Genomic DNA, 72,089 nt, shown 5'->3' with positions numbered 1-72,089 from the left:
AACATAATAATTCATATGCCAATACATCATTTGGAGAATATAACAGTTATAGCAAAATAAAATATTTTATATATGATATACTCAAAACAGTAAAAAAGCAATGCATGTCCAATCATGCGAGTTCATAAATATGACTATGCATCATAAAACTTTGTCATTATTTTTATGCTTTGAAATCCGTACTCTCAAATGGTAATGCAACTATGGCTGCTCTTATTCCCACGACAAGGCCTTTACCAACTACTATTACCCGCTGGCAGGGTCATATGCCTAGTTACTGTTATCCACTGGCGGGGGTCGTATGTCGAGTTACTATTACCCACTCGCAGAGGTTATACATAACAATTTGAGAATTCATAAATCATATCATATTTTTCATAAACTACACATCATAAATAGGTTGAAAAATTGAATAATGGCATCTTTATGCATAATCATGCTATAAATATCATTTTCATGCAATTTTCTATATCATCGTAAATTATGTGCACCATATAGTATTCATGAAGGCCATTAGTCAAAATTATGCAACACTTGCTAACATATGCTTGATCCTAATTTTTGAGAAATATAATTAGTAGTATACAATTTCATATTCAAATAATTTCATGTATGTGAAACCATAAGATTGCGTCACGGTCACTTACCTAGATTCGCTCCTAGAACCCTAATCTCAGCCAACGAATGCTCAATACCCATCAAAATGATTAAAATGAATTATCCACTATTCTTTAATTAATTCTAACTTAAAACTTTGAAATGGGCTTGATGAACCTCAAGTCCAGGTCGGCCAAATTTGGCTAGAAACTACTTATCATGTAGAAAGAGAAGAGATACACCCTCAAAGTGACTTCTCTCTCTTAATTATTTTATTCATCCATTTTAATATTTATATTATTTATTTATTATCTTAATTCTTTATCTACTTATTCACTATTTATTTATCTTAATTCTTTTTTTTTCTTTTCTTTTCTTTCATTACTATAAAGTACAAAGAAACGGGGTTAGGGTTTACCTTGCTTCGGAAGATAGCTGCAATATCCCTTGCTCCGACTTCTTTGGTTCAAGGACTCTATTCCAAGGAAAAAGGAGGAGAACAGTGAGATCCATATATAGGGGGGGTTTTGGGACTTCTTAGGCGGTGGTCACCGCTTTAGCAGCATCGCCTCAGCGACTGGGCAGTTGTGGCCCTTCCCACCCGACAGCTGGACCTCCCCGAAGTAGGAGGTGGCGGCGGCCTCCAGATGGGCTGCCGACATGGGTCTAGGTCGGCCCAGGCCCAGTAGTCACAATTTAGAATTTCCATCTGTAGAAACAGCATATCCTGGCTAAGGGACCATGGTCCCTAGCCGGACAATTACTAGCTTTAGAAAGCTGGAGGCCAAATTTTAAGCCTGCTCAGGACTCTATCCGGCAAGTTCGGATATGGCTCCGGTTACCAGATTTGCGTCTGGAATTATGCGAGAAGGAGAAGATTTTGAAGATTGCTTCTTTGGCTAGAACTCCTCATCTCTCTTTGGATGAATGGACCGAGACATCAGTTCCCATGGGTTTTGCAAGGGTTTGTGAGCTTCTTGATGCTACAAGCCTATTTGTCCGGGGGCTAAAGTTAAAAGTAGCTGATACCTTCATGTGGCAGCAATTTACTTATGAGGACTTGCCGAAACTGTGTTACTCTTGTGGGCATTTGGGGAAGACATACAGCTGACTTTTGTGCTTGTACTGCTCCTAACCTTCCGAATACAAAGTTGGTGTATGTACCATGGATCAGGGCAGCTCGTGTCTTGATTCCCCTTAATCAACAGTCTGAATGCAAATGAACTACTTTGAACCACTCTCAAGATCAACCATCGGGGAGCTGGGCGCAACCAAAGAAAGTATCTAAGAACTCCCCTCCTAAAACGCCACTGTGGTCTGAAGGCACTTCCCACGAGGAGTCAGGGTCTCGGTATGCTCCATTAGCTGAGGATCATTCTGACGATGCTTTGGAACCTCAAAATATGGAAATTGCAGTGGCATCAACGGATGCTGTGGATCTTTCACAGGTGGTTCCAGCTAAAGAAAAGAGAAAACGGTCCCCATCCAAATCCAAGAAAGCTGCTTCTTCGCCTGGCTCAGACTCTCCCCATCAAACAAAGGTGCTTATATTGGAAGACACAATGCAGGATCAAAGAGATCAAAAGGCTATGATAATCACATGTGCTGCTCCTCAGCATCGTGTGTCAGTGGGTAAGGTTCAGAAAGAAATATGGCGGCCGATGGAGACAACGCCACTCAAAACTGGACATCAAGGTGACTGAGGGCATTCTAGACGGGCCTCAGAATCAGAAAACCGGCAATTCTTCTTTTTCCTATGATACTTATGTGAGAACTCGTGCGGGCGTGTGTTTAGTCCCACATCGATTATTTGCTGGGTAGATCTTGGATACTTATACAAGATTAAGGAACTCAAATAATACCTTCCGACTAGCCATTTTGGGTGAAGTCCTGCGTTGTTACAAATGATATCAGAACGGACCCGGCCCATAACTTATGTGGACTAGGAGACACTGCAGTACGAATCCATTGGGGCTGACCACGGGCCAATCGTGGTGTTTGTGATTAAATTTGAATAGATTTGAACCCTTAGCCTGACGAGGACGTCAGAGCTTGAACGAGGAAAGTATATGAGGACCCGTGCAGACGTGTGTTTAGTCTCACATCGGTTATTCGCTGGGTAGATCTTGAGTACTTATACAGGATCAAAGAATCCAAATAATAACTTCTGGCTAGCCATTTTGGATGAAGTCCTGGGTTGTTACAGCTTATCACTTATGTTCAGCATTTGAAATGCATGCTCAGAGTGATAATCAGCATTTGTCTTTGAGACATCAAGGTGCTGATGATCCTAGGGTGCTGGATAGCGGCCGGGTTGGCAGATCCTACCTCACAATCAACATGAAAATACTGGTTTGGAATTGTAGGGGGGAAGCTAAGACCCCATTTGTTAATCATGCAAAAAACCTAATTCGTCAATATAGTCCATCAATAGATTGTTTTTTGGAGACCAGACTCTCTCAAACAGCCATGCCTAGAGTTCAAAGGCTGATGGGACCTAAACGTTTACATGAGTCCGGCTGCTGGGCTATCAGGGGGTATTATTATTGGGTGGTCTAAAGAAATGGGTTCTGTCACTTTACTTCACTCTGATAGACAGGTTGCGTTTGGTGTGATTACTCAGCCTTCAGGGCCAACTTGGGACATCGGAGTTGTGTATGCTAGTACATGTATGATTGAGCGTCGAGATCTATGGGCACAAGTTAGGTCAGCTATGTCTTTAGGTTTACCTCCTCTCCTTGCCTGTGACTTTAATTATATTATTTCTCCTGAGGATAAAGGAAGGAGGTAAGCCTTTCCACTTTGATCGTGAAGTACGGGAGCTTCACTCTTTTCTTAGACAGACTGGCCTTATCGACTTGGGCTATCAGGACCGTCCTATACTTAGTGGAACAACCGGTTTGGCTGTGCTCGAGTTTGGGGGAGGTTGGATAGGGCTTTTGCTTCTAATACTTGGATTAATCTTTATCTTGAATCCTGTGTAACCCATCTAGCTAGATATGCTTCTGATCATTGCTCTATTCTTATCTCTGTACAAAAAGAGTTCCACTGGGGGCACGCACCCTTCCTGTTTGAGAAGTTTTGGCTCACTTGTGAAGGTGTTCAGGAGGTTATTCATCAAGCATGGCATTGTGGGGGCAATCTTTCACCGGAGTTGGTAAAGCTACTTGACAATACCAAACAAGCACTCAAGATGTGGAAACAATGTATAAGAAATTTATTTTGCAAAGGGTAGCAATTAATTGAGACCATTTATCAATTACAAAATTTTGGAAGCTCACCATGGGGGACTTTGTGACTTCCAGTATTTGCAAGTTGCTTCTAAGGGCCTATCATAAGAATCTTCGTATGCAGGAACTTTTTTGGCAACAAAAGTCGAGAGTTACTTGGTTGAAGGATGGAGATGCAAACACTAAATTTTTTTATAGATCAACCGTCCTTCAATGGCGTTGCAATAGAATTACACGGCTCCGATCGAACCCGGGCGATATAGTTCACAAGCCAATGCAGATTCAACAATTGCTGTTGGATTATCTTGAACAAATGGTGGTCTGTTCAACCAGGGCAACAGGAAGTTACTCTGCCTGTGGTGTTACCAACGGTTACTACTGTCGAGAATGTCGATTTAATTAAGGATATTACTGAAGAGGAGATGGTAGAGGCTATTTGAAGCATGCACCCTAACAAGGCACCTGGGTTAGATGGGTTTTCAACTTTCTTCTTTATTGAATTCTGGCACATCATCAAACAAGGGGCTATCCAATCTATACAATATGTTTTTAGTACTGCTTGAATGCGTGTTGCCTGGAAGAGAGCATATATTACTTTGATCTCTAAACTTAGCAATCATGAACAAGTTCATGACTATAGACCAATCAGTTTATGCAACACAATCTATAAAATTGTGGCAAAAATTCTTGTCAATAGATTAAAACCCATCTTTCCTACTCTTATATCACTGGAACAAGGGGCTTTCATTCAAGGCAGGAATATCTTTGACTAGATTCTTCTGAGTCAAGAGCTGATGCATTCTCTAACAAGGGCTTCTTCTTCACGAAGTGTGATGATGATAAAACTAGATATGAAAAAAGCTTATGATCGTGTTTCTTGGTCTTTTTATTTAACATTCTTGCTAAATTTATTTCTATGGCGCAACAATGTGTCCTTCATTCTCAGTTTGCTTTATTAATCAATGGCTCACCGACTTTTTGGTTTTATCCAACACGGGATCTTAGATGAGGATGTCCATTATCACTATACTTGTTTACCTTATCCTTGAGGGGGGTGACTTGCAATTTTACGTCTTCTTTGCTGATGATTGTTTGTTAATTGCCAGGGCAACTATCAAGGATAGTATCTGTCTAGTTTCAACAATTGATGCTTATTGCTCTATTTCTGGACAAGCTATTAGTGTGGGTAAATCTCAAATTACTTCCAGCCCTGCTACTCCGAGGACGCTTGAGCATTGTATTCGGGGTATTTTCCGCATGGCAGAAAAAAAGAGGCGTTTGGCACTATCTGGGGGGTTCCAATTCCTCGTATGCAGTTGGCCTCATCAAATTTCAGGTTTATACTTTTAACTAAGATTGCGACTTGGAAGTGAAAGGCCATGTCCCTTGCGGGTAGGGCAATCCTCCTTCAATATGTGTGTCAGCTATTTCTTTATATTTCTTCTCTTCGGCTCCGGTGCATTTTATTTTTTTTATTTTTTGCTAAAGCAAGTGCTTGATACAATACATATATGAATGTACTCAATTAACTCAGAAAACCAAATATCGCGGAGCTCCCGAGGCAGCTCCCCATCCTTAACCCACAAGGTGTTACCAGCATAGTTGGCCACAAAGGCGGTCACCCAATATGCAGCCCTATTAGCTTCTCTATATACATGCATAGTCTGAACGACTCCTCCATCCCTCATCATCTTCATGATGTCTCGAAGCAAGGGGGTGGACGCAGTCGGCAATCCTCGAACCCCCTAGATCCAACTGATGATCGTAGTCGAGTCACCCTCCAGGATAACTAAACTAGCTAGAAGCACAGGACAGGCATGTCGAAGACCTACCCAGGCAGCCCTCAGCTTCACACCAGGGATCGTGATGTCGAATAACTGACTGCCGTTTGCTGCCACTACCCTAGAGTTTGGGTCCCTGATGACGAAACCCGCACCTCTCCTCGTGCCTCCATCCAAAACAGACCCATCAAAGTTGACATTGAGAAAGCATGAAGGTGGGGGCTCCCAGGTGAAAAACATCGTATGGGGTACTGCCTAGGTAGAATAGGAACTCTAGATATTTCGAGCTATTAAAAGCCCTTCTGTTGGATATATTCTGCTGCTGTACGGGCCATACCTTGCGGGGTCCCTGAGCAGCACAGGGAGGGTCACTGTCAGCATGTCCTGCCGCCTGCCAACGGCGATGGCTTGGTTAGTAGGTGGGTTATACCCGAGGGTCCTTGAACCCATGGCAAGGCCAGGTCGGAGTCCGAGGTGGGCGAGGCCTGGTCGGAGTCGACTCGTAGCGCTGCCTTTGGTGGGGTTTAAGAAAATAGAGTTGCGCCTTCACTAACACCGGTCGGTTTTGGTGTAATGGTAGCGCTTGATCCTGACAACTGGTATCAGAGCCAGAGGTCTCGAGTTTGAAACCCAGGCATCGCGTTTGGGGGGGGGGATATTGGACATATTCTGCCGCTGTGCGGGCCATACCTTGCGGGGTCCCTAAACAGCACAGGGAGGGTCACTGTCAGCATGTCCTGCCACCTGCCAACGGCGATGGCTTGGTTAGTAGGTGGGTTATACCCGAGGGTCCCTGAACCCATGGCAAGGCCAGGTCGGAGTCCGGGGTAGGCGAGGCCTGGTCTGAGTCGACTCGTGGCGCTGCCTTTGGTGGGGTTTAAGAAAATAGAGTTGCACCTTCACTAACACCGGTCGGTTTTGGTGTAATGGTAGCGCTTGATCCTGACAACACCTTCTGAGAAGGTAACATGACTAATCTTCGCCGCCTGTGCCCGGGCACTCTCTGCTACGAGCCTCGGCGACATACTATGCGCACCAAACGTTCGAGCATTTCTTACCAGGCAGATCTGGTATGCTGTGCAAATTGCTCTAATGGCCTCCTGGCATGTCAGTGGGTTGTCCGACCATCGACGGATGGTCCGTAAAAACTGGTCCCTATGGCTTCATGCCTCCCGCAGAATCTCTGTCAACTGTCAAGTCACCCTTGTCCATGTGCACCGAAACAGCGCATGGTCCACCGTCTCATCGACACCACACACCCCGCACTCTAAGAGAATTCTCAGATCTCGTCCACTAAATATTGCTCTCGTCGGAAGCCGATCCTAGACCACTTTTCATAAGAACAGTGCAACCCTCGGATGAAGGCCCAAGCACCAGATCCAAGTGCACTCCGGCCATGGCTCATGCTCCCGCCGGAGTGCACGAGAGAGATCCCCCACCAAACGCCGACCCTCCACGAGGTGCTCCAATCCTGAATATCTGGTCCTGCACACCCTGGTACTATAAGAGACTGGACCCTCTCAGGAAGATGTTCTCCGAAATATTGATGCAACCTGGCATCATCCCATGTCACCTCCCTAGGGTTGAGAAGGTCGCATACTCGTAGTCCCTCCAACGCCTCGACGTTCACCGTAGCTGGCTAAAGCCTCAAAGGGAGGGCATCTACCCATGGGTCATCGGCCACATCGCTACTCCGTCCATCACCTATCAGCCATCCAGTATTTATCGAAATAGTTAGCAGGTACCTCGTGATCTCTCGCCACATAAAGGAACATCTACGCCCACTCCGGGCCACCCCTTCAAGGACCCACCCGACCATATCTAGAAGTCATAATCTGACTCCAAAATCCCTGCGGCTCCAGCATAAAACAAACTGCATAACGGGCAATGAGCGCCTTACGCCTCTCTAGAAGAGGCAACACCCCAAGGCTGCCCTCACTCAAGAGAAGGCAAACACTCTTCTATGCCACCAAATGCACCCCACGGCCTCCTCCATACGACCTCGACAAGAAGCTCCGAATAAGCCGCTTGATACTCATCAGCACTATTTTCAGAACCACCATGTTAGCCATAAGATAGACGGGCATGGAGCCTAGAACTGACCTAATCAATGTCAATCTGTCCATCATAGAGAGAGACGACGCCCTCCATCCCTCCAGTCTACTTTGGACTTGCTGCACCAAACCAGAGCACTCGGCCACTCGCAACCTCCTGCCTGTGATAGGAACACTCAGGTATCTCCAAGTCCCATCCTGCTCTGGCATCTCCAGAATCTTTCAGATCTTCCATCTGACCCTCGGTTATATGCTAAGGCTGATAGAGATGGTTGACTTCTGGAGATTTACTCTCTGCCATGATGCTGCACAGTAATCTGCCAGCATGCCCCTAAGGACCCGGACATCCAATGCCCACGCCTTGGCCAAAAAAAGGCAGTCATCAGCAAAGAGGAAATGAGAGATGGGTCGGGCCCTTGGGGCTGGAATGTAAGCCTCCAGCTTTTGGGTCGCACACGCAACCTGCAGTGATAAGGCATCACAGCAAATAATGAACAAATACGGGGATAAAGGGCATCCCTATCTAAGCCCCAAGGTGGACTTGAAAGAGGGGGACGACATACCGTTGACCAAGTTGGAGAATCTCAGCCCCGAACACACCCCAACACCCAATCAATCCAGATCCCATGAAAGCCAAAATTCTCCAAAGCTCGCCTTAAGAAGCCTCACCTGATTCTGTCGTAAGCTCGTTCCATGTCCAGCTTGACCGCCATCAAGCTTCGCCGCTTCGAAGCCCGTTGAAGGTCCCACATCATTTTTTGGGCCAACATGATATTGTCAGAGATATTTCTACCTTCCATTAAGGCACCTTCCTCTTGTCAAATAATACCTGGCAGCAAGGGCTTCATCCTTCCTACCAATATCATTGCCACGACTTTATATAGGATTATGCACAAGCTAATGGGCCTAAAATGGCTCGGCTCCGCTGCATCCTGGCGTTTCGGAATCAACGTGACGAAGGTGGTCTTCTAGTCATCAGGCATCACTGCCCGATCGAAGAAGTACTGAACTGCCTCCACCACAGTAGCCCAGATGATACCCTAATATCTCAAGAAGAAGAAGAAAGGGGGGAACCCGTCAAGTCCGAGAGCCTTGTCCTCTACCAGAGCCTAGATTGCCTCCTGCACTTCCCTCCTTATCACTGGCTGAACCAAAAGCGCATTCTCAGTAGCTCCAATTTCCATATCTACCCTCGGGAGCTGACCAACATCCTTAGAACCTCTGTCCTCTATCCATCTAGATTGAAAAAAATCGAGCAGGCCCTAATTGACTACCGATTCCCCCTCCACCCACTGGCCTGTCCCGTCTCGTAAGGAATAGATCGTGTTCCTCTGCTCTCTGATGACCGTCGTCCGATGGAAGAAACTAGTATTCCGATCTCCCTCTTTGACCCACTGGATCCTGAATTTTTATCTCCAGAAGATCTCATGTTGTCACAATAACGAGTGATAAGTGGCAAGTAGCCCCCGTAGGCTCATCATATCCTTCTTCAGGAGCTCACCCCCTAAGCTTCTCTCCTTTGAAGGTCAACAATCGCGGCCTCCATCTCTTCCAACTTCCTGAAAATGCTGCCCACGACCTCACAGTTTCATTGGTGGAGCTGCCTTTTGGTTAGCTCCAATTTACACAAAACCCTTTGCATAGCATTGTCATGCACCGGCAAGCTCCCGCCCCCCCCCAGACAATATCCTAGGATTGAGGGTAAGAGAACCCGACCTTCTTAAAGAAGAAGGAGCAATGATGGCTAGAACCTGAGGCAGTCGAAATCAGCAATGTGCAGTGGTCGAAGCAATGCAGGATAAATAACTGACCTGATTGGTAGGAAACCGAATAATCCAAGCTGTGGTCGCAATGGCCCTATCTATTTGCATATGGAATCAGGCTCTTTTAAGATTACAAGATCACCCTTCCTTTCTTTTTCATTCTCTTTTCTGCTGATTCTATTCCTTTTGTTCCTTTTTCTTTTCTTCTCTTGGTTCCTTTCTTTTCCTTTTTTTTTCTCCTTTCCTTTTAAACATTTATAAAGCTTAAAATAATACTCAATAAATATAGTATTCAATATTATATTGTATAATAATATTATACAAAATAAGAATATTTTAATATGTAATAATATATAATATTGTATTGTAGTATACTCCACTATGTAATATTCTTTCTTGTCATTTTATCATGCTAAAAGCATTTTCTCATTTTGGCTACTAAACATATGTTAAACCTTCACAACACTTTAGAAATGTAGTTATCAAACAACAAATAACATTTGATAAAAACTCTACTTCCAAATATTCTACTTTTTGGAAGCTCTAAAAGCTCTACCGGCAATAGTAATTCCAAACAGGGCCTTAGTATTAACCCAAAGATTTCCGTTGATGGGTGCACAGGGGTGGCCCAATGCATTTGGAGGCCAAAGGCGAATTCACTAAGAGAGACCTTTTTTTTAGAAAAAATAAAAAAAATTTAATAAGTGTAAAATACTTTAAAAATTAATTTAAAAATAATTCGTCTAGCTTTTTGAGATGCAAAATTACTAATCAAACTTTTGTACTCAAAATTTATTAAAATACTATTTTCAATCGATAATATAGCTAATCTATTTAATATTTCTTATGACATAATTCACCGCAAATAAAAGTCTCTTCCCATTGTTAATGGATGCGGCATCTATATGTCTATGCTGTGCTGGTGTTTGAAGCAATGGCCACCTTTGTGGGTCAGATCTCTGCGCTCTCCCTCATTGCAATTTTTGGGGTAGCAACTACTGTAATGGTACATTTCAGTATTTTTAGTCTTTCTTTTGACATCTTGTTGTAGTATCAGTGCTGCTGATTTTAGAAACATGATTCACATTTTAAGTCTTTCCTGTGTTCATGTTTTGTTAGGTAACTACATGGGGATCATCTTGAAACTTCTTCCACAATAAAAAGACCCTATAATCCTATTCCTCGTAAATTCAAACAGCCGCAGCAGCAGCAAGGATCTCGAGAACAAGAAGAAGAAAAGAGGCCCTTGGTTTGAAGTTGTATAGAGATTTGCTTTGTGATCTTGTTCTCTGATTCATTTTAGGAGTGTAATTTCCAGGGGTGGTTGTTTTATTGTTTATTGTTTTATTTTTTTCCTCCTTTCTTTTATATGGAGAATTTTCGTAAGTTGCATGATTTTCATGGATAACAATAGGATGATCGGCCGTAAAAATGTTCTTTTTCCATTCAGAGGCCTGGTTGTCAAATTCAATCTCTTGAGTCCAATTTTGCTCCTCTAGAAAGATCAGTTATTTCAAGCATTATCCACCCTGTTATGAGGGGAAACAACAAAAAAGCTGGATACGTGTAAAAAATAATTAAATAAACCCCAAGACCTCTATAATTTTCCTTCCCGCTACAGAGCAAAACAGAGGAAGAGAATCATTGAAGTATTGAACCAATATACTGAATCAGAATAAATTAACAAAAATAAATAACCCATTACCCAAGTAACCCAACAAAGAGAATAGAACACCTCTAGCAAAAAAAAGAGAATAAAACACCCTGAAGAATAAAGGCGGAAGCTCACCTCCGGCGAGGACGGAGCTCGGAGGGCTGGGCCAAGAACGAGAAGAGACGCCGTCAGGCGGCAGCGCCTCATTGATTCGGTGATTCCCTTGTCACTCTCTTCGGCGAACGACTGCCGAGGACGGCGAACGGGCGATGGATCGTGGACAGAACTCAAAAGAACTATCAAAAGGAGTAAGTAACTGTCTAACTGAGTAAGGAGAAACTAGGGATTAGGAAAGGAAGAACCGAAGAAGAGTTTAGAACTTAAACTCTTCGCCGAAGAAGAGTGTTCGGCGAGCCGAGCTGCCGAGGACGGCGGATGGAGAAGACAGCCTATCAGCTATGGATCGTAGGGGCGTAGTCCTCCATAGCACCGTTATCCGTTGCCGTTGGCCACCAGACCACGCCTAGATGCTAGATGCCTGCCTGGATCGTAGATTCGTAGGTAGGGGCAGGCAGCAGCTAATCTATGAATCCTATGATGGGCAGCTGGAGGCTAGAGCAGCTCATAGGCTAAGGCTTCCGACCAGCTTCGGCGAATGGGGGGAGTGGAGGCCTTTCTTTGGGCCGAGGCCTTAGGCGGTCGCCTAAGGTTTTGGCCGGCCCTGCGGGTGCATAAACCAACTATGCATCATGCAGAAGTAGATCCGCATGAGACCATGTATGCAAACATCCGCATCCATGTTGTCAGCGGCTTAAAACTTGTGAGGGAGTAGACGTGTAGTTCGGTCGTCTTCGGCCCAACCCAGTTGAACTGTTTAGGGGCCTGTCATGGGTTAGTGGGCCTATTGGGCCTAAAAGTGATTTAATCTGCTCAGGGGATTCATATATATTCTTCTCTCCAGCTATGTTCTGAAAAATCTTGTTCAATATCCAACCTTGATTAGCGAAAGTGAAATTTTCCAATAAACCCGTGTCTGACTTAAATCTATAAATAAACCCTCACACTTAAAATATGTTAATAATATAGGCTTGCCGGGTATTATAGATTAGGCATGGTTTCGAACCCCAAAATAGTCGCTTCATGTGTTCAAGTATAATCGCAGATAAATCCATGAACTTCTACCACCATGAACTAATTGCCAATGTTTGAGAACCCTTCTAGATTTCCCACATGCAAAATTGACATACCTGCTACTAATTAAACCCCAATTCAATTGAATCTCGTCTAAGTTAGAGACTGTCCTTGTTGTGCATTTCCTCCCGTCTATAATAAAGTAATTACATTTAACATTCATGCAGCTCCTACGACACAGGCTTCGCCAAAATCTTCTTGCTAGCCATACACGACATTGACTTGTAATTTTCTTGCTCAGCCTTAATTTAGTGAGCTTGTGTCATGGCGGTTGTTTTATATATATGTCACGGTTATTGTATTGGTATTATTTAAAAGCGAAAAGGATTAATATTTTATGTTATCATTGATCTCATAATTTTATATCATTGTTATTCTTAATATTTATATCCTTGGTTTGGTTTGGTTATGAATTAGATTATTTAATAAATTTATGAATAAATTGAACTGCTACAAGCCATCACGTCTTGCAACACAACGACTAGCCAAATTATATTCCATTAAAACATAAGCCCTTACAACGTTTCCGAGCAGTTTCTGATATCACCATTCACCAACATTATAAAGGACTTGGGAAGAGTCAGTCATCTATCTTAGCTTAGGAAATGCTGAGAAAGAAGACCAGAGGAGTCATGAAAAGCTCGAGTCAAGCGACGATGTCATTGAAAAGTATAGAGGACGTGGATTTTTGAGTAACAGACAAGGAAAGCTGACGTCCGGCTAATGCAACCGAGATGACGTGGCTGATGACGATCTCTACCTCGACGTCATCCAGTCCAAATCTCGTATGCGTCACGAAGGACATCAAAGCGAATCGAGTCGCGCGTTCGGTGTCCAACGCCCGCGGTTGACCGCTGGGACGAGCGCGGCCGCGTCAACTCGCGTTTCGTAGCGATAGATCCCGAAGCATAGCGGTTGCGAGGAGCCTCTGCTTAAGAACATATTCTAACCACTAACTACAACGCCTCTCAACCGGCAATTCCCAGGCCTTCTTCCCTAATTTCAAACCTTCCAATTATGCTATGAATGCTAGAATTGTGGACATTGACTTCTTGAGAATTGATAACTCATGTTATATATAATTCTTTGTTACTTATGATAGAAAATAAAGTATTGGAATGAAGGTGTATCCATTTATTAAAAGGTTTTCTGTGCTTGATTTTAGAGGGCATCAAAGAAGTTGAGGCCTTGCTTTAGATATATTTTGGTTTTCTTAGAGGAAAAATAGCAAAAAAAAAAGAAGGAACAACAACTCAGTAATTCATTTAAATTGGTAGAAGTTCATAAAACAATGATAGATTCCTAACTGAAGATGGGAGAGCATAATGCTTTATTAGTGGTGTTATAAAGGGAGAAAGATTGGATACATTAATATTCAAGGTCCCCCACTAGGTATTGTTAATAAAACATTGATAATAGTAGTTATTTATGTTAATACCATTAATAATGATCATAAAATCATTTCATACGTATTTGATCCTCTTAAATTAAATAATTGAATTTTAACTATAGTAACAACAAATACATCATAGATGCTGGATATTTAATGTTACCAGTTTTTAATATATTCATTGTTCTATCATTTTGCTATTTAAAGCTTTTCGCACGGCATGTGAGTATTAGGCTTTGTTTGATTATTAAGAAAGTGAAAGAAAAGAAAGAGAATGCTAGTGGAAGAACAAAGAAAAAAATAAAAATTAAGTATACGGAGTAATAAATTGCAGAAAACAATGTTAAAATGTGATAAATAGATGATGAAGTTATCTTGAACAGTTTGCCTTCTTAACCTTTTCTTCAGAAATCACTCTTTGGAAGAAGACTTACTTTTGACTAGTTGGAGAAATCTTTAGTCCTTAAATTTCTCTTTAACTTTCTTTTATTGCATTGTCTTTCTTACAGCCAAAACGATAGAGGAAATCTTTTGTGCAAACTTTCTCTTATCAAGTACGGCGTTGTAGGCTATAGTCACCTATTCTAGTTCAGGTTACCGTGCTATAGGCTGGCTAATAGCATCGGAAAGTCTTAACACAGAGAACCGTACACCAACTCCGCTTCTGCATTTTTCTGCATTTTTTTTGTTATCAAAGGAAAACGTTATAGTCGTAGGAGATATTGCAGTATATATATTTTTTTAAAGAGTGCGTTCTTTTTAAAATAAGTTCTTGATGCATAACATTTAATAATAACTAGAATAAGTATCTTCGAGCTATGGCAACTTGATGATGAGGACATTTATGAAATGATAATCTAGTCACACGTTCCTGATAGTTTCTTAGGTTAGTTAGCTATTGAATAAGCAAGCAAGAGATAACAATGAGGCAGCAAAAAATATTCTTGTCTCTTCGGAATAGCAAAAGATCTGTCTAGTGCTAGGAAGTGAGCCCTGCTTCCTTGACATGGAACAGCATCGGGATGAAGGTACGACAAATAACACTTGCCTCCAGATGAAGGAATTATTATTTCTTTAAGATAGATGTGGCTTAACGTCTAACAACCGCTAATGACAAGAGAGGCACTCATAAAGCCTTTTAAAATGTCGACCTTGGAGACTAATTTCGTTTGGTCACATCATAGGCAAGGCTTAAGCCATGTTGGAACATTATAAAAACAAAAAAAGAAACATACTATTTGTAAATTTTCTGGTGGCTGATTGCTTTCACATATAGTGATGTTTTTTTTTTTTTTTTTTTTTTTTTTTTTGTGAATAAAGACACATATAGTGAAGTCAAAACTGCGGAATAAATCAATGAAAGATTAGTTTAGATTCCATGGTGCTTTTTTAGTAGGTTGGAGGCTTTGTTCTTTGAAATTAAACAACTATACAGGTTGGAGATTTCATCATTCTACCTCAGTTAATATCATGACTTTGCGAATTTTCCCTTGCTCCTAGTCTTATGCTTTCATGAATTTCAGTTACCAGACAATAAAACTATCTACAAGTTTAGTTGCATGCACGACATTTTATCAAATGTATGCTAGATCTATCAATGCATCAGATATGTGGTAAGACTGTTCAAACAAAACATGTTAAACTTCCAATTCATCCCATACAAGTCGTTAATCATGGACTCCTAATTTCTTGCAGCTACACCTCCCTACATCAAAATCCATAAATCACCAAGCCAAAGAAATCACATGATAAGTAAATACTAAGTTAAAAGATAGAAACCTCATAATTAAAATTCAAACAAGCCCATCTTGATCACCCTTGCAACCCTCAACCAACGGCACCCCAAAATATATTTTTAAAACTCTAAATTACCGATTCTTCTTTCTTATTTTATATACATCTTTTGTCGTATTTTTTTTTTTTTGAGCAATATTATAACCGTTCATATCTTTATTTACGCCCTTGGCAGAATTTTTTTTATTTACTGAGAAATAGATTCTTTGTTTTTGCGAGATCTCTTTGCTTTTTCATTATATATATATATATATATATATATATATATATATATATATATATATATATATATATATATATATATATATATATATATATATATATATATATATATGTATGTATGTATGTATGTGTGTGTATGTATGCATGTATATATGTATGCATGCATGCATGTATGTATGTATCACTCGTTATCAAGCATAATATTCATGGTGATTAGTTGGGATGTTGCTGTTCGTTCCTGAAAGTCGGCAGGCCCCGGCAAAAAAAAATCTTGCATGCACGCGGTTTACGCCCACAATTGCAGAATTAAAGGTGACACGTGCAGCCCATACCACGCTAGTTTGACTTCAAGGTCTTGCGTTCAAGTCTTGCAGGAGCCCACCTCAATCGCTCTCCCGCCCTCCTCTCTTAACTTACCTAACCAATAACCACTCATCTCAACCACAAAATTTATTAAGTTTCCATCCAACTTCTCCTTCTTTTCCTCTTCTTCCCTTTTTCCCCCCCTTCCTTCATTTTCATGACCTACACGGATTGAGACCTCAGATAGCCCTTTTTTTTTTCTTTTTTTTTGTTTTTGTTGAATGGATGTTTTAAATTATTCAAAAAATAAAATATTAAAAAATAAAATTGAAAAATTTGCTAGAAAAATTTATAAAGTAGATTCAGTGTGATTCAACATCCCTTCTTTACTTCTAACACTTTCGCATTGGACCCACTCCGTATTAAGTGGCTGTCATGCATTTGATTGGAAGAATGGTTTGCTATGTTCATATTGTAGGGGTCATTGTTCAGGTGCCGTGTTCCTGTGGCCAAGCCTGAGGGTGGGGCTCTTTTGGAGCTCATTAGTTTGGAACAAAAGAATTAAAGGTTCACCTTTCTTTTTCATATCAATTCACTGTTGGATCATCTACTGGTCGTTTTGAGGTCTATGCAGATGGATGAATAATAAAATTTGGAGCACTTTGAGGCTTGTGCGGTGGATCCATACAAATGAAGATGAATCCTTGTTTCGAGCAAAAGATAAAACCCCCATCCAGCTAGCCCCAGAGCCACAACTTTGTGCTTCTTCTTGCAGTTATGTTACATCTTAATTATAAGCCGTTGGGTAGGTCAGAATGACACGTAAGTTCCACGTTATCTGTCCTCCGTGGGTGCCGATTGAGGTTGACCATCGACTTGGTGGAATGGTAGTCCTTAGGAACCTTCTATTTTGGATGTTGCCACTTGCTCTTGCCACGTTTCTGATGTTACAAACCAACAACCGCCCCCCCCCCCCCCCCCCCCCCCCCCCCCCAAAAAAAAAGAAGGATATTTATATTCCATGCATAACCATTTGCATGTATTTAGATATAGAATTAGAACCCAGACTAATCACTTTTCTAAGACAAAATTAGCTTGTGTAAAATGTTTGCTATTGTAGTTTTTCATGGATTTTTTGGCTACTGACCTTGTTGGTCAATGTGCTCATTTTGTACATATGAATGCAACAGGGTGTCTTAGGGCTTGCCTAATACTGATAATTGATTTTAAAACCTATAGGTCAAATTAGGAAAGTGAAATGAAAGCGACTTCTAGCTACATAAATTTTGTGCATTAAGATATGGTTTGTTAATAATGGTTGTGTCTAATATATTATTAGATTTATGGGTAATATATTCATAGTGTAGTAGAAGGCCCTAAAGTAAAACGGTTTTATTGAAAAGTACTGGAGAAAATTATAGTTTAACCTATTTGGCTTTGCCCAGGTAGTCCATGGGGTGGTGGCAATGGTGGGGGAGGTAGCAATCTTGGAGCACCAATGAGAAGGAGAATGAAAAGAAGAGTATGAGAATTGGATAAAATGGAAAACATGAACTATTTTTAAACTCAAGCATTTTAAGTTATCATATGGAAGTCGCAAAAAAAATTACTTAGCATTCAATTAACAGAGATAGAAGGAAGGATTGTATTGTATTCAAAGTGTAACTCGAGACGGGTTATTTGGAACTTGGGCAAAATCGAGGGGGTCAAATTATAATTTTTGCAAAATTATTTAATACTTCGACATCCTGAGAAGATGGAGAGCATACTAAACCTTCTCAGGGCACATGATTTCCCTCAAACTCTCAGCCTCCAAGGGTAATTATGGTCATTCAAGTGCATGCATGTGGGCACCATTACCCTACACCCATCATTCATCAAATTCGGCGGGACGAGAAGACTTAGTGTCCGAAATTTTTTCCCTAATAATGGAAATCACCATGGAATTCCATAGGATTGATGTCCCCAATATTAAAAGACTCCATAGTCAATTCCCGTGGTTCCCGAATTCCATCCAAAGGATCCAATGCCTCTGCCAATTTTTCCAAATCATGCCGAATCTAATAATTCAACAGCTATTTGATTGAAGCAAACCTATGTCGGCCTGAAGGATTAGCCTTGTGGGGTCAAGCCAAAAATAGACAAAAAGAAGAGGAGAAAAATAGAGTAGGCAATAGGGAAATGTTGACACTAATTTCCCGAAATTTGTACAGCAAACGTGTCACTTAAGGTAAAGCTAAAGTCCTTCTGGAAACGCAAGGAGGAGGGGGGAAAGTCGAGGGACTCCAAACTTTGTCATTTCTTGGGATTTAGCCGGAGAGCTTGACCTTGACGCCTACCATTAGACTAGCTGTCAATGAATTGGATGGCCGACACGGAACTTTCTCCCCATCAAATTCAGGCTGACGCGTCTCCCACTCTTTTTACCCTCGACAGTCCTCACCCACAGCATAATAAATCCTTCCCCAAGAAGAAGATCGAGTGCAGAATTTTCTCCATCGAGTTCTTTGCAAGACCCGGAGAGGGTGACGTTTGGGGATGAGATCACAAAATACGTGGTGATTCATCCCTTTCTCTGTTCATTTCCATACAGATTCCACTCAAGGCCCAAGAAGAATCCGAACTTTTCTTCTATATAAGGGACCTCATTGAATCCTCCCATCTGTCTCCATTCAAAAAAAATAAATAAAAAGGAGGCCATCCGATAGACACTACGCACAGGGTTTTGCATCCTTCATGGACTCCGCGTGGATCGATCGCTCCTCCCTGAGTCTCGACCTCAGTGTCGGACCTCTCTCGTTCCCCGACCAAGCTCCGGTGAGCATATAACAGTTTATTAACTTTGGCTGCTTAGTTTTTTATAATCAAACTTGATAGATTTCATTTTATTGATAATTTTTTATCACCATCAGATTTTAAAGAGGGAGCAGCTTCATACCAATCCCATGCATGTCCGAGGGAGGGATTCGATGAAAGATGAGGTAGGTTCTTTGCTTCCTGCTTAAAAAAATGTCACTACTCTCACTCAAGCATGCTGGATTGCGGAATTCTGATGTCAGTATGATGTGTTGGACAAAACAGACCCAAGATTTGGAGGCCAAGTTGAATCGGATAAGTGAGGAGAACAAGAAGTTGAATGAGTTGCTTAGCGCCATGTACGCCAACTACAGCACCCTCCGGAGCCAGTTTTTTGATTTCATGACCACATCTCCTAAAGAGAAGGGGCCGATTTCGCCATCGAGAAAGAGGAAGAGTGAGAGCCTCGAAACGATCAGTTTCGGAGACAAGACTCCCGAGAGGACCGATGTTTTCAGCAATCGTGTCGAGAGCACATCGAGTGAAGATTCTTGCAAGAGATTGAGGGAAGATCCTAAGCCCAAGATCTCCAAGATTTATGTGAAAACAGACCCATCCGATTCGAGTCTGGTGAGTCCTGTCATTAGATAAATTAACAAAGAAGCATATATTTTGAGGGGGAAAAGAAAAAAAAAAAAACAAATAGCAACATATACTTGCTCCAAATGAACGATTTTTTTTATTTCCGATCGCATCTTTTGTTGTTCTTAGGTGGTGAAGGATGGATATCAATGGAGGAAGTATGGTCAGAAGGTCACCAGAGACAATCCTTCTCCTAGAGCTTACTTTCGATGCTCCTTTGCTCCTTCCTGTCCTGTTAAGAAGAAGGTACGCCCAAGTAAAAAGAAAAAAGAAATATCGAACTTAAGCTACCAATTCAGCTTGTCTCCTAATAGCATCATCCACCAATGAAATAATTTACTGAACTATTTTGGCCATGATTTGCTACCATTAGGTTCAGAAGAGTGCTGAAGATAGATCATTCTTGGTAGCAACATATGAAGGCGAGCACAACCATGGCCACCCTTCGCAGAATGAACTAGCTCATGGCTCTTGCCACAAAGGATCACTACCGTGCTCGGTCTCCATCAACTCTCCAGGCCCAACAATCACCCTTGACCTCACGCAACAAGGACTGCGACCGAATTTTGGGAGGGCTTCCAGGGAAATAGAGTCGCCAGAATTCCAAAGACTTTTGGTGGAGCAGATGGCCTCATCATTGACAAAAGATCCAAATTTTACAGCTGCACTTGCGACCGCAATCTCGGGAAGAATTCTTCAGCATCCACAAGTTTAAAGTCGAGCAAATTACACCTACTCCTTGGCTTTAATGTGCTCTTCATGCTCTTGTAGAGTTCTGCTTTTTATGTATATATAGAATGTTTCAGCATTAAATATCAAATGTCATTGGTGGTTCAGTTCATGACCGAGTTGATTAGTACTATGATGAACAGCTTCTGTTTTGTTAATTTAAACAATAAGAACCCAATTGAACCACAGGAGAAATTGATTTTTCGAGTTGCTAATATCTATCCTTGAGCAGAACTGAGTTATTATGAAATTTTCCTTAAAACATAGTGGCTGCTGGATTTTGTTTCATTCTCGGAATTTGATGACTATTAGGTGTTGATTTGCTTGGCATTCTGATCCCAGATTTGATCTCAAAGGTGGCAGTTTCCATTGCATTCGTCAATTTTTTTTCTTTCCAAAAAAAAAATGCTTGACATTTTTTCATGATGATTATGAGTGCACCAGAGGATGCAAAGAAGGTGCCTCTTGGAGATAAAGTGGAATTTTACCCAACAGGGGATGGTGAGTTAGAGCTCAAATGAACATATGATATAAACCTTGTGAACTATTACCCACCCAAAAAAAAAGGAAACCTCATGAAGAACAATTGACAATAGTTTATGGAGCTAATCTCAAATACTGTTTCAATCTACACTATTGTGGTTATAGGATTTTTTTTTTCTTCTTTTTAATTCAGTATAAATTTCAAGGGATGTCGATCTGGAAATGACTTTTGAGATTTGTCATTCAAAAGAAGAAAGAAGTAGAAGAAGACAATGACGACGAGGAAGAAAAAGAAGACGGCGATGATGAGGAAGAAGAAGATGAAGAAAAAATTCTTCTTCTTTGGGAACTCATCTTAAGCAATAATTTACTAAGCAGGTTGTTTATACCCCATCTCAATTATCCAAATAGCAGTCGAGAGCAAGCGTCACGTGGATTAGGTACGACAAAACTAAAGTAAGTGAGACTGATGTGACCCTTATTGAACTGGAAAAAGTTCGACTACAACAAAATTCATCAAGTATAGAAGCATAGACGGAAGAAGGAGAGTTCAATCATGAGCAAGCCAAAAGTCTAAAACTTAGTCGTGATTAACCCCATACATCAAAGTAGATCGGAAGTGATTGAAGTGGTCTCAAAGATAGTCTCAAATGCAGAACTAAGTTTTATATTTAAAAGACATTATCGGCTTGACGATTGTGAAGTAACTATGATGACGAACGTGCATAGTAGAAAATAACTGGTTACAGATACTAAAACTGCTAAGAGTGGAGGCCAAGCATGGAACAACCATCAAAGTATGATGTTATTATTTGTTGGTATAAATAAGTCAGAATTATACTTTGTAAAGAGACCCTTCAACAATTAATCAAATACACGTTTTTATCTTATCTTAGCTTTATCAGTAGCTTTTATCCTAGGAGTAAGCGTAATTTAGATCTCTACCATAGCCCAATGCTATACCCTTACCGTAGCTCAATGCTACACCCCTATGTCAACTCAATACTACGTTCTTATTGTAGCCTAGTGCTAGATCTCTTATCTACTTTTGAATGCCAATGTGACCATGATGAAAGTTATTGAAGGTTAAAGCACCTTGACCCATGCTACTTTCTTTTCTTCCTTTGATCCCCATCATCATATTTCTGGCTAATCAGTGTCGTAGCATGCATGTGCACACTAACCTCATTGTCGTTAAAATCATGTTGAAATCACCACTTTTTCTAAAAACTTAAGCTGATAGGATGAGATAGATTATTTATATATTTTATATTTTCTTACACCAACCGAGTTCTCTAAGACCCTGAATTTTCTGGCATTCACATGGACGGGAAGAAAAAGTGCCAAACAAATCAAAGTTGAGAGAGAGAGAGAGAGAGAGAGAGAGAGAATACAATATGAAGTCTAATTTTCACAAATTAATTTAGGTGGTAAATCTAACTTTTTAGTAAGAACCTTAGCAAAAAAAAAATGTATAGATAGAAGCACAAAAAATGTCCAATATTTTTCATTGTATCAACTTTGTAACCTAAAAGATGAAGATTGTGAGAAATTGTGCATGCATGGCTAGTCCTACATCAGCTATGCACTAGGTAGATCTTGGGTATTTATATAGGACTAAAGAACTCAAATAATACTTTCCAATTAGCTTTTTAGTTAAGGTCTTAGGTTGTTATAAATAATATCGGAGTTAACCTAGCCTTATCCTACGTGGATTAGGGGACACCGCGACATGAGTCTATTTGGATTGACCACGAGTTGATCGTAGTATTTGTGATTGGATTTGTGGTACTTGTGAATGAAGTTGGACTCTTATAGTAAGGATGCTAGAGCTTAAATGAGGAGAGTATGTGAGGACTTGTGCGTAGGTTTAATTCCATATCGACTATGCATTAGGTAGATCTTAGGTATAATATAGGGCCAAAAAATCTAAATAATACTTTTCAACTACGCTCTTTGGTAAAGTTCTAGATTGTTATGGAAATGAATAAAGTCATAAGGTTAATATTTCTTCTCTAAAATCTTCTAATTCTAGATGAATTACTCACAGCTTTATAAGTATTCAAGTGTTTTCAAGCTGGACAATTAGAATTTCAATGATCGACAACATTTTCAAGCCTTGTCTATTTTTGACTGGTATGTTTTTTTTTTATTAACAAGGGTGTCGTCAAGCTACATATAAATTCTTATGGTTTAGAATTCTTAGTTGGAAATGAACTCTTACAATACAGACAGAGCAAAATTCCAGGTGATATTTATAGCCAAATAGAAAAAATGTTTTGACTCTTGAATGTTATCTGCCCAGAAGCACAAGTAGGTTGTTTTTTCCTACAAAAGATGTCTAGGATCATTACTCTTCGTGGCATAATTTACATCCAAGTTATGATCCTCCTTGAACTTTATAAACAAACATGAACCACCATATGTTACGACTTCTTAAATAACTTAAAACAGATCAGGTTCAGCCTAGATTTCACCTTCTTTTAGCTTAATCAATATCCAAAATTAAATCCCAACGATATGAGGCACAAAAAAGGCCAGTTTGGATATAATATAACTGTTGCTGAAAAATAGACCCGGGGGTGACCGCGGACTGGGGAGGAGGAGCTTCTGCTGCAGCTCGGTGGCGGACGGCCGTCTCCGGCGGACCTGCAAAAAGCTTTTGGCCGGAGGATTTGGCGAAAGCCCTCCGATGCTTAAGTCAGAGAGGGACTTTGGAGATATCTTAATGGAAAGGTGTTTTCTGGCAAGGGAAGAAGATGATCTCCCTAGAATCCCCCCTTTTTATAGGAGGGGGTGGAGCGGTTACACGCAATCGGACGTGATTGCGCAAATCTTGGTTTAAATGAATGACCTTAGATGGCCCGAGATTTCGGGCTAGCTGGCGATCGGTTGAGATTGCGTGGATTCAAATATTGACAGTCGTTGTGGCGGAGATTGCGGGATTTGATCCCGAATATGGAGGATTTGGTGGTCCTTTCCTTAGGCGGACTGGCTTGACTTTTGATGGAGTCGGGGTTGGCTCGAGGTCAATCGGGCTTTGCTCAGCCGAGACCATGCGTGCCGAGGTCATTCCTGCCGAGGTCATGCCTGCCGAGGTCGTGCTTGTCGAGATCGTGCTTGTCGGGGCCATGCTTGCCGAGGCCATCCTTATTGAGATTACGCCTGCCGTCGGATTCATGTGCTTTAATTGTATTTTGTGAGGTGGTCCACTTTTTCCTCCATCAATAACCATATTTTTACCAAAATAGGCGTGAAATTGCCTCACCACCTAAATGGTTTGAAGCTCTAACCTCATATATCCTGCAGTTCCTAATATGTTGGGAGGGGAAGATATCTAGACTGCTTTAATTTTCAACTCTTGTTCTTTAGACAAACTTTATTTTACTTTTCATTTTTCAATCAACAATAAATTAATTACATTGATAATTGGCGAGCATTGCTCGATCCACTCGCAAGAGACGGTAACATTTACTCTTCCGTCAGTAAACATTTCTCACCAAAAAAGGTTACATACCATAGGTATACTCCAATCTACAATTAATGTACTACTAGCTATAGGACACAAAGAAGTAGTAGCCATACGCATGTCAAATAGGACAGGGGTTGTATCTTTCACCTACGCATGAATCTACAGTTGGATCATATAATAGTTGTTTTAAAATCTATGCAGATGGATAAATGTAAGAGTTTAGAGTGCTTTAAGATATATGCAGGTCATGATTCAATGATTGATGTTGTTGAAGAAGATCAATCATGCTTCGAAAGATAAAACCATCCTGTCAAGTTAATTCCACTCCATACTCCATTGATGTCATATATTTTTAGGCACATACCATTGGTCAAAAACAGGGATGCCCATAGCATTGTAAGGAGAATTGGCCCGGGCGGGGCCCAAACCTTGGGAGCAATGACTCGTGCACCGTAGCTCAAGTCAATTTAGAACATTTGTAGCTGTAACGTGACGAATATTATAAAATTGGGTTTGTAAAGAATGTCTGATGGAAAGAATCATTCCTTGAGCAGTGGATGTCTAAAAACAACAAACAATAACAGTGAATATGTGCAAAATCTCGGGGACCGTCCACTCAACTAGGAGCGGCCAGATCGAATATAAGGTAGATCAAAAACATATGGATCTAAATCTAACTTATTCATTAAATGGATCAAAAATTCAAAACTAAATCAGACTATTTTATTAAGCAGATAAACTAATCCAATTTAGAACCAGTTGAACCAAGTTAAATAGGTTAAACAATTAAGCATTGTCACTATTTCTTTAAACTAAATATAATGGCCCTTGTCGGGTGGCTTGAGATAGAGTTGAAAGTGGATAAGATCCATTTTCATATATAAATCTATTCAGAAATTGATAGAAATTTAAGTATCTAACTAATATCCATATCTATATGTATATCCATCAAAAAAAAAAAAATAGATATGGATATGGATAGATAACTACCCAATATGTATTCGAATATCCGATCTAATCGTAACCGTATTGAATTTTATATAACACCCATGAACTTAAAAGAAAAAAATATATAACCATATTAGCATCCTATTAATTTGATTCACCTCCCACTTAGTAATATCTTTGATCCCATATCATCAATTTTAATTGTCCAACTTATATCTATATTTATAGCATACTTCTAATATTTGATTTATATCTGTATCTGTTTAAAATAAATATGAATATTAATATATGCATTTAATTTATATCTATATCCGTATATATATTTATCAAATAAAATAAATATAGATATAGATATATTAGTATCCGATCTGATTTCAACTCTATCTCCATGAACCTGTGGTAAAGGATGCAGTCGGTTTACGTGCAAATATGAAATTATTTGAAGTGGAAGGTAGTTTTGGCTTTTGCACCGAGTGCAATGGAAGATGTTAGAGCATGCTTCATTTCTCAATTCAACCACCAGAAGATGTTGATGGTTTGCGATAGTTAAGCTGAGCCAAGTCCCTCTTGTTCAAAGTGAGCCTAACCATTACGAATTTAAATACAAAAATACAAATTTGGTCAAGTCAAGGTGGGGCTGAATGCCCAACGATTATGTCGTGATCCAATGGCCAACCCCAGTGAACCACCCAATTTTAATAATCTAACTTGACTTGAGTATGGCGCATGCTGCCGACTTTTGCAACTTGTGAAAATTGACAAGTTATTTTAATTTTTTCCTTTACCAAATGATTCTAAAAAGGATTCATAGTAAACAAATTTATCAAGCATTACACAAGAAACATGAATCCTATGAATTGTTCAGAACTTATAAACAATGCTATACATGTGTTGTTTTTACTAGTATGTATTATTTCTTGCCTCTTCCATTCTTGTTCTCACATGATCTTAGCAATTTTTTATCTTTCTTATTTAGTTAGAGAATTTCTTTATGGACTTTGGTGAATTATCTTGGCTTAATCTAAATTCCTAATATTTGCCTATGGCCAAATAGTTATGTTAGCTCATTTGTATAGACTAAATATTTAAGAGATCATTTTTTTTTTATTTTCTTGCCGCCATGCAACACCACGAGTAAATTAGATCAGCCATGATCCAAACAAGATTTAGCGAGATCACGCTTGATATGCTCTTTGGCGAAGCAATATAACTAATTACCGGACTTTCAAAATAATCGAGTAGTTGACATTGAGATGAACTAAGTTCTAGGTCATTGTGGTCTTAGGAAAAAAAGAAAAGGACCAAAGTATGCCAATTGAATAAATCGGAAATCAATTAGTGCCATTCCAAGCATTAATTTGAACTGTAAAAATATTTAAAATTACGAAGGATTAATCAGAACAAAATCTCAATTAATGTATAAATACCATACCATCTAGTATTTTGAAATATATTGCCTTATTTCGACCGAGATAACGAGCCCAGAGGATAAAAGAAAAAAAAAATCTCAGTTAACTCCAATTGGAGATTAGGCTCACGTGCACGATTGGATGTTGAGGGATTGGCCCCACCACTTTAGTTCCAGTCCAAGCACGTGTGGGTGACCGGACTAAGTCTGGTCAACGGCCAAAGTTTGGCCTGCCGTGATTAGACCAGCTTCCTTGTTTCTCCGCTTCAAGGAGCGGTTGACCGCCGCATTCCGAAGACTTTTTTTCTCGATGCCACTGACCGACAAAATGGCATCTTTCTCTCTCTCCCGACTTCACCACAACTACTAGAAGATAGATCCTTCTTGCTTGCGTTTTTCTGAAATTGCTGTGTCTTCTTGACAAAATGGTCTCAAGTGGATGGGTTGCAACTTGCAACTTGGAAACTAATGTTTTTCATGCAAAAAAATGCTCTAAGTTCCACTTCAGAAAGGCATGGGGATCATACTTCTGTTCAAAAAGGAGTAACCAACCACGTCAACTGTGAATGCGGATAGAAGACTTCATTGGCATGCAACGTCGAGCCATTTCCATTTTTTGGTCAGTCTGGACGAATTAATTAACATAGGTGATATATCTCGAAATTGACTATCCCTGTCGTGGTAGGCCGATCAATGAGAACTTGCTATATGGCCACAAGCCGATTATTGAGAGCCTGCCGTGTGGCTGATCTAAAAGGAGTGTAGAGAGTTCTTCAAATTTAAACTTTCCTCTAGTTGGTGACCATTCGATCCATAATCTAGATAGTTTTCTTATGTATGTGACGTGCGAACCATCCGCACGGGCGAAATGTGCTGGTGTGATCTTCGAGTGATATATGTGGGCTATTGCTATAACAGCCAATCCATGTACCCGATTTGCTCAGTGGTGCTAGCCCTTGGCTAGATAAAAAGTACATTCAGAAGCCTTTTGAGTAAGTTCTTTTCAATCCTATAACCACACTGTCGTTTACCTATTTCAAACCTCCTCTATTTTTTGAGATCTAGAGTGTCCCTTGTTGGACATTCTCTGCTAAGTCTAACTTCCATATTTTCTGTTTCAGATTAGATATAGCGTAAGAGCATCGAACCGAGCATGACCAACACAACCCATCCCTTCAATAGGGCTCAAAAGCAGTAAATTCAGAATGACCCTGCTGATCCGAATAGACAACCCGCCGACACCTTCAGCCTGCTCGGTACCTAGATCGGGCCAAATTTTTACAGCAACAACAAACATAGGTACATCCATGAAAATCAAAAAATAAAATATTCAAAAATTAAGGTAAAAGATGCGTTCAAGAATCCAAAGAAGCATCACTTGGACACATGATTACTCCACTATGCCACGAGTTTTTCAAATAGAGGATATAGATAATTTTACATGCTTTCAATTAATTCAAGGATACTTGCATATTCAATCCATTAATACACCATGCACTCTTTAATTCCTAGTTTTTCCCATGTAACAATTAATTTTTGTTCCGGAACTTCATGTCACTTTTCATATTTGGTCTCTTAGCGGTAATTTAGCTGTAAAACGAAAAAAAAACACTAATCACATGACCTTATGGTTATAATTCACTTAATATATGTAGGCTAGCTATGTAATCTTAGCAAACAGTCAGAGTACGAGGCTATGGCAAACAGTCTTTTGCCATTGATGGTAGTCATGAGAAAGGATAAGAAATAGAGATAGCATTGATAGAGAATGCCACCTCTACGAGTAGAAGGCAGTATTAAGGGAAGAAACATCAAACTGACCGCAAAATTAGGTTGGTCCGATTCCTTGGGTTACGGGAGAACAATCCACTCGGATTGGGGACAAAATGAGGGAAGGAGCAGAACGGGTTGACGTGGGACCGCCTTCCGATAAGAGCAGTGCTGAGTCGGCGTGGTTTGGGGATCCCTGCGGAGTGCGGGGCTTGCGGTGCAGACGAGTTTGTGGACCATGTACTATTTCGGTGCACTTGGGCGAGGTCGACATAGCAGTGGACAGGTATCCCGGAGGAGGCGTGGCAGGAGAGGAGACTTTTCCTATAGATGATACGAGAGTGGTTGGCCAGTCCCGGGACATGTCAGGAGACCATCCGAGCGACTTACACAGCCCATCAGAACTGGCTGGCAAGGAACGTTCGCACCTTCGGCGAGCGCAGGATGTCGCCGAGGTTTGATGCGGAGTCTGCTCGAGTACTGGCAATGGAGTCCAGACTCACCACCCCTTCAGACACACCCTTGATAGCTTGGGACACCTAGGGTTCCTTCTCTGCTCAGGCAGCTCCTCGGACGGTGTTCTTCACCTGGGAGCCCCCACCCTCGAGTTTCCTCAAGGTAAATTTTGACGGGTCGGTGTTGGATGGAGGTACGCGAGGCGGGGCAAGCTTCATCATACGGAACCCTCATTCCAAGGTAGTGGCAGCGGGCGGTTGCCGGTTGTTCGACATATCAGTTCCAGGGGCAGAGTTGCGAGCTGCCTGGGCAGGTCTTCGCCATGCGCGGCAAGTGCTGCGGGCCAGCTTGATCATCTTGGAGGGCGACTTGGCTACAGTTATTGGGTGGATTCGGCGGGGACCGAGTGGTGAGAGCACTGACCACCCTCTGATCCGGGACATTGGGATGATGGTGAGGGATGGCTTGGCCTTTGAGGCCAAGCATGTAGTCAGAGAGGCCAACGGGGTGTTTGACTGGGTGGCTGCATATGCGGCCTACCACTCAGGATACGCCCTGTGGGCAGGGGAGAGGGAGCTGCCATTGGCACTACGTGAGATTGTGTATTTTGATTTTCTTGGATGTATTCGGACACGCATTGTCTGAAGAACCCGTTAAAGCAAAAAAAAAAAAAAAAGGTTAAAGGTTGAAGCTACTTACGTTTGGCTTTCATGCATTCAATATTTGCTACGTGACATCCAAGTAGTTGACATCATGAATCTGAGTATTGAATTCGGATGCTCCTAACAACTTCAACAGTGGGCCAATATGCCCCTCTGGGCACAGTCCTACCACCTTCGAAAGAGAGAGAGAGAGAGCGAGAGCTTGTGGTGGTTCCGGGGACATCTTAAGGGTTTTGATATATATATATATATTCTTCTTCTTTTTTTGCTGAAACGGGTATTTCATACAATATGGGTACGAATATATCCAGTAGAATCTGCAAATAAAAAGTTCCGAAATGCACCAGGCAAGTCATCCTCTCCAACCCATAGGGTGCCCACTGAGTGGCTCGTGACATACGCCGCCACCCAGTCCGCCGCCTCGTTAGTCTCACGATATACGTGCATAGCCTGAAAAGTAATTCCCTCCCTCACCATCAACAATATATCACACAGCAAAATATACCTTCCTAGTTTTTAGTGCTCTTTCCTGTTTTCCTAAGTATCCAGCCCCTGATGAGTGTTTCTTTCTACCTTAGACACAATCTCATTTTACGTGTGCATAGCGAGAGAAGAGTTTTCGCCTAGATCATGGATGTCCAAGGAAATGTCTTCTAATAAAGATGAGGTCAGCAGAAGTAGTTTTTTGTGTATGATTTTGGACACTGTCACAATATATATACAGAGAAATCCAAAGTTATTTACAATTTTTCATTGACCAAATGATTTGACAATCATTTTCCAATAAATAATAATAATCTGTTTCAAATAATGGAAACCATTTTTATCATGTATTGCCCCATCCTTTGCGTCCTCCAAGAACATTCAAAATTTATTGGTTCAACTATTATTTGATCCTATTTGTTATCATTCCTCGTTGTTGCAGTTCCGATCCTTAACGCATTTGCATGCGATGGTAGAAGCACGCCAACCGATCAGAGGAAAAAATAACAAAGAGAAGGAAAAAAAAAAGATTTGTTAGAACAATCTTAATATTCTCCTTTCTTGATTTCTTCCTAAAAATTTCTGAACTTGGCAAAAAGTTTTGGAAATTTTCCGCTAATCATACCTCGCTATCACTTGTGAATCTGATTTTAATATTTCAAAATTGCACGGTGGGTGTTAAGATTAGCAATCTTGTATGACAGAGCAAAAGGAAGTCTATTATCAATTATCTATTGAGTGGTGAGGAATTTTTTGTCAAATTTGTTTAGAGATCCTTCATGTCGATTTTTCTGTTAGCATGTTCAGATTCAGGAAATTGTAGCAGAACTAGAATGTTTGGGTGCTGAAAACAAAGAGCTCTGCCTTCCGCTCCACACAATGAATGATAAGTACACCACCCTTCGAGCTCATGTAGAGAAGATTAGGGAAGAAATGAACTCTCTGAATGAAAGCTCTTCGAGCCATGACTTGATCAACAGACAACTTTTTGAGACGATAAAGCCAAAATCTAGACGTATATTAGTAAGAACCAAAGAAGTGGCACAAGTACTTTTGTTATCTGATTAGCATTTTCCTCAGTTTTAACTTTAATTTCTCCCAAATTTATGGTCTATAAATTATTTGTTGCCATAACAACAGATGGTCGAAGATACTGGAGGAAGTATGGACAGAAGATTATTATAGATAATATTTCCCCTGGTGCTTATTTTAGGTGTTCTATGGCCCCAAAATGTCATGTTGAGAAGAAGGGTCTCTTCTAAACTCCTAGTTTTGCTTCTTTTTTTCATTTTATTATTAAAATTTTGAGTTTTATAGTGGAAAGTATTCTACTTTAACATATTGCAGTGATAATATCCTCTTTCCTCTTCAGACAAAAATGAACATTGAGAAGAAAATATGGACGCACATAATCCATAAGGCAAAAACTAAGTAATTTATCTACATTTTTTTGACCAAATCTTAGTTTTCATCTTACATATTTTTCCCTTAAACTCAACCTTTACTTTAAAAAAAAAGAAATAGACAGCATTGCATTACTCAACAGAACTACAAGCAATAATTCACAATTTTTATACGTCCTATACATGAATAATACTTGTTGCAGGAACTAAACCTTATCTTTCAGAAACCATGCTTGAGAATTCAGAAGTGCCTTCAAAATAATGGCAGGTTTCTAGAGAACAACTAGATTTTCTGAGAAGGTAGAAGAACAGACCAACTGTAGCATCGTCTCTCTAGAGAAATGAACCCCTTCGCTTCACAAGAATATGCCTTGAATTCATGAGAGTTTGCGAAAAAGCCTGAAAAGCTGAAATATCTGATAACTATGAAGTTGATATTAACAACCAAAGGGAGCACCTCCCTCACTGTGCTCAGTTTTTCATTTCTCCAGACTCATCAATTTCTTTTTTCAGAAATTAGGTAAATTAGCACATTAAACATGGTCAATGTGGTGTTGGATGATAACTTTACCATCTGATCCAAGTTTTATAAAATCTTCTTAATCTTCTTGAACTCAGCATAAATTACTGATGCATGCATCTCTTATGTTTTCTTCGAATAATCCATGAAATATGGAAAGGTAAAAATGAAAGACACCCCTATTATCAAGATATTGAAATGGCAGAACCCCTTATAGTCAAACTTTTAAAGCATGATGTTCAAAATTTGTATAAAGCTTTTTTTTTTTTTTTGAGAATTTTTAAAAGGACTGGGATAAATGGAAGCCCAGCCTAACTAACTCAGCACCTCTTTTTGGTGCATGCACCGTTGGATGTTCTTGGTTCTAACCCAGTAATGGCATTCCCACCATATTCCTCTAAATTATAAACTAAAAAGAAAAATTATACCCTTATATTCACTTTTCAGTATGAAGTTATTTAATACAATGTTACAAGGGGGTTCAGTGTCTTTTATAGTCTTGGGAGATAGTCCAACGTACAGCATCTCCTTCTCTTTTCTTTTCTTTTCTTGAGGAAAAACATGCATTTCCTTTTCATGTTTCATATATATCTTAAATATATTGGGGCTTAGATATTTAGAATGCTATGGCAAACTCTGTGGTTTCAGTTAATTCCATGACGATTTAGTGGATAAATAATTGTATGTACCTAACAAATCTCCTATAAGATATATCCGGCCCTCCTCGTACGATTGGGTTGATCCAATCACTGGTCATTTCTTTAGATCATTGTACTATTTTAACTATGCAGTCCATTTAATGCAATCAGTTGCACCATACCTTTTGTTCCTCCTCCAAAAAGGGCTCGTAGAATAAGCTCCTCCATTCCGTTCTTTCTTTCTATGTGCACCATCAAACTGTTGAAGCCAAACAGTCCAAGGAAGAGAAGGTCATGCTGCCGGAGCGACCACCTCAAGGAAGACCCACAAGGCCTTCGTAGTCGTCAGACGGGGAGAGCAAGAACATGCAGAAGTTTTTAACTGTTAAAGTACTCTGAAAGCTTCATTTCTAGTGTGTGTGTATATATAAATATATGGAGCAAAATATACTATTTTGCTACGAGACTCCGTACCAATACCGCTCTGTTGATGCATATGGCACGGTAGCCGGTTCAATGTACCAAAACTCGGTATATCTTCTGTACCATATATTAGAATCGAATCAGATGGTAACCATCCGATTTGGTACAATGTGATGTACCTTGATATGGAGTCTATATCACTGCTTAAAAAGAGATTTGCAATGATAGTGAGCAGTTCACTCATTAAACTGTGTCATGCTGTTTGTCCGGCCAATTGCAAAATATGAAATTAATACCTCTTTCTGAACCCACCTAAAATAAATTTGTGACATGATCCTAATAAGCAAAAAATATGAACACCTGAAAAATAGCAAGGTAAACTAGAGAACAAACAAATTGTTAGTTTGTGGCTGACCTTTTCCCAAATATTTGGAGGATGTGTTTCACCTGTAACTATTTATATGACTTTATGCATGGCACCCGAATTTCATTTCATGCACTCGCAGAACCCCAAAATATTTCAAATTTCATTTTTTTTATTCCTGTCAAGAAATGCGAGAGATAAAAACCTCATTTTTGGTCCCGATTCTGGATGAAATTAGGGAAAGCTTTAAGTGTATGTTGGCAATAAATCAAAAAAAGAAACTCAAAAAATGAAATGAAACCAAATCATAAATATTGAAGCAAAGCTTGATGGTTATGGTCAAAATATGAGGATGGTCAGGAGATGTGGAACCTGATATAGACGGCACACCATGTATTTCAGCATTAGGATAATGCTAGGAAGTTGTATAGATGAATCAAAATAGACGTCATTTGAAAGAAAGGATTTTCCAAATGTAATGCAAAACTTTGCTATAAACATAGGAAGAGTTTGATCTGTCAGTAATTAAAATATAAGAAAAATGTAAATGAAAGAAAGGATTTTCCTTAATGCCTCATGGATGGTAAATAACAGCAATTTATGATTCATGAATAAATCATGAATCCTTGAATTTTTGATACACTTTGAATGGCATAATTTTTCAACCCCCATGGAGAACAAGGTGATTATGGCTTAGTAGACATTCAATGAGAACTTTGAGAACACTTCGAATCCCAGCGAGCTGCAATCGCATTCCCTTCTGCCTGAATTTGTTCATGGATCGATGTTGCAGTTCCAATTCTTCCAACTAGAATGCCAATAGTCCATGTAAAACTCATCCATGCAAAACTCAGAGAGCTTTGCCTGCAGTCTGTGATTGCAGTGGATCATGTCCCAACTCAACTTCAATGCTGGTTCTACCTCGCATGATAATTTAATTCGCTGAAGAAAGACAACCCTCAAGGGACTTCGGTTGAACTTAATGTAGCTTAGGTTTGTGGAGATAAAAGTAAAGAATGATAGCTCTCTAGTTTACATTTTGTCCAATTACTGTACATGCTCTATCAGAAACAAACAAAAAATATATACGAAAGGTACATATGGGGAAAAAATTCTGATAAAACAAACATATAGAGCTCTACTTTGCAATATCTTACAGTGAATGGATTCCAGTTAATATACATGTTACAAGGTGGGGCTTTCTCTGAACTATCCATCCCTTTTTCTCAGACAAGCTGCACGTGAAAGTTGGACAGCAGAATTGAATTAATGTGATCAAATAAAAGAATAAGCAACTGCATATTGCGAAAATTGTGGTAATAACACTTACCTCTACATTGGACAATATTTTGTCCATCCAATTTTATTAATCTCTGATTTTTAACTTTCTCTATTTCAACCATATTGTCGGTGCCTGGTCATGGAGCAGGAGTTATTTTTTCTATGGAATGGAATAATTATTCAATTGTTAGTTGCATAGGCTTTTGATTATTGAGTTTCTCCACTTCTAATTGGAGGCCGCAATGTATTTTCTGTTTCCCTCTTTTGAGAAGCCAGCTTCAATTTTTCATTATCTGCCTCCTTCTGAGCTTTCTTCTTCTCCAGCTCTAGCCGCTTGCAGTTATCCCCGTGAGCACGTCCAAACATTTTCGTGAAGTTGAGAAGTGTGGAGACAACTGCAAAAGATATTAAAAACAAGTAATAAAAATCAATTAGGAATGAAGTTATACGGACTTGCCAAGAAGATTCTAAATGACCAGCTGGCACTTGATAATCATAGAGGCTGTGAAAGACCAGACCAGAAGCAATGCCAAAAATGCTGATAAATAAACTAGGTTAACAGAAAAAGGCCAATATAAAAACATTCACAAAGTATGCATCCAAGAATTGTAGGTTCTAAATTGTTTTTTGATAATCTTACAAGGGCAATCCAGAAATTTCCTGAGCGGTGAAGTGTGTGTGACTGAAGGAAAGACATACGCCATTCACACAAGCAGGTGAATATAGAAACACAATGAATCCTATAGTAGACATAACCTTAGAATATAAAATGTACCTGGCATGATGAAATTTAGAAGCATACCTCTATGTGTTCTCTTAATTTTTTTTTACCACACAACATTTTATTCTTTAAGCCTTCCATGAAACCCATTTTATATAAAAGGTAACCAAATTGACTTGATATATTAACTTACTCATAGAAATAAGCCAGTAACTCTGACAAGCTCTCTCCAGTTTATTCAAACAAGTTTTAACAGCCTAAAACCTACAGAAAATCTTGCTGGGATATTACTGCTATATAACTGCAACTGTCAGAAGGTCTGCTCCCCATTGGCATATGCCTTGTTAACTGTACCAATCACAAGTCATTTATTGTCTTATGCGCACATTGTCAACAGACTGAGCACAACTTTTTCTTCAGGAGACTTTTGATTGCACCCAGTACCAAAACTGCCATGATATCAGGAGCTTGAGTATTGCTGCTCCTTCTTGTTTCTTGTTTGTTGCAATAAGAAATAAAAAACTCCTATTTTTTATTCCATTCTGCAATGCTTGTTGTTGACAATATTCCAAACAAGAGGAATTTCCTTGCCTCAATTTACCCACTTTATCAAGATGAAATAGAGCCATGCCAACAAGCAACAAGGCAATGCACACGTGTTGGAAAAGAATTAGTGAAATCTCCTTTAAAAAGGAAAAGAAGTAAAAAAGATGTCAGATTAGAACTTCAAGAGCAAAACATCCAGAAAAAGGACCAGAATGGCTTTCATAAACAATTGTACATACTACATACAATAGAGCCTCTCAATACTACAAGCCAAGGTTCGTCGAACAGGTACCGAGATCCGTACCGGTACAGTTCGGTACCATTTAGAACCGAACCAAATCAGTACCGAACCGGAATTGCTGGTTCACTGACCGGCATGCCCTAATTTATATATATATATATATATATATATATATATATATATATATATATATATAGCTCTCTCTTTTCACACCTAATCCGAGTCAAACCGGACAGAACCGTCTAATTCCGGCCAGTTCCAGTCACATCCAATTGGAGAACCGACCCGGTCGGAGACCGAGTAGGCTCGGTTCAGGCTAAACCGGCCGGTTCAGGCGGAACCGGCTGGTTCAGCTCGATTCAGCAATTCTTGCTACAAACAGTTGTTACAAGTTCCGACAAGAAAACAACCTAGAACACCCAACTTTTTTTCCCAAGAACTTTCACCTGACTTTCTACCTATTTTCCAATTGAGATGAACAATTACAAGTTTACAACTATATGCTAAATCTGTCTCCTCATCCATTTGTTAGTTTTTCCAGATAATGAAAAAGTGGTTCAATAGAAATCCACTTGATGCTATAAATAACAAATGGTTCTGAGTAATAGTCACAGTATTTCATCAAATCCAATTTGATTTAGGTTTGAGTCATACAGCCTTTCTCACTGTGGGATTGAGTCAGGGAACCTGCACTGAGTTCTAAACAAGCCAATCCACAATTTCACATTAGTATAATGAGTGGTTGGGCCAAGTCCGGTCAAATAATGTTGAATTAAATGTCATGCCGGAGAGGCACCAACAAGTAAACCTATTTTATTGATCATGCTCAGGGCACCCTTTTGCGCAATGGCATTTCAAATTTCTCTATTCTGCATTGGCAGGAAAAATCTTTTGTCAAAAGCTAAAGCATAACAATTATGTATATGATTTTGTACTACATCCAGTCTTGTAACTAACTATATAGTCATTTAGTGTTACTATACCTACACTTGTACCTTTGGTCTGCAAGATGTTTATACCTTTTTTTCCTAATAGCCATATTCTGAACATCATTTTTCCCACCAATTACATTGTTGAGAGAGGTCAGATGAGGTAAAGCAAGCCCATCAACTCTTAACAGGTTGACAGAATGCTGTGTATAAGCTGGACACTGTGGCCAACTAGAGGGTCAGGTCAAATTGGAGATGTGCCTAACTACCCAATACAGGAGGCTACCTCAACCCAATGACCGGACTTTATTAGTTCTATGAAACAAAACTTTTGTTTCACTTTATGATGTCATTCATCAATTACAATGATAAATTGTAACCTTCTTTTTCTCATTTCATGATCCTAGTCAGTAACATTGGAAATACATGGACACAAATTAACATGGTGCTGGAAGAACAACAAAAGATGAAGATTTGACACACAAGGGCAAGATAAAACTCAAGGTTGCCTTGCAATACTCTTTCCCACTTCCCCTACTACTTGGAAACATGGATCCAGCCCTTTGACACCTAAGGTTGCAGAGGTGTTCTGTGAGCACCCATATTCCTTACTGCCACTGCCACAACCTTTTGTAGTTCTCTGAGCTATTTAATTATGGTTTGAGCACAATTTTGAAGGATTGCTGGATAAACACAATAGGGATAATACAGTGTCCACCACATACCCAATAAGTAGACATCTAGGGTTTAGGAACTTCCTGTTTCCATAACCAACGATCACAAAAATTAACACTCACAAAATAATAAAGGTCAGAAACCAAAGTTTCCATCTAATTATTAAAAATGTTATATGATAATTATGTGCTTGTTCTTTAGTTCAAAGATGCCATCTATGTTTTTGCTCAAAATTTCTCCACATCTTATTTTCGTAAATAAGATCAATAGCAAAAGGTTTCTCAAAAAAGATTCAGTGGCAATGTATATTACATCCAGCCATGTCATGAGTCCTAATATTTTAGGTTTAGAGTAACCAAAACCAATATGAACATCAGACATGGTATGATTCATTTTAATTCTAGAGAACCAAAAAAGCTCAACATGTGAATATTTCTAAGCATTATATTTTCTGTCCCTATATCAGCTGTTAAATAAGGGAAATTAAAAGTTCTTGTTGTCACACGAACAAAGATTCTGTATGTATGAACTAAAGTACCATGCTACACAGTGACACATCACAGTTAAATAGTACCTCAGTACCCAGTATATTCAATGCATGTTCAGATCCATAGGAAGGGGTATTTAATGGATGGTTGCTTCTGTCATCTTACAAAAGGTCTCGCAGAAAACTTGTAACCTTGAAATATTTCATTCATATGAATCTTCATCTAGGTTAACACCCCCTCCTCCTCCTCCTCCTCCTCTCTCTCTCTCTCTCTCTCTCTCTCTCTTTCTAACAGAGACAACCAAGAGGAGTAAAATTAATAGAAAATGGATATATGAAGATGAACCTCAGCACCTCAAGCACAAACATTCAACCATGCTGAGTGTCTGCATTATGTGTCAAAGATAGATATTATCCACAGAAAAGTCCTTGGTATCCTCCATCATGACATAGTAAAGCTTGGATTGATCATGCGATATTTCATAATTACCGAGCATGTGCAGTTACCCCAAGGCAGTAATATCGTGGCTATCATCTCCATTGAGTACTCCAGCATAATAAAGCTCATGTGACAATCATAAATTATCAAGATTCATCTCAGCAACCTACTAGAAGCAAGTACCCTACTCAAAGAGTCTATACTATCATTTGGCACTATTTTTAGGAGCCCCTTTGAGAAAATTGTGTGCTATTATTTTGTTTTAACCATTTGAAGATAAACCTTCAACTGTGCCCTCCCACTTACAACAGCTTCATTACAGAACCATACCAGAAGCTTTCTATGAACTATTTGCACCACCCATCCTTTCCTAATAATAGTTAGATCTTCTGCTATTGCAAGCCTTCCTAAATCCTTTCTAAAAAGATCCATCCATGTTATCTCGAGTCCTTCCTCATCCTTTCTTAAACCTTTGACATAAAATCTATGTTTCCCTCTTTACTAGGGCCTTTGCAGATTTTTCTTGCAAATTTTCCCCACATCCTAGTTGGTACTTTGTGACCTTATCCTCATCTAGTGCATACACTTCTACCGTACCCATTCATGAACTCATCCTTTGGTGCGAAGGCACCAAATTGGCCAGATCCCAAGCTAAAGACCAGCTAAATGCTTGTTTGATCAGAAGAAAATCATGAAGAATTTTGAAGATAAAACTACTCTGGCAAAACAAAGTGTGGAAAGAGCTTCTGAATGTATCTGGAATTACTCATAATAGAAAGGAATTATGGCCATTTCTCTAAGATGTCCTGCTGAAAATACAATTCTCCCACTGTGCCTAGAAGCGGTGTTGATTTGAGTTGCCATAAAATTTTCATTTTCTGGGTCCAAATCGGAAAGTTTTGCTCTATTCTTAGTCAGGAAGCACTGATAGGTTGTGGTGGGAATTAAGTTATAATAATGTTTTTAGAAAATTTATGATATATATTTCAGTAAGAGAAATTCTTAATGGTATTGATTTCTCCAAGGCTTTGTCAAACATTAGTACGTGACTCCCAGTTCTCCTTAAAGAACAGAGTAAACAAGATGTACTATATATCCTGTACTCTTGTAGTGTTATCTTTAAAGAACTAATGTTGCAAATAATATAATTTCATATTTAAGATTATTATTCTGGATGTTGTGATATACATTTCAGTAGGAGATATTCTTTATAGAAAAATTATGGTATTATCCTTTCTTGTCATGCACCTATGTATCTTGCCCCTCTTCATTTTCCAAGATCAAAAACCCACACATCTACTTCAAACATTTATTCTCTTTTAAATTTCCCCCTCTACTCTCAAGGATACGTGGTGAACATATGGGCACCTCCGCCTCCGCAACTCATCTGATATACCAGACATCTCTGCATCTATTATCATGCATAAAAGAGACAAGAACATGAAAATGACTGCTCTGAGTTACATCTCAGCCATATCTATTTAAGGGAAACCTTTCATTTTATGATATTCATAGTTACTGTATACATGTCAGTATGAAGCTTAATAATAGAAGTGATAACATATATTAAGATCTAAAATGCTTTTATTACAGCAATGGTAATATATGAATCTGAAGAATGAGATACCTGCTGCATGAACATCAAGGGACATGGCATTTCAATTATATGTTAAGTATGACAGACACTTACATGCCTTACCATCAATTACAAGTCCCTAATACACATGTAACCTTAACAAGAAAGAGCAGCAATTATCAAGTATTACAAAAACCTTTTGCTAAAGGACTTCCTGAAATTAAGTGACAGAACATGTACTTAAAAAAAAGTTAACAAATTCAAATACAAAAATCAAATTATAAATACAAAGAAACTTAAAAATTGAGAAAATGTTATAGAGTTGCTAATGATACTATGCAAGTTTTATACAAAAAGAATTCAATCAAAATCACCTTGCTCAAATGGGCAACGTGCAGGATCTTCCCCAAAATAAAGAGCCAATGCATCTGCATTTCTACCCTGCATAACAACCAGAAATTCATCAAGTACTAAAAACACTTGTTTCTTGTTGAAGTGTTATCACAGATAAGCAGCAATTTTAAAACATACCACCCCAGAATAAAGAGAAATTAAGGATCTCACTTCAGCTTCAGCAACAACAAGGAACTCCTTCAAAGTCTGAAATTAAATGTTTATTTAGTGTTGCAGAAAAACTTATAAGAAGAGGAACATATACTTGTAAAGCAATAAAATCTATCTACTTTCATAGAACATGCACTTGATCATGTTTTAAGAATGTATCTAAAGAACATGCACTTGATCATGTTTTAAGAATGTTTTAAGAATGTTTTAAGAATGTATCTACTGTCATTGATTTTATGCTTTTTTGGCCTTAAACAGTTTGTTTTGGATCCAAAATATCATGTTTACATCTAATAGCAGGCTGCCCCTGAGACGAACTGGTATTTTGTCCATTATCGAGCCATTAATAAAAGGTTGTTTTATTTTTAAACCACTTCTTCTATCTCCTATATATCATCTTTCCTTTTATTCCATCCTCTTCAGTTTTGTCTATCCCTGGTGTGCAAGACAAAAGCCCAAAGCTTCATTCCTGGGCTCCATGCTCCTGGCTGAAATTCGAAGGAACAGCCTCTAACGCTTTCAGATATGTAGACTGAATCTAGGTACATTCATGTTTGTCTGGATCAAGACTAGAACATGATTTCAAAGAATTATCATAAAAGAGGTGGTTGCTGCTATTAACACATCATTCTGTACATACCAAGGCCTGATATATGGTATTCAATTTATAATCTCTTTGGTGATATCCTTTAAAGTGCGGTATGCAACTAATGCAAGACCGGTATATCTGCTAGTGTTCGGTATGATGCTAGCAGCCTGCCCCATTATTAACAGATACATGTGTTGGCAGTACTTTTACACAGAAAGCATCTGCTTGGGGTTATGTATTTGTGCCACCAACACACTGGCACACCTGCAATATGCACCCAAAAATATATACACGCATGGACATACTACTTATTGTTGTTTTCTATGCACATATTCCTTCTTGATTTACATTTATTATTATCAATTCTAGTCAGAATAAGCATTGACAGTTGCAGATAAATGATGCATGATCAGTTTTATAGCTATGAAGTCCAGCCTACTTAGGCCCTGTTTGGGGGAGCTTTTGGAGGGCCAAAAAGCACTTTCTGGCCCTCCAAAAGTACTTTTAGATAAAAAATGGTGTTTGGTAAAATTTTCGGAAAACTGTTTCAGCTTTTGCGGGAAGCTGAAAAAGCTTTTGGGGAGAAGCTCCAGTTTGGAGCTTTCCGAAAATGTTGTTTTCAGCTTTGTCGGAAAGCTGTTTTTTGGACCAAAATACCCCCATTTAAATCATATTTTTCCCCCAAAATCCTCATCCCGCCTCTTCCTCTCTCACCCATCCTCTCCCTCCCCCTCTATCTTCTTCTTCCTCTCAACGCCGCCGCCTCTGTTTCTTCTTCTTCTTCTTCTTCTTCTTTCTTTTTTCTTTTTTGTTTTGGGAGCTCGTGGCTGCCCACGGTGGCAGCCACCATGCCGGCCACCACCCATGGCCGGCGACCCCTCTATATTTCAATGAAATAAAATAATAAATAAATAAATAAATAAAATAAATAAAAAATAATGAGTGAGTGGCAAATAATCTGATCTAAATAAATAAATAAAAATAAATATTAGTAATTGTTAACCAATTTTATCATCTAGCTAGAAAATTTGTTAGAGAGATAAATGGTCATTAGAAGGATGAAAAATTAATTTACACTAATAATTATAATATTTTATATATTTATTATTATATTATACTATAAATATAGTATTATATTACATTATATCATAATACATTGATATGTTATGTTAAATAATTTAATATTATATTAAATTATTATTCTATAATACATAATGTTATAGTACTATATTATATTACATTACATTAATATTATACTATATCATATATTTATGTATTAATACATATTATATTTTATTATGCTTTGTTGTATAATACTGGTAATGTCCTTTATGGTCATTTTGTCACACAAAAGTACTTTCTCAGTTTGTTTACCAAACACATGTTAAAGTGCCACAGCACTTTAGAAATATAGTTACCAAACAGCAAACAGCTTTTTATAAACGCTCTGCTTCAAACAGCTCTACTTCCAACAGCGCTACTTCCAAAAGCTCTACTACTAACAGCTCCCCCAAACAGGACCTTATTCAGTCACTGATAGCTGGATACCCTATTTTCAAATAAGAGAGTGGTTTCTTTGGCCACAAGAACAGACCAAACACCTATACTTTCTTCATTTCTCTTTGTATACTCTCTCATATTTTCTACTTCTTCAGTATCACCTCCTTGGTCTTTGTGAGAGGATATTTTATACATGACAAAAGCCCCAAATCTTCATTCTTAGAGGCTCCTTGCCACTGCTTGAGTATATAACATGATAGCCTTCAAGGAATTGATACCAGACTCATGCTTATCAACATTTTGATCCAAATGTTGAAAAGTTCACAATCCTAGGTGTGTTTACCTTGCTTCATATCCATCAGTTTGCTTCCCTTGATCATAATCACCAAAAATGAGAACAAAACCGGCAATGCATGCTTTATTTGGTCCCTGCATCATATTCAAGAGGATGTATTTCGCCAACAACTTTTGCACATGATATAGTGTTGAATGATGAGAAGGAAAAGTTCAATACTAAACTATAATTATAGAGAAAAGCAATATGGGCCAAAAATCAATAGAACCAAAAGAGTGCATTAAAATCTAAATGAAAATGAAAACCAAATGTACCACACACAAATTGGTGACCAAGCGATACCAAGGGATATTAGTGGAGTCATTTTAGTTATCTTGGATCCATAATATATAAAAAGAATGGTGAGAAGATGGAGACTTGCCTAACAGAATTGTGATTGAGTTGAATATAGAGATGTTTTTGGATGTTTTGTGATAGACATATGCCTTCATGACTTTGCAATAAAATTTTGTGCAATAATGATAAGCATGTAATGACATATGATTCAAGACTTTGGGTCATAACAAGGCCCAAGCAAAGGAGGACATGGTAGAGATGAGACTGGATTAAGGATATGTGGCAAAGCTAGGAAGCAGGAATCATAGAATCAAGAATAAGCATATTAGAAGAGGTGCTGGAGTTGCAATCATTAAGAACAAAATGACAGACTAGAGCAAGATAATATAAGCAAGTGAAAAAATTAAATAAAATAAATAAGACCTTAGTAAATAGTGATCAAAACTGTGCCAAAGGTTTAAGTAAGATGAAGAGAAGACCTAAATCAACATGGATGGAATTTGTGAGAATTGAAGTGGAAAAGCTTGCCATCAAACCAGATGAAAATCCTTTCTATTGAGAATAATGGTGAGAATGCTGCCTCTAGGGGATGAACCTAGAACCTCCACAAAGGGCCAAGGCCGAGGCAGGAGTGCAGCCACATATGCAAGAGGGGCTGCACCCCTCCCCAACCCCAGTTTTGTAAAAACCCTTTGGTTATGACACAAGAACGATCACGGAACCCCATCCCACCGAATGTGGCCATCTCTTTTCCATGCCTTTCCAATTCTCGCCCAATTACGATGCCCCCTTTAACACTATAGCATCTATCGGGTACTTGCATAACCTCCAATGGGTCACATGCTATAATCCTAAATTACCAATCCCAAATCCAGCTCTTATGTTGTCTCCTTTAAGTAAACTCCAAGAGATACAATGTCACTTGTCCATGCTAGTAGAGTTTTGAGAGGAATCTTCGGTGATTGCAATCCTTCAATTATAATGCATCTAGATGTATATAATTGAGAAAAAAAATCCAAAACCATTAATTTAGAACTGGGGGGTAGAACACTCTTGCTTCCTTCCTCATGTTCTTCAAAACTCCATCAACAGGAAAAAAAAGAAACCTGATGAACAAAACATAGAAAAGAAATATAGACAGGATTTTGTCTATTGTAGGAATGTAGGAGTAGGAAAACTGATTTTCAGATTATTGACAGTAGTGCAGTATGAAACAAACATGGCAACTTTTCTTCAGTTTTATTTTCTTCCCATATATGGCTTTCTATAAATATTCTAGTACAACTATTTCAGAAACCAGATCTTACAACCATATCTCCATCAAATTGTTCACAAAAGTAGCGAGTGAACAAATTTTCAAACAAATTTTCAACCCTCTAAGAAGTTCATGTGATTGAAATTTGACCAATCAATGAATCAAGTTTGGGCCTACAAATATAAAGAGCAGTGCCTCATAAGATCATTCAAATGTTCAAAGCAACATAAAATTTATGCATTACTGACTAGAGAATATTGTGATGAGATGGGATCTTTGTAGATTTTTTGGACATAGAAGAAGAAGGTCACTGAGGAGTTTACAGGCCAGCCTCCTCCTTCTGTTCATCCTAGCAATCCTCCCCCCCCCCCCCCCCCCCCCCTCCACCCCCCCCACCCCCACCCCCAGCACACACACACAAAAAGGCAAATACATATGCACGCCCAAATGCACGTGTACATGCAAACAAAGGAGAAACAAGAAAGCACAAAAATTCAGGCTCAACTCCAGCACTGATAAGAGTGGTGCCAACCAGCAGACCAAAGTCCAGTTGGAAAGACCAGATGTGACACTCAGCTGTAATAATATGCAAATAAGGTTCACAAGGTCACACCAAGATGGTTGTAGCAAAGTTTGATGGTTATGGTTATTGTTATCAATCTCATTCTGGATATCAGACTTGTTTGTCAGAAAAATTACTACTCTTCTTTATATTCAGTGTTGTTTGCTTCTGAAAAAATTGTGTAGTCAATCTTAGACTATTTTATACATGCATGGTTTATGCACTCATGAATTGTAAAATGTCTCAAACATGCTTCATTGATCTAGTACTAGATTTGATAATATATTATTTAGCAAAATAAGGATCTAAAATTCAGTATATATGAGAATGGATATAAATATAATGACAAATAGTGCAATTAATTTACATGAGTATCTCTTCCTTATTGAGCTTTCATTTGGTCTTATCACTGATAATCATTCATCATCAAGGTGCTTAAAAGGCCCAACCAAAACATATCCAATCATGCTTTTCTCATGGTCATACATGCATAATTGCAGTTGGCAACACTATCCAATGAAACTTACTGCAATGTTATTGTAAACGTTAGTCAACTTTTTCAACAATTGTTTGTAAAATATTGAATAAAGAAAGAAATCAGAATAGAAATTGAATTTACTCCAAGAGAATGTGTATCTGTTCGAGGGGAAAGGAAAATTGATTGATAACAAATGTAGGAAATTATTTCCATATTATAGATGCAGTAAGGCTTTCCCAGATTCAGGGTTTTTTGTTCGGTGCAGAAGTTCCTAAGCATAAATGCAAGCATGTATACATATAATAAATGAACGACCAAGTATTTTAAGTACCAACTCCACAGGGCGGTAAGCAGCATACAATACTGACTTGGTACAATACGGGGGTTTGGTATGCCCCCATGCCGATATATGGTACAGGTGTTGTGACAACCCCAACACCATACCATTCGTCCATATAGGTGAGTACATTACCATATCGATCAGGTACCATATCAATTAGTTACTAGTATGAGGCCTAATACCGACTTAAAAACCTTGCAACCAATTGTAGATTGGAACGTACAAACATTTATGATTGGAGGTCCTAATTTTTATTCTTGCATCAGTTTGATAAAATGAGTAAAATAAAAGAGACATGAGAGGCCTCTTATTTTAAAAAATGACAAATTATTGTATATGGATAACTTAGCATGGGAGATGTGCATGCTTCGCTTCAGAAGTTCAGATTCCTCCTTGGCAACATGGAATGGTCTTTTTCCAAGAAACTGCTTTTCTTGATAGCTTTACATCCAGAGACTTCATTTAGGAGCATCATGTAGGTAAGAAGAACAATATAAACATTTTGATAGGACCTTTTTTCAGCAAATAATTATGTAATATCATAGATTGAGAACCCAGAAGCAAAAGATCAGGAGTTAGGTAAATAGTTTCTGATTATATGCACTTGTACCTTATGAAAAGTAGCAGATACAGGACCATCATTTTCAGATGATGTTAGTTCTTGTTCAACTTTCTCTAGTCCTTTGCTTATTGCTTGCATTTCCTCTGCCAAAATCTTCAATTGTATCTGTACAAGTCAGTTGTTCTACCCAATCAGTTGCCAAGCAAAAATTAGTGATGAACTAAAAATTCCAAGCAGAAACAATGATACCTTCGATGCAGATTCTAAGCTAACAAGGTCCTTGTCAAAATCAAGCACTTCTGGAAGTTTATCGGCAAGAACCTGCAGGTTGAACAAAAGTATGTAGTTCAAGAAAGAACAAGAACAGAGTGCTTCCAAAAAATTAAGTTCATAAGCATGTTAAGTTCTTGTGGAAAATGCAAGGTTAGGAGAACAAATGGCACATGGTTTGTTATTATACAATAAGCTACAATTGGGGGCATGCCCAATCCAGAAAAGCAGACGACCATATGTGACAAGTAGACTTCAGCCAGTCTCTCTCTTTGGAGCCCATAGTTGGCCCTTTAGGACTTATTGGGGATCTTAGTAATTAGAACTTGGAGCTAACTGGCTGCTCCTTTAACCTTACTCAACTTCCAGTAACATCTTCTGAACTTCAGCAGATCCTCCCTGGCATCCTCTAGAATTTGTTCAGCCTAGCCCAATAGACGCACATGTTTTCCCCATGTCATGCTGAAAACAACAATCACAAGGTTCAATTTTAAAAACATGCATTAATTTGCGACTGTAGATCAGGTCATACACTTCTAAGGTACCACTTGTGACTTTCAGTGTGATGTTCATCACACTTTGATCTCACAAACTTAATATCAAGGTATACCATACCATACCGAACTAGGTGGCACAGGATATACCATACATACCGGTTCGGTACCAGTATGTGGTGTACTGACACTCAGAACACCGAATCAATCCTCATATTGCGCGCACCGACACAGTAATAGGGTGGCACCGACATGGAGCCTAATACCGATGCAGCATATCTTTCTTAATATTGCTCAGACAAATACTAAACCCAAGTTGCAACACCTCCCCAAACATGGTTCGCCATACGACCCGAACCAGGTGGTACGGAGCGTACCGTACCACCTACCGACACAGTGCTAGTGTGACACCGGTATAGGGTCCGGTACCAAAACGGCGAACCTTGCCCCCAACCTTCCCACCCAAAAACACACAAAAGGAAAACTAAAAAAAAGAATATTTTCATCTAGGGAGCCCAAATAATGGTAGCCCGATCTTTTTGCACAAGGAATCTTCACCTAGCAGGCTAGCATAACAACCATCCAATACCAAAAACCTAATCATCTTTGAAGCTTTAGACAATGTCAGGTCACCTCGTGATTTTTCATGACTAATCAACCAGGTAGACCATTTGGAAACAATGGAGCATTATCACAAAATGGTCTTTTCCATAATAGATTGTGTAGACTCTAATGAGGCTAACCCGCCAAAGTAGCTTGACACAACCCAAAATTAAATTCCCCAACTTAGTCTATGAACCATCGAATTAACTTGCATATTTTATGGCCACCTAGTTAATAGATTTGCACTTGCCTTTTCACCCTTCATTGCACAGCCATCACAACTTATAAGGCTACCAAAATCAGATCCTACACTATAATGTTTCACATATAATAGCCTTTTAGCGCACATATTCACATATTCGTCTATTTACCCATGTCGGTATACATGATGATGTTCTACCATGTGCCACATATATGATCTTCAACTTTTTTTTAATCACTCTCAATGGCTTCTTGTTGTGGACTGTCCATGACCATAAATTGGCTAATGGTTGAACTCATGGTCTGCCGTACCGGTCCGTACCGGCCGGTACAGGCCGGTACGTACCGGTCCGGCCTGGGACCGGTACCGGATCAGCGTGGAATCCGGTACCGGTAGTTTACTGTTGAAAAATCGGTACGGGACCGGTACGGAACCGGTACGGGACCGGTTCAGACCGGTTCGGACCGATTTCGGACCGGTACGCCATCGGTACGGACCGATACGCCACCGGTACGGACCGGTACGCCACCGGTTTCGGACCGGTCCGGGCCGCCACCGGTACCGGTACGGCGGACCTTGGTTGAACTGATTGTACTCTTTGAAACCTGACAAGATTCAAGAAAAATTTCAGAAGTCCTTCTCTCTTCTCTTCAAAATGGAAGACGAATCTCATATCAGAACAGATTGGAGAAAAAAATCTATAAATAACAAGCAGACCTACTAAAAAAGTTGGAAGTTTCCTTCTCTAAAGATGGAAAATCAGACAGTTTACCCAAGGCTTTCTACCAATGAGATTGGGAGCTATTCAAAGGTCCTTTTATTTAGCTTTGTGAGGAACTATGCTCAAGGCCTGTACTGGCCAATTCAGCCCGTACTGGACCGGTTCGGTTCCTGACAGGTCCAGTTCAAGCGTGGAAAACGGTTCCGACCTCTCTGGGATTGGAATCAAGCAGTACCGGCCCGAAACCGGCCTGTACCTACCCGAAACTAGCTTGTACCGGCCCAAAACCGGCCGGTATTGGTCGGTTCACATCGATTTTTTTTGCCACAGCGCGCGTTGTGGCCTGATTTGACTACAGCGCTCTGCGTTCTGGCTTTTTGGCCACGCGAAGCGGCCACAACGCTCCACGTTGTGGCCTGATTTGACCACAGCGCTGATTTAGGAGCATTGTGGTCTGATCTATGGCCGGACGAACCAAGGTACCAGTTCGGTATCGATTCGATTTAGTTCGAATCAGTACCGAACCAGTCCGGTAGCCGACTGGTACGCCGGCTGGTACCGGTTCGACATACCTTGGCTCAAAGACTGTTAGACTTAACTACTTGTACATCACTCTAACCCCAAAAAAATAGTTCAAACCCATTTCATTAATGAATGGCATTCATAAAATCATTTGTAAGGTATTAGCTTTGCAAATTTAGCCTCTTATGGGCCAGCTTGGTGGGGAGTCTTAATAGCCTTCATATAGGGGAAGATTTATCCATAAGAGCTTTATAACCATGTGAGAGGTGCGTAACCACTACAAAATTTTCGGATAAACTGGGGTACTCCGTAAAATGAACTTTGAGAAGGCATATGATCGAGTTAACCTGAACTGTTGGAGGTGAGAGGTTTTGGCACGAAGTGGCCAAAGTGGGTTGAACTTTCATTAGCAGGGGCCAATACTGCTACTCTCATTGGTAGAGGCTCAGAAAGTAGATTCAATGTTCTCATGGCCAAGATACGTCGTCTCGGTACCGGGCCCTGTACCGATGCTACCTTGTTACTATGTCAATGTCTGGTACAGGGTCCGATTCGATGTATCGAGTGTCAGTACGCCCCCTGTACTGTGTATCGATACTAAACCGATATGGTACGTACGCCTTGTACTATTCGGTTCGATATAGTTTAGCATACCTTGCTCACAGCCTTAAGCACGAGAATCCATGACCCCTTATCTCTTTGTCTTAGTTTCTTAAGTGTTGGCGAGATTTCTAGAGACTGCCAAGTCCGACTTTCTTATCAAAGGTCCAGGGCCTTCAAATACTTTGGCTGAGATTAGGAGTTCATAGCATACAGATAATATTATCATATTCTATGAAGATGAAAAGGAACAGATTACGTGCTTGAAGCTAATCTTTTATTGTTTTAAAGAAGTCTCTGGTCTACTAAGCAACTTCGTGTATTCTGGGGTTCATAGGGAATGATGTTCACCAAGCTATTTGTTGCTCTACTTGGCTCTATTGTCAGTTATTAACATTTCGAATTAGTTATTAAACCCTGACAAACTTAGGAAGGCCAACAACAACCACTTTTGAAAAAGTTTGAGAAGAAGCTCCAAGGAGCGAAGGCTAACTTACTCTCAGCTCTTGGACAGTTAGTACTCCTTAACACGGTTCTATCTACTCTTCCAATCTACTGGATGCCCATTTTCTAACTGCCTGATTGGGTTCGGAAGGCAATTGATCAAATTACAATGAAGTCCATCTGGAAAGGCACTAATTCAAAAAAGGGTCATTACTTGTGAAGTAGGAAGTATGTCAAAGGAAGCAGTTCGCAGGACTAGGGTTGCTAAATCATACATATATGAACCAGGCCCTTCTAGGAAAGTAGCTATAGAGGTTCCTTGCACACTCTGACAGAGGCTGGAGCCAGCTTATCAGAGAATCTATTATAGAAGATGGCATTTTGGAAGGTACACTGCTCCACATGAATGTTGCACCAATTTGCCGCCTTTAGAGAGGAGTTTTGAGAATATGTCTTTATGCTCAACATCAAGTTCAAGGTTGCTAATGGCCTCAGAACTCATTTCTGCACACATATAGTTTACCAGATTTCCTTGCCGTAAGATATGGTTGTCAAAAATAGTGCAGCTAAAGTGCCAGACTTTACACTGTTCTAATGCTTACTGGGACCTAGATCTTTGAGCCCCACTGTCCTCCAAGCAATTTAATCAAGTTCGAAGTCTAAAGGGACAGATTCATGATAGGTTAGATGATAAATTTGACATGATGTACTGGAAATGCTCAGTGTCTGGAATGTATACTTCAAAGTGCTTCTATAGTTTTCTCAATTTTGGTGGGGCATCGTCATCCTTGACTGGCTCTTTTTGGAAGTGTCCTACAATTTCACCTTGTTTGGTCCTTGAAAAACTAAATTCTTACCGGAGACAACCTTAAAAAGAGAGGATGGGTTTGGACCTATGGTTTGCTCTCTTTGAATGAGGAACAAGAAGATGCTGATCATATTCTCCTAAGTTGCTTGCTTGTAAGAACTCTTTGGCAGAAACTTGCTTCTTATTAGGCTACACCACCTACCTAGATTTGCCATATCTTTATTGGTTGACTAGTGAGTTCGAAAGGTCGGTGGAGAACAGAGAAAGGGATGGGATGCATGGTGGTAGCACTTTGTTGGTGCCTTTGGCTGGAGCACAATGGCAGGATCTTCTCTGACCAAGCCAAGCACCCTGAGCACAAGGAATGCTAAACCGGCCCGTACCGAGCCGGTCTGGTCTCTGACCGGTTCGGCGGTGAAAAACGGTTCCGGCCCTTTTGGAGCCGGAACCGGCCTGAACCAGTCGATTCGCGCCGGTTCGCCACAGCGCACCGCGCGCGCTCTGTAGGCAGCGCGCCTGCGCACACTATGTGGGCAGCAGACCAGTTCGATACTGGTCTGAACCGATCTCGAACAAGTCCGGTATGCCTACCGGTACCGGTTCAGCGTACCTTGCCTGAGGATGCTTTCTTTGAAGCTGCATCTCACCAAGAATGGATATTGAGCTGCTTCATAAACGGTGCTCTAGCAGTTGGGCTTTCTTTTGTTGAAACTATAGTTTTGTTTCTATTGATCTGACAACCCTAGTTAGAAACTGGTGTTTGTTGCATATGTTCTAGGGTACTCATCTGTGCCCCTGGTTCTTTCTCCCTCCTTTAAGAGGCTACACACTTCATTTTCTTAATGAATCCTCTTTGGGCCTCGGCCCATTTCCTCTCAAAAGGCAAAAAAGTTCTTTTTTATACCACAAACCATTGAACCAAGCTTTTTTTTAGGAGATCACAATGCACAATAATGCTATCTTCTGATCCAACCACTTTATGACATGTTATACCCTTGAACACCATAAAACCCTCTTCCACCATTTCCTATAAGACAATACTTTGCCTAACAACGGACATCCTGCACCTATGCTAAAACGAATTTACTACAATGCCATTCATATTAGTCCCGGTATTGTTCCATGATTCTTTCCAACTCCTAGCCAAATGACAATGATACATCAACAACTTGCCATAAGTGGCCTTTCACTACTCATCTTATTCCTTCACATCTACACATTCAATCGCATCCTCCCAACAATAAAAACCTTATCTTCCACCCATCAGCGACAAGTTAAATGCAAACCATCTCCATTTTTACCCAACCAATATACTTAAAATGCCATGACAATATGTGTCAAACTGTCAATACTGAGGGCATTGTACACAATAACCTAAAACTGTGATAAGAATTAGTGGATTTATGTATGTATCTAAAATTCTAAATAGTTCGTATACTTGTCAGATACTTCCCAAATCTTATTCATATATTTCCAAATTGGCTATAACTAATCATTTTTAAGACAATTCCAAACTGTTTCCACTTTCCCCTCACAGATATGGCTTTCTGTCCTGCATCAAAATCCAACCACAAGTCCAATGTTCATGATCATGTGACTATTGTATGTTACTCCAGCGACTAATTTAGAAACATAATTTACACATAGCTCATACAAGTGGTACTTAAATTTGTTAGAACACATGAATAAGAATAAACATGAAAGAATACATGATTACATGCAAACATAGATAACAGTGGCAATGAAGCTTGTAATAGCTGAAACATTAGTCAAGCTAGTCAAAGATTTTATTACTCATAAAATAGAAACCAAAACACAGTGACAGAAAGAAGAGACTAAGGTACCTTGCACAAATAATTCATGAGAGTCATTTTGTTATTGCGCGCACGTGTATCAGTGAGTTTGAGAAGGCTATCCAACCGAAATCCGATGGCAGAACCTTCAATTATGGAGAAAAGGTTGAAAGTCAGTTTGCATAGACAAAGTGCAAATAATGGTTACAACTTACAACCATCTTAATCCTATCAAGCTGATATCCTGCATGAACAAGAGAACTAACTTGCTCACATGGTAAACACTTTTAAGTCAAAATCTGGATGCCCATTATGGAAATCAGAAGTCCAGAACTATTGATAAAAGGATCAAGTGGTGAATAAAATTATCAAAAATGACTCGAGAACCTCCAATATTGTTAAACTGAAAGTCAAAGAACTCGAAAAGTTGAAACAAGTTGGTAAAACAATAGGAACTCCTAAAAAGGAACAAATTCTGACATAGGCAGCAACCATTCCAAGCAACCTCCTGAATCAAGATATATCTACTACAATGGGTTGTCAAAGGTGGCTGCCTTAGTGCCTAGGAATCCCAGCCACCTAGGCACATGCGCTTTTATAGGTTCCTTGTAGGGTGGCCACCTATGTGCCTAGGTTGGCACTTGGCACATAGCAGAGAACATAGGCATCTAATGACCAATATGTAACACGGCAGTACCTTTGTTGCCATCCATTAATTAAGTGCTATATATTGATTTTTAAATTGGTTTAATAAAGAAGAATGATAATTCAATTATCATTTTACCTTCCTAGTTACCAATTTTGCAAATGAAGATAAAAGAACAAAGCTGAATTGTTGACATATTTTGCTGATTTTTGGCATACTTAAACGTTCGCGTGTTTTGCTGATTTGTTTACATATTTCTTATTTGATTACACATCATAAGAGGGACTGATTTTGTGTGTCATCTTGTAGTCATTAATCAAGCTCGAAATGAGCTGGATCATTATTTTAAAAGCAAATAGCCAAAACCAGAGCTGAGACCATGAAAGGAAGATAAAATTGAAATTCACTGTTCTATGGATGAAACCTAATCATAATCATCTAGCCTTTTCTCAACTATTTGGGGTTGGCATTCTATAGCTAAAACTAATTTCTTGGATTCTACCACAAGGGGAACCTATTATGCTATACATTTAGAGGTCAATTGAAATAAGTAACTAGTTGCCGAGTAAAGCTTACAATTTCTTATAGTTTTGTATAGTTTATGGTGATCTAGAAGGTTCAATGTCTTTGCAGGTCCTCTCCCTATCCATGTTAATATAGGAGCCATATTATGCTGTAAGTTGTTGGTTCTTTCTGAAGACCTCATACACTTAAGCTTTATGTTTTTTAAATAAACATTTTTAAGCAAATAATGGATTTTCTCTCAAAAAACTACGCTCTAATAAACATGTATGACATAGTTAATGATTTCCAGATTCAGAAAGAAAAGTCACCCAACAAAAATAATTAGTCATTGAGATTTGCTTGATCACTGAAGGACAGTCAACAGCATTGAAAGTTGAAACTGATATTAATACTAAACCATTGAATTCTACAAAATAGTGAAAAGATCAATAATTTAATGACAGATATATATTAGGTCAAAGATAGCAAAATTCTGGAATAATCAAACCAGTGATATTCCCGAATATAGTTGTTTTTTTTTTAATCAAAACCATCATATCAATGGCATTGTCAAATAGGTGATAACTAAGCCTAAAAAAAAGTCAATTTAGTACCCTATGTGACTAGAAGAAAATTGGTCTGTAATTGCATTGATAATTGTAATTCTGAGACAAGAAGAAAGTCAAATTAGTAGCCTATATGACTAGAAGAAAATAGGCATTCTATTGTAATTTCGTTGATAATTGTAACACAGATAAAAAAATATGGTTGTTTCATGTTAAAGCACCATATCTGTCATTCTTACTCACCCCTGGCAGTTCCCTGGTTCAATGCATTTCCCAAAGAAAGAATTGTCTGCATGATTCTTTTTAATTTCACAGAATTTCTGAACTGATAACATGGAGGTATATATAGGTTAGTGATAATACTTAAAAACAGCTAATATCATAAGCTAGAAAGATTGAAATAGTTACCTCTTCTGCTGCAGAGTTAACGATGTTTAAGCTATTTCTGAGGTCCGCAACCTGGAATAATAAAAATAGAAATGGAAGTATTTTGCATTAATATATAAATATAATAAACATACTAAATTGGAAGCAGTGCAAACTGAAAACAATAACAGTGACCTGGGAACGGAATTGTATCTTAAAGGAGAAGACTCTCAGCTTGGCTTCCACCCTTGGTACTTTCATCAACTCTAAAAAGAACTGGAAGGAAATGTAAGAGGAGCACAAGTCAGCAACTATTATAAGAACATAATGTCCGATCTATATGTAATGTTATCATATACAGCTCCTACTTTCAAATTTCAATCACAAGCAAGGGTCAGGAAGTTCCAGTAAATTGATAGGGTTTCTTGAGGGTTCATGAACAGCAAGTTGAAGAAGTGATAAGGCAATGAGAAGATAATTAACAAAGAAACCAGATTAGCACCTATATCATTTAATGGATCATCAGACGCATCAATTATTATTAGACTCTAAGATATAGATATTATGATCAAATTTTAATCAAAATCCAGCAAGAATTTGATCTAATAGTCTTTGTATGTCTATCATGTTCAAGGTTGTAGAGCTTTCGTCTAGGAGTAGGGGTTCCATTAAACCAGGCCAGCCTTAAAAAAAAGGATCAAAAACTAAGGGTGAACTGAAGCCTAAGAAGTTAAAGCCTGCATGAATTTGGTCCAAGCTCAGGCAAAGGATTTTAAGAAAAACAGCATAAACCCAACTCTAAACCCAACATGGCCAAATAAAGAGCCCAAACTCAGACCATGCTTGGGCTTAGTATGTCTGACTCAGCCCTGAGCCTGGGCATGGTCATTTAGCACTAAGCAAAGTTAGTGCAGACTTCTGCACAGCCTACCCAGCATGTGCACACCCTATTGAAGAGCTTGAGCCAGATAGGAGATTAATTACATCTCAGCTGCACCCACTTAGTATCTTCATGATTTCCTGGCCTAACATAAAAGCCGGCTTCTTAGGCAAATTGCTTGGAGGGGGCAATGAAGTCGAGTGTAGAGATCACAGATGGATGGAACAGATTAGTATGGCATCAATTAGAGACAACCGGGTGCATCAAACTTGACTAAAACTGATACAAAGACCACATTTCATCCAAAATTTAAAAAGAAATTGAGTAGTTTAATAGAGTTTTTTGAGCAAGAATTTCAACTTAACCCAGGTTTTTATAATTTGTAGCTGTATCCAGTTATTAGAAAAAAATCCCCCCTCCCTCTCTCTCTCTATGCACGTGTGTGCGCCTAGAAGGTAGAAACGATCACCAAATTTACAGCTACTGTACGATCAATTTGCTAACTGATTGGCCTCCCCGATATTAAAAGTTGTGCCATATATTTTCTGATTTATTATAACAGTTACAGCTTGAGGAATCTCTTGGCCCAGCTAAATGCGCCAAAGCAATCCTAAGACTCATTGTAAGCCCTGCAACTGATTAAGTGCATAGAACTATACGGTTGTCCAATACAGAATCTAGGCTGATTTATTTTTGGCTATGTTTTGGGAGCCCCAAAGGAAGTAGGATATAAAATAAGGGGCTTTCTTTGCAATCTGAAAAGAGGGCCCCTAAAGAGATGGGCTTGATTACTAAAGGAAGAAGGAGCTGATGACCTTAAGAGAAATCAGACTGATGATAAGTTAACCAGACTAGGTCTTGTATGCAGGTGTTTTTATACGTGTGACTGGCTTTTTGAAATATTTTAGAATTTTTTGCCGGAACGAAGTCCCGCTGTTGGAATTCTGTCTATAACTTCTGATGATGATCTCACATTATTTCCACAAAGCTGCATTAATAAGATGCCTATAATAGCTCTTGAGCTTACAATCATTAACTTTAGCACTATGGCAATACCACAACAGCATCCATCAACCAGCCAAAGATAAACAGAAAACATAAAAGGAAATCAACTAACCTGCTCACATTTCCCTAAGCTTTCTTTATCACCATTATAACCCTGCAAAGTCAAGTGAAATCTATAAAGCAAGGAGGACACAACGAGAAAGACAACTTGCACTAATTGTTCCATACAAATCAAAACCAGAGATGGTGTAGCAGATATAGGAAACTTAATAGCTGTTTAAATGGCATAAGTGACACAATATATGTACCTTGAGTAGGTCCATCTCCTCCTTTGTTGGACAGAACTTTATGAGGTTATCTACTTGATCGACATCCAAAACAGAATCATCAAGAGCAAGCAATGAATTCTGGAATAAAATGCATGGCAGTCACGAGATATTGAAACCAGAAAAAAAAAACTACATAAACTAAGGCACCAAAACTCTAAGAAATGAAGCAAAGAGAATTTTTAAGCCCAGAAGATAAGTTCTGTCCTATCAAGAATTAAAAAAAAAAAAAAAAAAGATATATGAACATGCAGATCATATCAAATTCCACCAGTTTCTATTTTTTTAGGCACATGCCAAACTGGCATCAAAACCTATGCTTTATTTTTTAGCAGCATGTGACATTGGAGCAAGAACTAGAATTAAGTGGGGAAACTATACTCATGAGTGCGTGCACCCATGCGCGCGCGCACACACACACACACACACACACATATATATATATATGCATATATATATGCACATATATATGCATACATATATTCATACATATATATATACACACACATATATATATATACATATATATACATACATATATCTATACATACATATATTTATATACATATACATATATATATACATACACATATATGTATGTATGAATGTATATGTATATATAAATACATAATCTATACATACATGTACATATATACATATACGCATATGTACATGAATATATATATATATATATATATAGACACACACATATACAAACATATATATATATACCCAAATAAGTATGTTTATGTATGTTCGTATGTGTGTGTACATATATGGGAATGGTTATAATATACGAGAGGCGTCTTTACACCCACCATCAAATTCAATATTAATGGTTAAGAGATAAAATTGTAAGCAATTGGATTTGACTTAGATGGCCTAAAATATCTATATGCAAGAAGTCATATGGCTTGGACTTTGGAGACCCCTAGCTTATGCATCAAGTCATCCCAATAATATAATCGTAATAGAACGTTATCTTGTTGACTTTGGGTGACTTAACGCTTAGTCTAGGGGTCCAGAAAACATATGATTTTTTGTATATAGAAATTTTAACCTTCTATATAACATCTAGTGGCATACATTTTCATTTTCTGACCACCAACATTGAATTTGGTAATGGGTGTAGTGTTCTTTCTTTACATCCTACGTGTATTATAACCGCACTATATACATGGAGAGAGAAAGAGAGACCATATGTCTATTACAGTTTACAGTCACACGATGCATTCACAGAGCCAAGCATCAAACAGATATCATTTAAAATTTACTAATATATAATGGCAAAGGTTTTGAGATCGGCTTCCTGTTTAAGCAAGGCTCCACCCTGAAAAAACAACAAAAAACATCCCACCTCCATGTGCCCAACTATCCTGAAAAAATTGTAAAATCCCCATTCTTCTCCTCACACAGGCTCCACAAAGAAAAGAAAAAATCACATGTGCAGGATCCTATTTGCAATAATTCCAGCTCTATCTCCTTACCATCAAATCAGGCAATGGAATCTTAACCTTTGTAAGCATTATTTCGCAATTATTGGCCCTTCTAAGATCAATCTGCAAAAGGAAAAAAAGAATTATGAAATATCATATATGTCAATAGTTTCTGTTTAATATAATGTACTAACCTTCTACAAAAGCTAAATGTTTGAACTTTGAACACTATCAAGTAAAGAAGAAATTTTATCACTATATTCAGTGCCAACATATTAAGGAACTGCTATCTTTCTACCCAACAACATCAACAACTATCCAAAACAAAGAATTGCTTAAGCTTGCAATCTCAGATGAACAAATTACCTGGATATTTAGTCTGGAGCCCAAATGATGTAAAATTTCGGTCTTCTGTTTGAGTTTAAATTATCAAGTTAGCATATCCACTATCTTCATCTCTTGGTACAACTCTTGGTAATAAAGCACCTATCTTGCATTCCCTATTTGTTGTTTATTGTCCTAACATTAAATCATAAAAATATGCCAACAACAATCCACCCAAATAGTTGTCTCTGACATGTAATTTACTACTACTTCCTCTCGTAACTGAAGACCCCATGCCTCTAAGAAGTTTTCTTAAGATGAAAGAGAAAACTCAGTCAATTCAGAATATCAAATTATGCTACAGACTGTAAGTTCGCTCAGGGTTTAATTGTTATTACCTATTATGAAGGTTTAATAGCTATGAGCCCAACAGTTAATTTGTATCTCCATAGTTAATTCAGACTATATTTTTCTATTCATGTTCATCATCAAGCAAAGAGACATATTCCTTCGCACATCTGCAACAACAAAATATAACCAGCAGGGAAACCACACGGGGCAAACTAGAACAGCAAGGAACATATACAACATCAAAGAAAAAGATTGATCAGATGTCTAAAAGTGGTAAATCTGCCAAATTAGGTAACAATGATAAATTCTGTCAAAAAGTTATACATGCATGCATGCGATGCATACATAAACATGCATAATATAAAACTAAAAAAGAGATCTAAGTTGCTTAAGGGGCTTGTGCATGCGTGTGTTTGTATAACTGGAAAAGTGAATTGTTTTGCTGAGATCCAGTGATTGGTTTAAATCGTGTATTCTCATGAAACCCAGCCAGAATTTTTAGAAATAAGAAGTGATAAGTACCAGCCTCCATACCCATTTTTTCATTCAGCCAAAACCCCCAAACATTACACTCTGGAAAGAATTTTAAAATCATTCATTCCAGCAAAACAAGTAAAGAAAAAGGATTCAGTAAGGCTAACTCGATATTGATGGGAAAGACTATTTCTATAATTTCGAGTGTTAAGCACTTGTGATCCATGTGATAAGGACAAAATGCTGTGATTCCATCTAATCAGTTTTTTTTTTGTATTGACTATATCACTGAATAACACTCTTGTTTTTGCTTCATCATCATTCCTTTTCATCTAATCAGTTTTTCTTTTTGAATTGACGATATCATTGAATTAGACTCCTGTTTTTGCTTCGTCGTTCTTCCTTTTCCTTTAAAGATAGAGAATTGAATCAAGTCTTTTTTTGATTGGTGCACTTCTTCTTTCTCTTTCCTTTAAAAGATAGAGAATTGAATCAAATAAAGTGTCGCTTTCTAAGAAGGGTATGTATAGAACAAGGTCTTGATGGGTGGCCCTAGGAATCACAGATAGAGGCTCAAGGCCTTGCATTTTATAATAATAGAGATAAAAAAATTATGTTATAACTTATAAGTAAGATAATAGCCAATAATGCTACATTTGGTTCATCGGAATGAGCATTGGAATGGAATAGGGATTCCAACTTTGGCCTCATTCCAATGTTTGGCATGACAATAAAGATGAAGTCACAATTCTTTGGAATTACAACTTCTTTATTTGAAAGAATGATGAATCCAGTCAAAGTTTGCAATTTCAACATCGGGCACCGTACCGGTACCTGATCAGTAGGGTTCAATACCAACACTCATTATGAAAATATATACCATTTTGCTATCCGTGCAGCATGTTTTCGATTTTTTGCATTTTTTAATTTTTGAGGATTATTTTAAGGTATATAGATGTTTAAAAGTACTATAGTGCCCTTTTAAAGTACCAAATTAAGTCTCGATTACTGTTCAAAATATCCAATTAAGGTTTATGATAGTTCAAAATAACGCTTGCCATACTAGTTGGTATCATACTATACCGGATATACCGTACCATATCATTCTGGTACTAAACCGATATATGGTATCTTACCATACCGACACGATATGATGGACCTTACCGTATCGTACTACATACCAACACTGTAATAGGATGGTACCGATACGAGATCCGGTACCAAGACGGCGAGCCTTGGTTCAAGGTACTATTAAAAGACCGATCCATGCGAGGAAAGAAGAAGAAAAAGGAAAGAAGGAAAGGAAGGAACATAGAAGAAAAGGAAAGGAATAAGAAGAGGAAAAAAAGAAAAGGAAGGGAAGAATAAGGGAAAAAAGAAAGGAAGGAAGAAGAAGAAAAAGGAAAGGAATGACAGAAGAAGAGAAGGAAAGAAAGAATGAAAGGGAAGAAGAAGAAAAGAAAGAAAAGAAGGGAAGAAGAAGAAGAAGGAAAGAAAGAAAAGAAGGAAAGAAAGAAAAAGGAAGGAACGAAAGAAGAAATACAAAAACAAGAAAAAGGAAAGAAAGAAAGGAAGGGAGAAGAAAAAGAAAGACCGGAAGGAAAGAAGAAAAACGGGAAAGGAAAGAGTAACAGGCCAAACCGTTCCAAACAAGTGGAATAGGGCGATTATACTTAGTTTGGACCAATTCGAGCCCTTTGCCAACCCAAAAGCCGAACCAACCGATACCATGCCAGCTTGGGTTGGTACGCCCTATGCAAGGAAGTACGGAATGGTGAAGCCTTCTTTGGTTCCAATTATACATAGGAGGAATGGTTATTCCCATGAAAATATGAATATTCTTGTAAATAAACTAATTAAGATTATTTATGGTATAAAATAGTAACCAATGATGCATTATGTTACATAATAAAAATAAATGATTTAATAAAATATAATTTAAAATTATATTTTATTAGAAACTAGTGAAATATCAATTAGCATACATTGTAATATTATATCAAATATTACTTAAAGGTTTATTATGTATCATATACAAGCGAATGGGCATTATGCAATGTCTGTTAAATAAAATAAAAATATAAACACAAATTATTAAATATCATTGAACAAAAAATGATAAAATTATATTAAATAAATATTAAAACTAAATATAATAGCTAACATATTAATAAAAATTTAAAAATAAAATAATAAAATACATAAAGTAAAATAAAAAGTATAAACATATATATATTTAAGAATAACATTAAAATAAAATAATTGATCTAGAATATAAAATATAAATAACATAAAAAGTAATGAACAGAAATAGAAAATAGAAAAGAATACTAATGATATATCACAAAATTAATATAAAATTTATTACATTCTAATCTATAACTAGTTAAATTAAATATTGGAATTCCACTGCCATTTCTTTTCCATGCATTCCTTTGACCAAACAAGGGAATGACAGTCATGATTCCATTCCGTGCCTCTTCCAATCTATTTCCCAGTCGAGTTCTTTTTTTCATTCCTAAGAACCAAATGTAGTGTAAGAATGGTTGGGTAATCCTCTTTGTTTCATTTTATTGGTAGCTTACATTGTAAAGCCTTTAGTATGCGTAAGGTTTAATGTTGTTCCCAAACACTATCAAGATAATTATTTGCAGGGATGGCATCAAAGAAACACTAGAACATCTGCAAAAGAACCTGGTCAAATTAAATAAATAGCAAGGTCCTAGCAGCAGGATCAAGAAGAAACAACAGGCAAAGGATCACCACCTGGCATTAGAGCCATCAAGCTAAAACCATATGAAATCCATCTCACTGCTCTAGACCTCAACAGAGGATGGGAAAGCCTTACACGATTTTAAATCAAAAGCTATAAACTCATCTTTATTTTTTAATGACTATTGCAGATTCTACTGAGGCAAAAATCCATTCTAATGTTCATGACAGCATCAATCAGTTAAAGCAATGATGTTGATATCTGGTATATCATTTATGGACAAAGGTATGAGGCAAGGACCGCCGAACCAGTACTGAGACCTGTATCGGTCGGCGGCCGGTATGGTTCGGTACCGAACCGGAACTATTACGTGTAGGGCGTGTCGGTTTCCCATTTTTTTAACTTTTCAAGAATATTTAATTGGTAATTGCTATTTTTAAAGTTTTTCAAAGATTTTAGGTCTAATTTGATTTTTTTTTTTTTGGTGCCTTGATATTTTTTTGATTTTTTTTATGTTTCTATGATCCCGATTTAATCTAAATAATGCATTTTATTGTTTTAAAATGATACAAATCATAAAATGATTAGTAAGATGTTACTTGCTACAAGGAATAACATGAAATATCCTCAAATCACGTAATGACATAAAAATTATAAAATAATACAAGCACTTACATACATTTAAAGTACAATATACATACCGATATATAAAATCGAGTCGAGTGGCGATGGCTCTCGTAGATATCCGAATCATCAGCATAGTCAGGAGGCACATCAACCCACCCCTCTAACTAAGTAGTGCCGTAGACTTGTACGTTCATCCCATAAGAAACGTGCATCCGATTATAAGCACTCTGAGATCTCTCGCTAAAACTCTAGTTCGGAAAGGTGTCCCTCTAGCAATAATGCCACAGTGGCACTATGGCAATAATGCAACAGTCAACCGGTTCGAAACCGAGTTAATTCGGTGTGAATGGGCCAATTCCTGCCGGTCCAATAGCGGTTCCGGCCGGTAGAAGCCAGAACTAAATTGAAATACCGAACCAACTTGGTTTCGCACCAGGTCAGCTCGGTACTACCTGAACAGGGCGATTCAGCCCAGTTCAGCAGACTCGAGTATGAGAAATAAACTTGGCAATTAGTAGATTATGTCGACCATCAAATGCTTGAGATTAATTAAACAATTCCTTCGGTAATGTCCTGCAAGGGATATTTAACATTATTATGGTTTTATTGGCTTAACTAGGTAGTGTTGTTTTAAAGTGCTACATTACTTAAATTTGTTTCCTTTTGCCTTATCTATGTGCTATAAATATTGTTCCAGATTTACTACGAATGCAAATTTCACTTTATCAATCAGAGGAAGAAACACAAAAAAAAAATAGAAAAGGAATGCTTACACAAACATAAACCCTTTGATAAAAAAAATTGTCATTCAAGCAAATTAGCAAAGTTCCGCAAACATACTTGTACTAGATATTTTCACCATTTGGCAGAACATTTTAATTTTTTGATAACTGTTTAGCATACATCATGTTTCAACTAATCATACTCTACAAGAATATGATACTTTCTCAAAGCTAGCAGAATTTGCCTTCTCTAAAGTAGGTGAAGATATACCATTTTGATAAAAGGATCAAATAAATAAAAGAAAATCTTAACAAGACAAACAAAGTCAAAAATACCACAAATAATTCAGATTGGGAGGGGGCAAAGATATATGACCAAGAACATTTGCAAATTAAATATTGGATTACCAGATGAACTTTATCATGTTTGGCCCCAAGTGAGGAACGCCGCCTTGATCTTTCACCCAAACCAGATTCTGAATTTGGCACCACCGCTGAGAAAAGACTCTCAAGCTCAGACATGTCAATTTCTGGAGGCCTGGCATACAAGGAATTGCAATAATGTATTAGTCATCCATAATCATTAGCTAGACTATAAATATGGGAAAGTATGGGTGGTTCGATACTTGGAAGCTTCATCAGATTTTTGTGCTTCAGCCCATAAACTACCCTGCATAGCTCTTGTTACTTTAACCCAATGTAAAGGCTTCAGAGAAGTCCTTTTGGATGATGACTGGGTGGAATGCAAACTCCTAGGACTTTTGGCATGTGTCAAGCTGCGTCCCTTAATGCCCAATGAAGAATTATGCGATGCAGCAGATGGAGATATGAATTCACTGCTAGTTCCCTTACTTCCTGCAGAACTAGATTGAGTAGACTTCAGAGAGATCTGACCAGACATAGGAGGAGGAGGCACTGGTGGGACAGGTGATGGTTTTTGGGAAGTAGAAACAGCAGATTGCTTTGGTGTAAATTGAGGTGGTGGAGGTGGGGGTGGTGCTGCAGGTGAAGCCATGAGCGGAGCAGTTCCAGGACGTGAAGGAGGGGGTGGGGGTGGTGGAGGGGCACCTACTGGACCACCTGGCTTCTTTATAGGTGGAGGAGGAGGATGTGGAGTTGATGAGGTAGGAAGTGGTGGTGGTGGTGGTGGAGGAGGAGGAGGAGGAAGAGGCAGAGTGGATGATAACTTGGTGGAGGTATTGCTTGAACGTTGTTGATGAGTGGATGAAGCCCCCAAGCAAGGAGGAGGAGGAGGTGGTGGGAGAGGTATAGTAGTCACTGGTTTAAAAGGTGGAAGATGTTCAGGTGGCGGTGGCGGTGGCGGCGGCGGTGGCGGCGGCGGCATTATTGATTGTCGAATCGGAGGTGGAGGTGGAGGTGGTGGAGGAACAGTTGTTATTGGTGGTGTCGATCGGGATGGCAAAATGGTGGTACTGGCACCAAGGGTAGCAGCAAGAGGAGGAGGAGGAGGAGGAGGAGGAGGGGGAGGAATTACTGATTTTTTTTGGTTGGAGCTTGCTGAAAAAGGTAGGGCTGATGATGGTGATGATGGCAAGCCTACAAAGATATTTTTTTCAGCAGGTTCACTTAAGCCAGAAGCAGCACTATTTGAATATGACAGCAAAGATGGAGGCATCATGTTAACATCAGAGACAGCATTATTACTGACATCTTCATAATCTACTTTCTCAGTGAGTTTGAGAGGGCTAGGTTTCCGTGGCATGCTATCGGTCTCTACTTTCGATGGAGAAACTGCATCAGATTTCTCTTGAGAAGTGTTTGGTGATGTTAATTGTTGAAGGACATGAAGTGCTGCATCACCCCCCTTCGCATCTAGCCAATCCACATTGCCGAACATTTCTTGCACTTTGGCAAAAGCTTCGATTGGAAGGCCTTCTTTTTCCTCACCACTAGTCAACTCCATGGTGACAACTGATGAAGCTGCATCCATTTCCGAGAGAAGAACCTTCCAAGAAGAAAGTGTTGCATATCACTAAATCATACAGGAGAATTCAGACATTCTGAATGTGAAAGAACTACATACCTCGGCTCTAAAATCTTTCGGAAATCGGTCCTTAGCATCCCACAGAATGTCAATCTGATCGCAGTGGACCATCAAGATATTTGATCGTATAAAGGCTGTATTGAACATGACCCTAAACATCATCTCTTCACGTTCTAGATCATCATCCAGGCTAATGCACTCAAGAACAACATCTCCTTGAATGTGGCAATGGATGTCAATTTTGACTAGTTCACAATCTGTCTGAAGCCATAAACAGGAATCTTAAATTTTATCTTACATGCTTTGCTCCAGAGGAGTTAAAGAAATAATTTTACTTCTTCTTTACAGGGAATAAAATATATCTCTACTTAAAATGCAAATGTGGTAAAAAGAAAGTTAGTTAAAGAATAGTTCAAAATTATAAGAATATGAGTAGTGAACTCTTGGCCTTGATAGTAATTTAATTTTTTTAATATATTAATATTATGGAACAATGTCATGCAAACTGTGCCTACTAATATCTACTCATAGGTCAGTGGTAGAATTGATTATCTGAACCAGGGAACTCAAACAAGAATTTCATATTATTGAATAGAATAAATAAATTCGGTTACCAAAATTTATGCACAAGAAAAACATATAACATATGACACATGACACAAAACAAATTCAAAATTACCTGTCTGTAATGCCGGACACATTTGCTCCTTTTTAGAGTTGAAAACAGAACTTTAGTAGTCCGATCAGAAGCAATAAAGGGATCCTGGCCATAAATCCGAAATATTGGTCTGCAGCCACCCTCCCCATCAAAGTTTGGAATCTTCCTGAGCATAATGCAATCCAAAGTAAGTGCTCTGTCACGTGGAGGCCACTCTGAGGCAACATTCCTCCTTGAAACATATTGCAAGTATCTTAGCTGAGAAGGGACAGGATCCAGGGGTGACAACAAGTGCAAGAGCTCACGTGGTGCTTGCCTATAAATCATGTCCAATGTTTTCTGCTCACCCGTATACTGTTTTCGGTATATCAGAAGTGCTGCTAACATGAAAGCCAGAACTGGCCAGCCACCTCGCTCGCAATGCATCAGTAATACATTATGTGGACCTAAAGAGAGCCAGCTCTCACTGGACCTCAAGAAATGATGGATCATCTCCATTTTGAGCAATGGGCAACCCTCATAATGCCGGGGGTAATCCATCACCGTCATATCATACTCAGATAGAATGCTAGCTATTTGGCTTTCCCTCTCCCCCTCTCGAAAATTGAAGACCATGAAGGAAGCATCCAGAAAATGTCCTCGGAGTTGCTCTACAATTCCTCCAATGTATACTTTGTAATCATCCTCTTCCAAGACATCAGTGGAGAAGCAGCAATCAAAAACTGCAGGTGCACATACAGCAACATCTTATGAAAAACTATTTCCCTTGATTAAAAGTTAAAATAAAATGGTATAACAGACTAGCACAATCCACGCATGAGTAACTAAACTACATGAAAAATAGAGTTCCTTTTTTCTCTTTATTAAATTAAAAGTAACAGCTATGAAATCATTGCTTGAAACTCTCAGATAATTGCTGATGGTTTAATTAGTAAGCTCCAGTTTCATAGAAATGCCACATTTTGCTCGATGGTTAAACCACCTCACAGTGTTTCAGTTGTTAGCCAATTACTTGAAAGTGGAGACAGATACTAAACAAGCAGCCAGTTAACTTCGGAAAAATTTCAAAGAAATAACTTAAAGTACTTGCAAATCCTCATCTTGATCAGGTATTAAATTAAAGTGGGCATCAAACAAAAGATTTAAACTTGAGTTACTTTTGTTGCTTGTAAATACCCCCCCCCCCTCCCCCCCTCAAAGCCAAAAAAAAGGATCTAAAAACTCCCTACTAAACTCTTTCCACACCCCCTCTATAAATCTCTGAATGCCCCCCTATCCCCAAAAATTTTAGTATTATTCCTAAAATTTAGCATCTATTCAGTTAATCAAGAATGTCAACTGAGATCACACAACATTTAGACTGTCTGTGACCATATCTGTATTTACAATCTTAGATAGTGATAGGCGGCAATCTGATCAGTTTCCATAAATATAGGCTTCTTTTATGGACTTGATATTATCCCAATTTAGGAGGATTTAAAACAACTTTGTTTCAATACTTATCTCTCTAATGTACATTTTTCACCTCTCTATATCCACAGCCATTAATTGGAGCCTTTGGACACCCTCCCCCAATCTTGGCATTCCTGCTGCTCTTAGAAAAGAAAATAAATTTATACTTTCTCTTGCATATGCCCATTGCTTGGATATCGCTATCAGAAAGCTTCTGTTATAGTAAAAAAATCTAATTATGTCTCTCTTGTTCAGTCTATAAAAATATTTTTAACTCAATATGTGATTGAAAATTTGTTTTTCATTCAAACAATGATACCTAAAAATTTATTACAGACATGGTTTAGCAAACATAGAAAATATATTCTCATTCTTTTTATCAATGTCTAATAAGATGACAACTTTATGGACCGGTTCTAGGACATGTCCATATAATCCCATGCATAAAGTTCTACTCTTTATAGTACTGCACATAATGATCTTATGTTCTTTAATTTGCTTATCTGTGATAGTTAAATTTACTTGTCAAAGTAGCAGAGTAGAAATCAATAAAAAAATTATTGTCTAACAAGGAAAAGCTGCATAATGTTAAAATATTAGATTTTCCAGTTTTATTTTCAATTTTGACTTTTAGAGACATTTGTGTCATCAATTCTCTTCTCTAATAAGAAATGCTAAAGTATAATAGTCACTTTTACTTTTCAAGAATGGATTTTCCTTGCCTCCCCCCCCCCATGGAAAATTCCAGGTTCTGCCCCCTGTTTCTTTCAAACTATGGTTAGTAAAATCAGTCAGTATTTTTTTATTTCCCCACTCTCAGACAGAATGCAAACAGAAAAAAGCATCAACCCCCCAATGTTAAGTACCTTAACACTAAACATAGCTCTGCATTGAATAGAAATCCCCACTAGAGTAAAATTTTGAGAACCTTTTTGCTATTGAAATTGCCTGGATTGATTAGCCCCATCATGTATGGGACCATAGTAGTTAGGAACGCGCTAGATTTGGTCTTGATACGTTTGTTGCTTGGCGTGACACATGCTATAGACGGTGAATCAAATATTCCAATCTATTTGTTGCTTGGTATGGTGTATTCCACAAGGGAAAGCATATTTTTATTTCTATCTAAGAGAACAATTTAAGAGAAAGGGAAAAGAAACCCTGCAGATTACAATTCAACTTTCTGCTTAATGCAACACAATGTATGCGGAACGACCTAGAACTTAACAGCACAAGTCAGTGATTTTAAGAAGCAACGCCTGGGTGGAATTCCAAACTATCCAATCAGCTTCTTCTCTCCTTTTCTCTTTTTTATTAGAAACGGAAAAAGATATATAGTAACGTGCCCTCCTTTCCGAAATACAGTTGAAATTTGGAATCTTTTGATGGGTTCTTCTCGGATATAAGAGATAGAAAGAGAATGAAAGAAGGGCAGGGGAGGCGTTATCCTCACGAACGGACTACATTACAGAAGAACTATAAATCTCCTAATGAACAATAAAATTCCTAACAGGAACAAAAAAACGAATTCTATATAAGGCAAAAAGGATGTCATCTTTGATTTGTTTTTTTTTAATTTTTGGGGAAAAAAAGACAGAAACCTAAAGACAATAATTCACGTAAAACAACATATCAGCGAAACTCCAGCTACCAGCAAAAGAAATTCTATCAGAAAGTATAGAAATTGGCAGGAAAGATTCAATCTTTGTTCAAATAATAAGCTATTCAAAGACAAGAAGCCATATATAACAACACATCAGCAACCAAGAGAAACTCTATCAGACAGTATAGAAATTGGCAACATACCGTAAACGCTCTCCGATATTTCCAAGAGCCCCTCGGGCGGCTTCTTGTAGAAGAACTTCCGAAACAACGCCATGCCACAGATCCAATCGAATCAAATGCAACAGCTTATAACCCAGCTAAAAGCCCTAGAAGAAGATCTCGAGCCAGCTGAACTGGATTCGCGACACCAGCAGGGCGCGTCGGAAATCCCTCAGTTTGATCCGAAAACAAAGCATAAATCTTGCCGCGACCTAAAGAAATCTTTCTTTCTTTCTAATTCCGGCGCGTCCCTCTTCTTTTTCCCATTGGATTTTTTTTTTTTTTTTTTTGCCGTGGTTTCTTGAGATTTTGTTTCGGATAAGAGAAAAATTGGACCTTTTCTGCGACCAGAAAAGATAAAGGAAATAACAAAAGGGGGAAAGAGGGGAAAATATCGGAGAATTTCGGAATCTTCCCTCTCCTCTCGCTGTCTTCTTGATTTTGGAGACGGTGGTGACGTTTGATTTTTGCTACTCTACCGCTTCATCTCTCTCTAATTTTGCCTTCTCATCGTTTCTTTTTGTTTTTCGTGTCTCCCTCAGTCGCACGTGTGCTGAGAGAAGGACGTCCTTCAGGAGAGAAATGATAAGGAGTAGATTGGCCGATTAGAAGAACGGGGGGAGAGAGTAATAGTTATAAAGGAGTGAGCACGCGTACGGTCACCGCTCGGTGGGAGGTTACTCCATTGGTGCGGCGCCGGTCCAGAACCGGTTCGCCTGTCCTCAAATCAAATGTAACCCAGCCCTATGATCAGCGATGTGCTTTCCGTTCTGGGTCCTAGACCCGACAGCTTGAGCCGGTTCGGTACCGGTCCAGGTTCTGTGGGACCAAAAGCGTGCCCAAAAACCAATTAGGGATGAGATGGTGACCGATGACTCCCACCAAATCGATCTGGACCATCCAATTGTTAAATCCGCATGATTAACTGAGGTAATGGACAGTCAGGCTCTGTGTGCTGCTGGTAATCCATTCCTCCTAGTCGAAATCAGGCAGTTTTGGTGAACTGATCGAATAATTCAGAGGTTAATCTTGGTCGCCAGTCTGCTCAAAGTAACATTTTTATCTTTCAGGTTTTTTTTTTTCTTGTTCTCCGATCCGTCGAGACCTAGAGCCCCGGGTACTACTAGAATCCTGGTAGGAAGAATGGATAAGAAAGGAAGATCCTACATATTTGGTGAAATATAAAAGTATGGATAGGGATGATTCCATTCTTTATTTGGTATAGAAAGAATGAAGAGAAGGATAGATAATATTTATATAACATTTTAACTAAACTACTTTTGATAAAAAAGTGATAGAATTTTATTAAAAAAATAAATAAGGCATAACCTTGTCAACATATAAACTCTTCCCTCATATGCTCCATCCATCCTTTATTGCATCAAATTGGTAGGCCAGAATGGATGAACAATCTCTTTTTTTTCATCTGTCCTTCTAAAGATTTTTTTTGAATTAAATTATAAATGGAGGTCATCCATCCTTCAAACCTCATCCATTCTCTCATAACCTCAAACCAAACATGGATGGAAGGCACATTTGCCCCTCAAGAATCCTGCATGCCCACACACGCAAGTTACGTTCTTCAAAAATAAAAAAATCCGCATCCTTATGTAAAAGTCATTTCAATTCGAGGTAGATTTCAAAGTCTTGTACAAATATCCAAGTTGCATCTCCTACCTGCCAACCAACCTACGACAGAATTAGCCTCACAATAAACATGCTCAACCTTAAACACCTCCAATATAGGAACGAAATGATGAATATCTCTGAGGATTAGAGGATCCTGGCTGCTTATGGGCTTTAATCCAGTTAATTACTGTGATGGAATCGCTCTCTAGATTAATTCTTTTAGCACCAAGGGCCATAATAGTACCAATTGGTCCTTCCCAAGCTGCCCTTAACTTTGCCAAAGAAACAGAAGTTGCTAGGAAGTTCCTCGAGTCAACTATAAGAATGTGGCCACAATGGTCTCTTATCACAAATCCAACACCTTCCCGGTGGTCTCTAATGGAGCCATCAAAATTAACTTTCAATAGTCCATGTGGTGGGGGCACCCAATTCACCAAAGGAGGCATTAGAGGGAAGAATATTCTCAGTGCCCCAAATTCCCTGTTCATGGCATCAGAAAATTCAAGAGCCAACCTAGCAGCTTGACCGGCAATATGCTTGAGATTAGAATTAGTGCTATGAAAGACTCTTTT

The 72,089-nt window shown here is 38.7% G+C and overlaps 2 protein-coding genes across 4 annotated transcripts; one reads left to right on the top strand and one right to left on the bottom strand.

The window, feature by feature from the left end:
- Positions 1–18,451: 18,451 nt before the first annotated feature.
- On the top strand, positions 18,452–20,361 carry LOC103714242 (WRKY transcription factor WRKY76-like). Its single transcript, XM_008801429.4, has 5 exons — positions 18,452–18,796; positions 18,892–18,960; positions 19,061–19,405; positions 19,547–19,663; positions 19,791–20,361. The coding sequence occupies exons 1-5, from the start codon at positions 18,716–18,718 to the stop codon at positions 20,130–20,132; spliced, it is 954 nt and encodes a 317-aa protein (XP_008799651.2). The 5' UTR covers positions 18,452–18,715; the 3' UTR covers positions 20,133–20,361.
- A 13,359-nt stretch (positions 20,362–33,720) lies between these two features.
- LOC103714241 (formin-like protein 17) lies at positions 33,721–70,489 on the bottom strand. Of its 3 annotated transcripts, none has more exons than XM_039126291.1 (18): positions 69,871–70,489; positions 66,634–67,334; positions 65,994–66,215; positions 64,576–65,915; positions 64,358–64,487; positions 58,790–58,861; positions 57,285–57,383; positions 57,089–57,130; positions 55,287–55,367; positions 55,134–55,184; positions 54,969–55,050; positions 53,061–53,155; positions 46,802–46,873; positions 46,601–46,717; positions 40,603–40,671; positions 40,446–40,512; positions 34,507–34,852; positions 33,721–34,411 (listed from the first exon to the last, which is right to left on the bottom strand). In XM_039126291.1, the coding sequence occupies exons 1-17, from the start codon at positions 69,941–69,943 to the stop codon at positions 34,665–34,667; spliced, it is 3,501 nt and encodes a 1,166-aa protein (XP_038982219.1). In that variant the 5' UTR covers positions 69,944–70,489; the 3' UTR covers positions 33,721–34,411; positions 34,507–34,664. The 3 variants fall into 3 exon arrangements, with proteins under 3 accessions (XP_038982219.1, XP_017700031.2, XP_038982220.1); XM_039126292.1 differs by lacking the exon at positions 33,721–34,411 and adding an exon at positions 45,540–46,446; XM_017844542.3 differs by lacking the exon at positions 69,871–70,489 and having other exon boundaries at positions 65,994–66,211; positions 66,634–67,073.
- Between the last annotated feature and the right edge of the window lie 1,600 nt (positions 70,490–72,089).

The sequence above is a fragment of the Phoenix dactylifera genome, chromosome 1, assembly GCF_009389715.1.
Source record: "Phoenix dactylifera cultivar Barhee BC4 chromosome 1, palm_55x_up_171113_PBpolish2nd_filt_p, whole genome shotgun sequence".
NCBI lineage: Eukaryota > Viridiplantae > Streptophyta > Magnoliopsida > Arecales > Arecaceae > Phoenix > Phoenix dactylifera.
Note: the sequence above shows the minus strand (reverse complement) of the source record. Positions and strands in the feature narration are given on the sequence as shown.

Bases quoted from the DNA above. Each gene is read 5' to 3' on its own strand.
- LOC103714242 (XM_008801429.4), top strand. From the start codon at position 18,716: ATGGACTCCGCGTGGATCGATCGCTCCTCCCTGAGTCTCGACCTCAGT. The intron at 18,961-19,060 runs GTAGGTTCTTTG...TGGACAAAACAG, and splicing joins GGGATTCGATGAAAGATGAG to ACCCAAGATTTGGAGGCCAA. The intron at 19,664-19,790 runs GTACGCCCAAGT...TGCTACCATTAG, and splicing joins CCTGTCCTGTTAAGAAGAAG to GTTCAGAAGAGTGCTGAAGA.
- LOC103714241 (XM_039126291.1), bottom strand. From the start codon at position 69,943: ATGGCGTTGTTTCGGAAGTTCTTCTACAAGAAGCCGCCCGAGGGGCTC. The intron at 58,862-64,357 runs GTAATCCAATAT...TTCCTTTTGCAG, and splicing joins AACATGATAAAGTTCATCTG to ATTGATCTTAGAAGGGCCAA. The intron at 46,874-53,060 runs GTACCTTAGTCT...TTCAACCTGCAG, and splicing joins TCATGAATTATTTGTGCAAG to GTTCTTGCCGATAAACTTCC.